Source organism: Tripterygium wilfordii, chromosome 22 (assembly GCF_013401445.1).
Source record: "Tripterygium wilfordii isolate XIE 37 chromosome 22, ASM1340144v1, whole genome shotgun sequence".
Classification (NCBI taxonomy): domain Eukaryota; kingdom Viridiplantae; phylum Streptophyta; class Magnoliopsida; order Celastrales; family Celastraceae; genus Tripterygium; species Tripterygium wilfordii.
The window spans coordinates 4,231,991-4,286,890 of NC_052253.1; the positions used below are offsets into that span (position 1 = coordinate 4,231,991).

The window sequence follows — 54,900 nt, forward strand, 5'->3', positions numbered from 1 at the left end:
GAACTTGCTTCTATACCAGCCTTTAATTGAAGTATGTTTTTCAGTTTTTCTTGTGGAGGTTTTCTCTCTTTCCCCGCCTTTTTGTTCTTATGTTATCTCCCATTTGTTTTCATCTTCCTCCAGTACTAAAATTTTTATAAGTACAACATATTTTAAAAATCTGAAAAAAAATCGTCGATGAAATGTTAACATCGTCTTGTGATGACATTAACATTATCATTTTGCTGCTGACTTTCATTTTTAGGCAAGTTTCTTCATCTAATTAATGAGTGACCAATATTGAGACTGTGGCCATCTTTTAAACTTGAGGAGCCTTCGAGACCAAAAGTGGAAAATCTTGGAACAGTCAACTGAAGAGGCCAGTCTTTTTGATTTGAAAAAATGAAGTAATTGTTACCTTTTGAAGATTTTATTGTTCCTTGTTCTGCATAATCTGAATGTTGTCCACCAATATTCTAGGAATAAATGAGATATAAAATTCTGTTCAAAAGAAGAAATGAAATAGAAATTGATAGATATGTTAATTCTGCTACAAACCAATGTAAAACTGTACTGATTAACTGAGGACATCACTGGACTACAGTTGATGTTAAGAAGAATGGTGTGAATGCTACATTCTGGAAGTGTTTCCATTTTTCTGGAAAGCCCTGAGCTGAATTGGTTATGCTCTCTCATAGAAGTCATTGACATTGGTCGATTGTTCTGTAACTTCTGTTCAACCGGAAAGCGATTGTAGTGCTCACCAGTTGTAGTTTGCAGATCCAATGGCCATTAGTTCAGCCTAATATAAGACCATGGGTAATTTTTGAAAAATGAAAGAGCTCCAAGGTTAGTAATCTTTTTCCCTGATTTTAAACACATTACTGTATGTGTTTAAATCCTTTGAAGTTTTTTCTTGTGCAGTGGTAGGATTGGTGGATGAAGGATAAGAAACTTCGTTTTGTTGCATGTAGTTTTTCGAACTATTTTTGGCATAGTGAATTATTATATATCATGACATTGTGCAATGCTGACTTTTTTAATTTGGTGGTTGAAAATTGAGTGCATCTAACTGGCAACTTGCTGCGGGCTTGTACAAGATAGAATTTTCTTTTTATCTTCTTGTCATTGTCATTGTTGGTTCAACAATGTATGGTTGAATTTATTCTTCTTTCTGGGTGTTATAAACAATGAATTTGGTCTTGTAAAAAGGTCTATTGAAGGTACTAATGTCATTAATCTTGCCTATTTTAGTGCATACTTTCAATTGTAGCTATTTACTTCCACTTTTTTCTTATAAATTTTAATACTTTGTGCCTTTTATTGCTTCTCTGCCGCAGTTATTTGTAAAGTATATGATTTCGATGGAAATGGGTAGGTGTCATTCAATGGCATATTAGAGGAAGACTTGTCTGGTCTATTCATGTCTGATGAGCAAAGAGAGGTACTACTATCAAGGACATGCACATTCTATCCCTTCCTTGTCATCAAATACTGCTATTGTAATTTCGTTTAAAACTTGATTTGATATGTGTCTACATTGTAAGATGTGTCCCTTATGAATTATCATGAAGGTGACCTCACTTTAAAATTTATTGGGAAATAAAGAAGGCTGGCCCTTCATCAAATACTTGCATGACTTTTCTAATATAACATGCTGACGGTAATATATATTGAAGTATTATTCTCAGGGAGAATCCAGTTCTTTATTTGAATTTAAAATTCTCTGAACATCCATTTTCAGTCTCACCTTTTATTCTCCAAATAATGAGGTCGTGTGTTCCCATTTCTTTATTGCCAGGGACTTCTAACTTCCGACAACTAGACAACTCAATTTTGTCTGGATTAAGGAATTTGTTAGGATTTCTATGATTGTGCTATATGATATGTTAGTATCTAGTGTCCATAAAGGGCGCAATCTAATTGGTGGAAATCACCCATCCAAAAATACATCTGAGAAAAAAATGAAGAATAAGATAAAATCGTGGATGACTAGTATCTGTTCTTTCTTGCTTGTATTAGTACTTTAGCTATAATCCCAATCTGCATAATACTTCATTAAACTGCAATTGTATGTTTAAAACCAAGTTAGTCTTAGCTATCATCATAAGACATTCCCAAACATTAAAAAAAAATGTTTTAAGAGTCGAAACAAATATCGTTGAAGATATAAGATTAGGTCAGGAGTGTTGAATACGTCGGTAGTTAAAGAGAAATGCATGGAAGATTCCAAATATTTGAGAGGTCAAAAGCAAGAATATGGAATATGGCAGGTCTTGTATGCTTACCTGCTACAACAAGCGGGCGTCCGCTTTAAAGGAGTGGGCCCACTGGCAATGTACTTTTTCAATTTGACCATCTCCACCATTTGACCCTACACCATGACCCTAAACCCATATACACACACGCACACAAATGTGCCAAATAAAAGTGGGGCTACACATTTATGATAGTACTCGCCATATATATATATATATATATATATATACACACACACGCAAAAGTATGCTCACTTTGCAAAGAAGAAAAAAATATTATCAATCTTCGAGTTTTTGGCCAATGTTTGAGTTTTAGTATTACAATATTAATGTGAAAAGGATTGGTCCATCTTTGACTGTGAAAGTTGGGACTAATACTACGAAAATTTTGACCAATTACAATATTAGTATAGTAGATACTGAAATAAAAATTTTCGGTGTCTTAATTCAGTGGGGCCTACTTCAAACCTAGCCACTGAAAATTTAGATTTCTACTTGATGCATCTTCAACTGTTCAAAACACACACACCCAACACCCACATATATATATAGACACACACATACAAGCATTGAGCCAGAAGAAGAAAAAAACATTATCAATCTCTGAAATTAATCCCTGTGTAGAAATGGCAATCTTGTTCTCTAAGTTGCTAAAAAGGACGGATGTAGAGAAGAGACTGTCAGTTCCTACAAAGAGCCTAAAATCTCTGTCATTCAGCTTGGGTGTGAATCGTGGTGGGATGGATTTGCAAGTCATTGATGCAAATGGCAAGCTGTGGAGCTTTCATTGTTTGGTTCGCAAGAAGAATTACTTGAAGCCAATTCTCTCAAAGGGTTGGCTTGCTTTTGTTTGAGCAAACAACCTTCGAATTGGAGACAGAGTCACTTTTCATCAGGAGCTTCATCACTACAAAATCCAAGTGGAGAAACCAGTGAAGATTTTCGGCGTCGTCTTTGGTTATATATAAGTATATATCTATGCAGGGGTGTTTATGAAACTATATCAAACTTCAGGGGTGTTTATGAGTTTATATGCATATTTCCTCTAAGAAAATTTAGAATAAGTCGAGTTTGTGTGTCATAAAAATAGAAAAAAAGTATTAAGAATTCTGTGTCTGTTGTATTTCTGCAATTCTATGTTTAGAGCATGTCCAACGCAAAACCAAAAATAGGCAAAAATGTATTTTAGGTTATGATTTTTCATGATGAAGCCTTCCAACGGGTTACTTGTAAGTTTGTCAATTTCTAGTTTTTCAGTTTTGCTACCTCAAATGTGAGGTACCAAAAAGCGTTACTTAAAAGTCAAAAATTATTGTTTTATTGCTGTTCTGATTCTCCACCAGAACTTCGCGCGACATCATGTGCAGCACAAAGTGCAGGAACGCCGGCACACCATATCATAACCCACCAAAACCTTTAGATTCCCACTAAAATCTGAGGTTTTAATTGCAAATTGTAAATTGGGGCCTAATTTCGTCCTACTTTATGAAATAATTACTATTTTTAAAATAAATAATGGAATTCTTAATATTATTAAAAAATTAAATATATTTATGATAATAATTAAAGTTGAAGGTAGTTAAAAGTAGTTATGTTGAAAAATATTAAAATATTTGATGTGATGTTAAAATAAGGTATGTGGTTGGAAGAGTTTTAGAAAATTAATAACTTAAAACTGTATTTTACTTAAAATAGGGGAAACTGTGTTACTCAAAATGAGTAACGGGTTGGACTTGCTCTTAATAATACATAATTAAGTAAACTTTTAGCGGGTGTTTAATTTTTTTAATTTAATTTTTGTTGTCTCTATTAAAATAAATTGTAATGCAATTCTCATGTTGTTTTCTATTTAATTCATTTATCTCAACTAAGTAGAATGCTTAAAATCAAGCATCTTATAAACTCTTTGAAATTAAATATTTATCTTCTAGTTATCAAAATTACGATCTAGATTATACTATTAACAAAACGAAAACGATGTGGTCAAATCAAAACCACAAATTTAATAAAGTCGTAAGATGTTAGTGCCCGATTTTACCTACTATACTATCGATCTTATCAATTTTAACTCCAATAGAGCTATGGATTTATGGGTTTATGAGATGGGCAAGAAGAAACACTCTTCAATCTAGTTGTAACTACAACTATGAAGGAGACGGCACGGGATGGTGTCTGGGAATTTTTCAAATCTCACTCCAAACAGATGGGATGGATCCTTCCTCCAGCTTGGGGTTTTCAGGTCAGTCTTCTTTCTCTCTCTTTTTCAGTTTGGTTGAAATGGGAATTTTTGGGAGAGGGAAAGATGGTGAATTCTGCTATTTTGAGCCGACTCTTGTGTTTTATGCTCAATTGATGTTCAAGAAATGAATTTCATTTAATTCAATACCGAGACAAGTTGCGACCGTGGTCTTCTCAGGTACTCCATTTTTGTTTTTTTTTTCAGTTTCAGTTTAGCTGAAACGGGAATTTTTGGGAGGGAGAGGATGAATTTTTATAGTTTGAGCTAATTTTTGTGTTTTTCTGCTGAATTGGTGTTCAAGAAATGAATTTGATTTCATAGGATACCAAGACAAGTTGCGACTTGTGGTTAATTATCCCCCAATTTTAGTCTATTTTTTTGTTCTATAGTTTTCTTCTAGTTTCTCGGAGTATCAAGCAGCGCCGTAGAGTGTACTTAAGAAGACTTGAGTTCTTATCAAGAAAATTCTGGTGGATTCTGTTCTGTTTACTCGAAGTTCTTTCCCTTTCTTTCTCTTTTGGTTGATGGTTGATGGAGGATTGCTGATTATCCAGACTTATAGTTTTCGAGTGAGAAACAATGGGGAGTACATTGGCACTTTTTTTTTTTTTTTTTTGCTGTTGAATTCTCAATTGATGCGCTCTTGGACGTGGACTTCAGTCACTCAGCAAGAAATTGTGCCACTATATCAAAGATTTTGCCAGCTATACTGTAATGCTAAGGGATTTATCTCGGGCGATGAGTTTATGTCAGTGCCTGAATTTGCAATGAATCCACTCCCTCAGGTAACCGTTCAACTTTTTCCAAGTTGAAGAAGATTTAATTTTCCTTTATTTAATTTTTTAGAATATGGAACCTCTCCATGTTTGAGGAAGATTTGAACATTTAATTTGAGTTCCTGATGGTTTAGATATGTATTCTTTTGGGGAGGCTGCGAAAGATGTGGATGGCTTGAACTTTAAGGACTTTGTGGCCTTCTTGTCTGCATTTAGTCCCAAAAACTAGTGCACCCAACTACCTTCGCTATCAATACTCACTTTAAAATTTATTGGCAAATAAAGAAGGCTGGCCATTCATCGAAAGATGTGGATGACTTGAAGTAGTAAGAAAAAATATGGATTGAGTATGAGTTTATGAAAATATGATCCTAAATAGAAATGAATGATGGAAACGAACAAGCTTTGGATTCCTTTTGATTTTCTCATAGACTTATAGCCAGCGGCCTTAAACTTTAGGGATTGAGGATTGGATGATGATGAAAGCTCACAAGCTTGCACTTGATGGTCAGTCTTAATGCTTGTTGATATTTGCCTAATGCTCTCAAAATCAGGAGTTTTATTTGTTCCCTTTTCCCTCATCTTCCCCGGCAGCATCTATTTGAACCAGAGACCTGAAACAAACCACAATCTATTCTTTAACACCTGAGCCGATTCTTAGGGGTTAATATGGGTTACATCAATTAACCTCCTCCAATGCCTTTTTGATTTCAATAGATACACTCCACAAAATTGTGAAGCAGATAGCCCATATCTGGCTAGCCCTGTGTTTTTCTTGGTCATCTTGATATGGCATTTGTCATTTCATCAATCATTTAATTATCTTTCTCTCTCTATATAGCCTAATCATAATTTCTCCATGTCTTATCAAATATGTGATCTCCCCTCTAGTTAAGTTCTGCAAATTGTCTTTCTGCTTCTGCTTCTTTTATTGATAATACATTCTCTCAAGTTTCAATACAAATGATCTTTTCATCTGTTTCAGGTTTTTGCAAGTTCCAAACCTAAGGATGGAGGTCGAAGTTCCAGTTGATTGAGCTAACTCTACAGACTCTCCCTTGAAGTTCAAGATGAATGCCTGTAGAACATATCCAACTTGACCCAGTGTAGAATAACTTAAAATTAAATTGGAAGAAAAAGCCTGTATCATCACCTTTTCCTTCTTCTGTCACTATCTGGAAGAACCAAGCTGTGCATGAGAATAAGCTTTCAAGTTCTCCGTAAAATTTGTATACTTTTCAACGGTTTTGACATATGGATGTGATTTAGGCACTAATTGGTAATAAGTTACGTATTTTCCAATCCAGCATTGCATTTTCGACTGTGTAGTTCATTTGATTGAAAGATAAATATATATAGCTATCAGTATTTCAGGGTAAAGTTTCTTCTGTAACCAATATGTCACTTGGTTGTCCTGAAAACATCATGCTTTCGTAAACCTAAAACCTCTGGCTAAATGGAGCCAGAATTTGCCTTTTCAGTATGATATTTGTTCTGGAAGTTAATTGTGGCTTCTTGGCCTTTTTCTGTTCTGAAAATGCTGACTTGTATTACTTTATGCTTAAGGAAACTGACATCACTTGCCGAGAAGATGGAGACAGATTTTAGAGTAAAGACATTTTCTTGGTTGGTGCTCGGCAATTTCCCTTCACTTTTCCAGCAGTAATTCCATCTCCCTCTCCCCATCTTAGAAGAAAAGCAAAGAAGTGAAGTGAGTGAAGATTTGTAATGATGATAACTGGGTCCATGGAGATAACTCTGCCAAGTGAAGATTTGTAATTCCATCTCTCTCTCTTTTGATACTTGTTGCTGATTTGCTAAATAGGCGCTCTGATACTGTGTGTGTGTTGAGATTCTAAAAGCCTTGCGAGAACTTTGATATAGGGAAGCAATGGAAACTGCCTTGATTGAGTATTCCTCAGGAGAGAAGCTTTCAGGAGAGAGTTCAAAGAAAGACCCAAATCAGGTTGAGCAACTATGTAGAGGAGGTAGGAGTACAGAAAAGTTATGCAGAGGCTCTAGTAAGGGTAAACAAGTTTTGCAGGCTAATGAAGTTGAAAAACTAAGCAAGCGACTGACGATCCTTGAAGAAGAAAACAAACATATGAACCAAGTGCTCTTGAACACCTTGGAAGAAAGGAGAATACTGTTGAATGAAATATACCAGCAGTTTCAAGAAATGCACCATTGCTTCCACTACACAAACAGATCTTGTGATGGATCTTTGGTTGCCGTCCCTTGTGAGGTACGGGTTTTTGATATGATCAATTCCGGCTTCTTCTGAAAACTTTAAAACTTCATTATTTTGGTCTGTGTCTTAAACAGGACAGAACACTTTGGAGAGGCCTGTCACAAGTTCTATGCCAAGAATCAAGTCCATATGTTGTAACTGGACACAATAGCAAGAACTGCATTTCAGGTTCCGTGATGACTTTTCTCGATATGCCATGAAAGCTTTGTTGGTTTTGCTCAAGTAGACAGGCCTATTTATTGGATTTGTAAAGACAGTTGATAAAATGGCTATCTAATATTGTTCAACTAGACCCATCATTAAACCTCTAGAATTTGACTCTTCTTTCATGACAGAAATCTTGTTCTTGTATCTACATACTGCCTTTTCAGCCGCAAATTGCACATCTATATTTCATAAGCTGTTCATAAGTGCCCCCTCAATTGAGTAGACAAAGAAACATCATAGGATATAGTGTGAATGGATGGATCATCCTAGCTCCTCTGTGTCACATGTTGTCTTTGATTATGGGATTTTGTCAAAGAAATGAATGAAAGTACACCTTGCAATTCTTTATATAGCTTGAAGCATCAAATTGGTGAAAGCAACTAATCCTATATGCAAGAATCTATGAATCTATAAGGACACTTGTTGTGTTGTATATATACACATAGAATAACTGATCAAGCTATGGTAACTTAACTTGGTAAGGGGTTTTAATTTTCCGTTCTTATAAAAAAAGGAAAGAAAATGGTATTGCTGAACGAGGTGCTGTCCCATATGTCAATCAGTTCTTTTGTCATTATTCTCTGCTTGAAATTTTTATGGGAGATCCTTCAATGCATTGAGAATTGAGATGCTTTCCTTAATTTTTTATCATGTCATTAATTGTTCAAGCGAAACATGATTAATCCATGCTGAACCCCCACTTTAGAATCCTCATTGATTAATTACAAATGTGTGGTTCCCATTTTTATTGTGCTTTATTTTAGCCATTAGATTTTGAGTGCGTAAAGTTGGTTCGCATGTGAGAATTCTTTTATACACATATATAAAAGAAATGCGTAAAATTGATGCATCTATGATTGAAAAACAAGTGAGTAAAATTGGTACGTATGTAATAATTTTTCTATATAAATCTCAATTATTAATGTACCTCTAAACAGGATTTCTATGTCTAATTTTAATTATGGCTAAACTAAATTATATATATTTTTTTCATGATTTTAAATTTCATTATAGTAATTCTGCATGTCAAAACAATTGTGTGCATAAAAACAACCTTATCCAATGGTTACTGTTACTCCTTACATAAATTGATAAATTCATGTTAGGGCCTTAGGGGACGGGAATGGCTTACAAAAAAAATAAAAAATAAAAAATAGAGATTGGTGTGTGTGTGGGATGGACCCGCTTGCCTTGTCGGTGGAATTAGAAATTTCCAATAAATGTCTTTGACTTAATATCATGGATGGAGTCGTAAAGATATCATAATAATAAGAGATGGTAGGTGCTCCAATTCTTTTCTTTAATTTTGGTTTCAATTCTCTTTCAAAATCTCATGTTAAATCATTTAATCTTTTTTTGAAAATGACATATTAGAATTTAGAATTAGAAATTAGTGTTTATGGTTTATGGTTTAGAATTTATGGTTTTTTTTTTGATAAATTAGAATTTATGGTTTAAGACTTAATTTTTAATTTTTTGGGTTTATAGTTTAGAATTTATTATTTTTTGGGTTGTGAGGTGCTAAATTTTATTAGCACTTTCTAAAGAGAATGTTAGGGATGTATAAGTGGAGGGAAAAAGGTGGTTAAGAATAGAGATGGTGGATCTAGTAAGAATGTCCTTCAAATAAGAACCTTAATTTGCTTTCAAGATGTGATGAATGGTTAGATTAAAAGTAGTTGATTTAACAATCCTAAACTCTAAAATCTTTAATTTTAAATTTCTATAAAATCATAAACTCTAAACATGCAGTAAGACCCTAAATATTAAACTTTACAAATTAAATCTTAAATCCTAAATTAGTTTTAATCTGAGTCATTTGGATATGTTCAATTCATTATTTTTAGTTAAAACAATGTTTTACTGCAGAATTTATACATATTTTAGCCATGTTCATGAGTGATGAGTGATTGATATTTCATGAATGTTAGCCATGTTTACGTAAGCACTAGAATGGTCTCAGTTAAAAGTTGTTCGAAAGTTTGAATCTTAATCATCGAAATCACAGGGGCAGAGCCAGACAAGACACTAGATCCACGTGGAGCCCATCTGAATCCTAGCTATGCAATGCAACCCCAATGTTATTAAACCGTCTGCTATTTTCATTATTGATTATTTTATGCCATCAACTTCATGCAATTCATTCAGTTTAGTATTTCTATTGGTTTTTCATCTAAAATGGACCAGAATTTTATTATTGCAAGAGGGAGATGTTGGAGGAGCTTGTTGAGGGCAATAACTTTCCCGTACTCCCATGTGGCGTACGTGGTGGCACCAAGTGGACATGCAATCTGGGGTTTAATTGTTGCTAGCTCCAGTCCAACATTATAGACAAATAACAGACAGCCAAAAATGCATCGGCAGCTGACATTCTGGCCGGGATTTAATTGTTGCTCCACTCCAACATTGGAGACAAATTAACAAACGGCCAAAAATGTATAGCATTGGAAGCTGATTTGAACATATTTTAGTTTTAGCTTGTTGGCTTTGGCGCGGCTAGATTGAAGCGCTTGATATGTATGGCTGTTGAAGAGCAGAAGAGGTCGAGAGAATTAGAAAAGCTTCTTCTTCTGCTTCTTCAGCCTTCAACAGTACATGAAGGCTGAAGCCAGTTTTTTCAAAGGGCTGGCTTGCTTTTATTCGAGCCAACAACCTTCAAATTCTCGAAAACGAACATTAATGGTATTTCACTAATCACTATCACTAATTAAAGTCGACAGTGACTTAATTGTGTGTGGTCATGCACGGATAGTATTGGACAGTGTTTCAGTAGTAGTAGAGATTTTCACTATAAAAAGGCTGTTTATTGATCAGACCGAGACCATGCATATTCACCAGTCTTTGAGCACATATTCAGATATTCTTGCCTACAACACATTGGCAATCTTTGAAACCCTTTTGTGGAAATGACAATCTTATTCTCTAAGTTACTAAAAAGGACCGACGTAGAGAATAGATTGTCGGTTCCTACAAAAAGCCTAAAATCTTTACCATCCAGTTTGGCTGTGAATCGTCATGGGATGGATCTACAGGTCATTGATGCAAATGGTAAGCTATGGAGCTTTCGTTGTTTGGTTCGCAAAAACAATTACTTGAAGCCAGTCCTGTCAAGAAATTGGGTTGCTTTTGTTAGAGCAAACGAGCTTCGAATTGGAGATAGAGTCACTTTTCATCGGGAGCTTCATCACTACAGAATCCAAGTGGAGAAACCAATGAAGATTTTCGGTGTGATATTTGGTTATATATAATGAACATTAGGTGTGTTTATGAAACTGTATATATCTTTGCAAGGGTGTTTATAAGTTTATATGCATGTTTCCTTAAAAATTAAGGATAAGTCAAGTCTGTGTGTAATCAAAATAGAAAAAAAGTGTGTAAGAATTCCGTGTTTGTTGTAATTCTGTAATTCAATGTTTAATAGTACTACCTAATTAATTAATTAAGTAACCTTTTACCAGTGTCATAAACACCGGTTAATGCTGAGCGGTCGGACCGGATACCGGTTGGTTTATTTAATATAGCGCATAATATCAGATTGGTCAAATTCCCATATTACCGGGCCAATATACCGGATGTCCGGTATATATGTACTTGGTTAAAAATTCAAAAATAGAAACAGAGGATGAGGAGCGGCGGTCACCGTCGTCGAAGCTTGTCATCTGAGAATTTGATGTTGAAGGAATGATAGAGATTGGAAGAAACCGAGCAAACAGGTTTGCTAAGCCTGGACAACGCTCGAGGGGTTGGCAATAGTCGACAACAGTCAACAAGACTCTTTCTTTCTTTTTTCAGTTTCAGTTTGGTTGAAATGGGAATTTTTGGGAGAGGGAAAGATAGTGAATTCTGCTATTTTGAGCTGAATCTCGTGTTTTATGGTGAACTGGGGCTCAAGAAATTTTGAATTTTAATTGAATACCCAGAGAAGTTGCGACCGTGATTAATTATCCCGGATTTCTTTTCTGTTTACTCGAACTTCTGTCCCTTTCTTTCTTTTTGCGTTGATGGTTTATGGAGGATTGCTGATTATCCAGATTTGTAGGTTTCGAGTGAGAAACAATTATTGGGAATCTTGAGTGCCTCATCAATGTTGACTCAATACGACATCGAAGAGGTTAAAGTACACTGCCACAATTTATGTGGGTACTCTCTCCCATCCCCTCTCCTTTGGTTTCCTATTTTGCAATATCTTCTTTTATTTTTTGCTGTTGAATTCTCAATTGATGCGCTCTTGGACGTGGACTTCAGTCACCCAGCAGGAAATTGTGTCACTATATCAAAGATTTTCTAAAATATGGAACCTCTCTATGTTTGATGAAAACTTGAACGTTGAATTTGAGTTCCAGATGGTTTGGATATGTATTCTTTTGTGGAGGTTGCTAAAGATGGCGGATGGCTTGAACTTTAAGGACTTAAGGCCGGCCTTCTTGTCTGCATTTAGTGCCAAAGCTAATCATTGCGAAAAAATTGAACATTAGATTATCCAACTACCTTGGTTATCGATACTGAACTACTTAACAACATTATTCCAGCCTTTTGGGATAGTATTATTATTTTCTGAATGATGCTTTGGGAAATAGCTATAATATTATTAACGTGCTATTGCTTCTCTGCCGGCCTCAGTTATTCTTACAGTATATGATTCTGATGGAAACTTATCTGGTCCATTTATGTCTGCTACCAACGACATGCACATTCTAGCGCTTACTTGTCATCAAATACTGCTATTGTAATTTCGTTTAAAACTTGATTAGATATGTGTATATTTTAAGATGTGTCCCTTGTCAATTGACATGAAGGTGACCTCACTTTAAAATATATTGGCAAATAAAGAAGGCTGGCACTTCATCAAATACTTGCATGACTTATTTCCTTGTATGTGGGGGTATATTTTAAGAGACTCTACTTTTGGGAAGATTGTTAAAACTTGTTCCTTTTAAGCTCCTATGCTGTTCTATTGTTCTTTTTTTGGATTTTCAAGTCTAGATTCTTTCTTTTATGTTAATAGGCAATGCCGGCATTATTGATCTAATTGTCATTTGTTTCAGGGATTCTCCATTGGATCTGCTGTACTTGTCTCTTTGGCTTTATTTGGTGCCTTTGTCAGCCGTGCTGCAATTTCCACTGTTGATGTTTTGACCCCCAAGGTTTTCATTGGTTTGATTGTTGGCACCATGCTTCCTTACTGGTTTTCTGCCATGACTATGAAGAGTGCGTGCGAAGTGCTGCTTTGAAGATAGTTGAAGAGGTTCGTAGGCAGTTCAATACAATTCCAGGTCTCATGGAGGGTCTAGCCAAGCCTGATTATGCGACCTGTGTCAAGATATATATATCTACTGATGCATCCGTCAAGGAGATGATTCCACCTGGTGCACTTGTCATGTTTACTCCCTTCATTGTTGGGACATTCTTTGGCGTGGAAACTTTGTCTGGCCTTCTGGCAGGCTCCCTTGTTTCTGGTGTCCAGGTAATGTTATAGTTAAACAGTATGTGGGTGATAGGATTTGTATTTGTTTCCTCATGGCCAATGATGGTGCCATAAGAATGCTCAGTCTTATTTTTCTTTCCATCGGAGGGGGGTCTTATTTTTCTTCGATGGTAGGGGGAATGGACTTCTGAGAGTTACGTAATTGGGTCCTATGCTGTGAGGCTATTTTCGGAGAATGATATGCCTGTTCCCAAAAAGCTATTTCTCTGTATCATCACCTTTTCCTTCTTCTGTCACAATATGGAAGAACCAAACTGTGCATGAGAATAAGCTTTCAAGTTCTCTGTAAAATTTGTATACTTTTCAACAAATTTGACATATGGATGTGATTTAGGCACTAATTGGTAATAAGTTATGTATTTTCCAATCCAGCATTGCATTTTTTACTGTGTAGTTCATTTGCCTCATCGGTATGATATTTGTTCTGGAAGTTAATTGTGGCTTCTTGGCCTTCTTCTGTTCTGAAAATGCTGACTTTGTATTACTTCATGCTTAAGGAAACTGACATCACCTGCCGAGAAGATGGAGACAGATTTTAGAGTAAAGACATTTTCTTGGTTGGTGCTCGGCAATTTCCCTTCACTTTTCCAGCAGTAATCCCATCTCCCTCTCCCCCTCTTAGAAGAAAAGCAAAGAAGTGAAGTGAGTGAAGATTTTTAATGATGATAACTGGGTCCATGGAGATAACTCTGCCAAGTAAGAAACCATGGTAGTATTACAATCCCAGATAGCTTTCCAAGCTGAACGTTTGTTTTCTTGTCCTCTCTCTCTTCTGATACTTGCTGCTGATTTTCTAAATAGGCGCTCTGATAGTGTGTGTGTGTGTGTGTGTGTGTTTTGAGATTCTACATGCCTTGCAAGAACTTCGATATAGGGAAGCAATGGAAATTGCCTTGATTGAGTACTCCCCAGGAGAGAAGCTTTCAGGAGAGAGTTCAAAGAAAGACCCAAATCAGGTTGAGCAAATATGTAGAGGAGATTGCAGTACAGAGAAGTTATGCAGAGGCTCTAGTAAGGGTAAACAAGTTTTGCAGGCTAATGAAGTTGAAAAACTAAGCAAGCGACTGACGATCCTTGAAGAAGAAAACAAACATATGAACCAAGTGCTCTTGAACACCTTGGAAGAAAGAAGAATACTGTTGAATGAAATATACCAGCAGTTTCAAGAAATGCACCATTGCTTCCACTACACAAACAGATCTTGTGATGGATCTTTGGTTGCCGTCCCTTGTGAGGTACTGGGTTTTTGATATGATCAATTCTGGCTTCTTCTATTGCTAGTAAAAACTTTAAAACTGCATTTTTTTGGTCTCTGTGTCTCAAACAGGACAGAACACTTTGGAGAGGCCTGTCACAAGTTTTATGCCAAGAATCAAGTCCATATGTTGTCACCGGGCACAGTAGCAAGAACTGCATATCAGGTTCTGCGATGACTTTCTCGATATGCCATGAAAGCTTTGTTGGTTTTGCTCAAGTAGACAGGCCTATTTATTGGATTTGTAAAGACGGTTGATAAAATGGCTATCTAATATTGTTCAACTAGACCCATCATTAAACCTCTAGAATTTGACTCTTCTTTCATGACAGAAATCTTGTTCTTGTATCTACATACTGCCTTTTCAGCCTCAAATTGCACATCTATATTTCATAACCTGTTCATAAGTGCCCCCTCCATTGAGTAGAAAAAGAAAACTAACTAAAAAAAGGCTAGAGGAAAGAAAGGACATTGTTTATTGAATCCTTATATATAGTGACAACAAATATTTCTGGTTAGTTGATTGGTTTTATCATATTCTGCTATCTCATCCTACTCAAGGAACCACAAAAGCTTCAAGAAATCTTAACTCTATTAGAGAAAACAGTATTCAGACAGCATCTTATGAAACAGGGAGAAGAACAATCTATTGCGGCTGTTAAATAAAAGTGTGAAACAAATCTGAGGGAGAGTAACTAACTAATAATAACCTAGTAATCACATTGTATACATTTCCCTGACATAGTTCCAAGTCCACCAGCTCATGATTCAAAATTACCATGATATTGCATGATTCCTGGCATTGGCAAAAAAAGTGCCAAGATAACTCTCTAGAGATGGAAAATGATAGTTCAATTGCAGCATATCCGCATAGTTACTAATCAACTTCATTAGTCATACGAAAATTTTCTTAAGATGTTAAAACGAACACATAAAACTTTGCATTATAAGTGATTCTCAAATATATTAATCAGCTGCAACAAAAGTTTACCATAAACAGCAACTTCACTGTGCCTTCACCAACAATACTACTTTCTATTTCAAGTCACACAAACAAGAAGGTACAGAAAATTTTCATACCAGCTATCAACTGAAGCAATGCATATGAGAGCAAGGTATACATCAGATTTCCCCCCGATAACCCCCAGACCCAAAGTAATCCCTCCTAGAGCTGGCAATTTGCACGCTCTTTTGATGCTCTAACTTCGGGCAATCTCGGATACGATGACCAAGACCACCACAGTACGCACAGCCCTTAACACCACTTGCATCGTTTATAGCCTCCAAATCTTCCATTGGATCACTTAGCTCTGCCAAAACAGGTGGAATCCTCTGTTTTGCTTCTTGGAGGAGATGTTTCAAATCCAAAAGGGTTGTCTCACTCTGGTTCTTGTTTATAAATGTTGTAGCAATTCCAGTTTTACCACATCTTCCAGTTCGTCCAATCCTATGTACGTAATTTTCTATTTCAGCGGGCATGTCATAGTTTATGACGTGCTGTATATCTGGAAAATCCAACCCCTTAGAGGCAACATCTGTTGCAACCAAGACATCCTTCTTCAAAGCTTTGAAGGAAGAAATGGCATACTCTCTCTCTTCTTGATCCTTGCCTCCATGAATAGCCACTGCTTCGACTCCTTTGAGAAGGAGATACTCATGAATGTCATCCACATCAGCTTTATTCTCACAAAATATTAAAACAGGAGGTGGGGTCTTCTGAAGACATTCAAGAAGATAAACTATTTTCGCTTCTTGCTTTACATACTCCACTTCCTGAATAACATCAAGATTCGCTGCTCCTGCTCTTCCAACATTAACAATAACCGGTTTTACCAGTGCACTCCTAGCAAAATTCTGAATTTTGGTAGGCATAGTAGCAGAAAACAAAAGAGTCTGGCGTTGAGCTTTGAAGTGGTCAAAAACCTCCCTGATATCATCTTCAAAGCCCAAATCAACTAATCTATCTGCCTCATCCAAAGTTAAGTACCTGCAGTTATCAAGATTCATTTTCTTCTTAGCCAGCATATCCTTCAATCTTCCAGGAGTGGCAACCACAATGTGGACACCCCTTTTGACGACCTCCAATTGCGACCGCATATCTACCCCACCAATGCAAAGCAAAGCCCTCAATTCAGGATATCCAGCGACTCTCATAGGAGTCAAAAATTCCTCCACCACTTCATATGTTTGCCTAGCAAGTTCTCTTGATGGGCAGACAATCAATCCAAACGGACCCTCTCCCGGAACAATGGGCATCATGATTTCCTCTTGCAGCGCAATCATGATCAGAGGCAGCACAAACACAAGGGTCTTCCCAGATCCTGTAAACGCTATCCCTATCATATCTCTACCAGCCAGAATCACTGGAAGACCTTGCACTTGAATAGGTGTAGGTTGCACAATTCCTTTAGCTTTCAACATCTTCAGAATCGGATCAGGAAACCTCATATCCTTAAAATTCTTAATGGGTGGAGGTATCTCTAGACCATCAACAATTATATGCCACTGCCTCCGGATCAAGTCCATTTCCTTCTTAGACATCCTCCTAATCGGCAATGGAGGCTTCCAACCAGTCAACAATGGCTCCGTATAAGTAATCCCCTTCGCCAACTCACGAACTGACATGAGGGTCTTCCTATCCGACAAATGTTCAATCATCTCTTTCTCTTGTTGCACAAGCTGCTCTGCCTGACTAATCTCCGGCTGTTCTCGCTTAAGCTGAGAAGACTTTACCAGGAGACTCGGCTTGACCTCGGCGAGCTTCGCGTTCTCCATCTCATCTTCCATCGCAGAAGCTTTCCCCTTTCTCTGCAGAATCTTCTGTGCTTCCAAAGCTCGACGCTTTGCCACCGGCACATACTCCTCATAGTCATCACCCTCTTCCATACCCACCACACGTTCTGGCGAGCAATCCATGAATTTCAAATACAAAATTACGGAGATAAAAAGAAGAAGAAATTCAATGAAAGAACAAAAATTTAATCTGCACTACAGTGGTGTGATAGAACCCTAAATTTGTTAACTAGCAATCCAATGAAAGAAACTATATAAGAGGAAATCACGTACCAGTAGGAACGGGCAAGCTTACAAAGAAGTAGTCGTAATCGATCGACTCGTTCTTCTCTTCGAATGAAACACTGAATGAAACCTATTTCCCTTCTCTTTAATCATGAAGAAGACGAAAGATTCTAGACCGACTAAGGGGAGATTTATCGGGCCGACATAATTGAGCCCATTAATCATGGGCTCTGTAGCCCATCACTACTTTTATCCATTAGACATAATAGGATGAGAAGAGGCTCGGAAATTGTTGGGGCCGACATAGTCGAGCCCATGAGAGATTTTGTAAACAGAACTATCATATGGAGTGGAGACTCCATTCGGATACTATTCCAATTAGAGATTCAATGGATTGTTGCCATTGATTAGTCACAGGTCAATTCGGTTTGGATATCCTAATCATTTATTAAACGATTCGGTATTTTAAACACAACATGTAGGGGTGTTTAAAAAAAACCGTCAAAATCAAATCGATTAGTTGTCTATTATTTTTTTAAAAAAAAATTATTTAGAGTCAACCAAAATAATCTAAAAAAAAACCGATCATTTATACTCCCATTGACATCAAAAATCAAAATCGACCCGAAACCATGACGAGTTTTTAAAGATAAAACCCAAAACTGATTTTAAACCTTATAAAATTGATTTTTGATTTATAATTTTCAGGTATTAAATGGATCGATACAGATGGGATCCGGATCAGTTTTTTTTAAGAGGATTTCCCCTAGTTGCTTTGACAAAAACCAGAAATATTGTGAAATTGCAAGAGCAAAATATGAAGTGGATAAACAGAAGCAGAGCTGCTTCTTTCATTTCAACAAGTTCTCTGATTTCACAATACTTTAGCACCACCACCAGACCCACAAAATCCATGGAAATCGAAATCAAGCTTCGACTTCCAGACTCCTACTCTCACCAGAAACTCTCAAAAATCCTCTCCCCTTTCCACCTCGAAACCTTAATCCAAGAAAACCTCTTCTTCGACACCGCCACTAACCAACTCTCCAAAAATCTCGCCGCCCTCCGCCTCCGCTTCTACAACCTCAACTCCCGCTCCGTCCTCTCCCTCAAAGCCAAACCCGTAATCTCCAATGGCATCAGTCGCGTGGAGGAGCAGGAAGAGCCTCTCGACCCCCTAATCGGCCGCGCCTGCGTCGATGATCCGCGCCTTTTGGGGTCGATTTCGGGTTCGAAAATAATCAAGAGAGTGAAAGAGGAGTTTGGGATTGGAATTGAAGAGCTCGTGTGCTTGGGTGGGTTTAAGAATGTGAGACAGGTGTTTGATTGGAATGGACTGAAATTGGAGGTGGACGAGACAATATATGATTTTGGGACGAGTTATGAGATCGAGTGCGAGACCAAGGAGCCCGAGAATGTTAAACGGCTGATTGAAGGGTTGTTGAAGGACAATGGGGTGCAGTTTTCTTACTCTGATGTGAACAAGTTTGCAGTTTTCCGATCCGGCAAGTTGCCCTATTGAGTGAAGGGGAATGGAATTGTAGTTGTTTCTGGTTTTGTTGAGATGATGTAGATGAAATACAAACTGTATTCAATGGTGTAGGTTTCAAGCTCGTTCTTGGTAGCCATATTCACACCTGGGCCAGATTGAACAGATTAGTTGCTTCAAAAAATCACTGTAATTTTTGATCATTGAAGATCCGTCATTTTTCAATTCAATCATCTAAATGTTCTAATGTTCCATCTTAGTAATCTAAAGTTTAAAATTGATTCAATAAACACAATCGGATAGATTTCTCAACCCAAATAACTCACAACTTTTGTCCATCACTACTCAAAATGTCAACAATCTATCCACTTGTCTGTCACTTCACGAGATTGACTACTTAAAATGTCCACAATCTATCCGATTGTACAAACTGAAACATTTTTAAAATTTTGAATTCCTGAGTTGAAATTCCGTGACCAAATAAGAAAATGAGCAGTCTTTTTGAAAAGTTGACTTAACCCTCAATTGTTAGATTTTCAACACTCTATGGTAGTCTCACATTTTCCTTCGACTTCAGACCTGACTGCCAATCACACACCATCTATTTGAGGGATACATGAGCTTTTTCCAAGCAGAGATTGCTAAAGTTCTTTGTATGTTTTTCTTCAGAAAGTTGCTCATGTGGTGATCACCGTGTTCCCTGCATTGAGTGATTACTATTGAATCTTCTAATTTATCAGCATTAGTCCACTACCAACTCCAGAAACACCCAGTTCATCAAATTGGGTGTACAATAACAAAGCTATCTGAAGATGCAGTCGAAGCACCCTAGCAGCAACTCAACAAATCGATATCAGATCAGTTTTATAGTTCTGCAGTAACAATTTTTGAGACGAACATTCGTTACCAGCTCCGCTAGATACATTGGGCACATGGAAATGGAGAAATATTTAAGAATCAAAGCAAATGTTGCCAGAACTAAGTTGAATTACAGTAGGCAGGCCTTAAAACCCTCCTCTATTTCCTGTTTATCCAAATTCTTCCCAATGAACACAATCTTGTTTACTCTTGGCTCGTCTGGGCCCCATAATCGATCTGGTGAACCTTGGAATATGTCATGAACACCCTATCACGCAACAAACCTCGTGTTAACTAGAAGTGAAACTGGTTTTATGAGCATGACTAAATGTTAAATTCCCATATCATTGACTATAGACGCAATTATAAAACAAACAGATCTTACAGAACACTTTTGCCAACTAATTTTGTGTAAAATACCAACACAGTGTAGATCCAAACTATGAGTTCAGACATCTGTAGCAGTTAAAAAAATTTCAATGATATGCAGGTTTCTTCCTAGTCACCATTGTAAAATGTATCCTATTGTGTTTAATTTTTAAGGAGACCACGGGCAACATGAATTAAAAGTTGAATGAGCATCAGAAACTAAATCTTTTGATTGAAAAAGCAAGTTGCCTAAGTAGAATCAAATGGTGACGAACTAGACTCTAAGGCAAATATGGGTTTTGTTACTTTGTAGGGGTTTATGACCTTTAAAGGCTGAAGCATTCTGGTGATGCCAGCCAGTAACCAGAATGTCTTACGAGAAGTAAACAGTAATTATCAAGAGGTATTCTATAAACTCGCTAACACACCTGAAAGACAAATCTCTCGTCCATCCCCTGAACAGATAGGAGACCTTTCATCCGATATATGTCCTCACTACGTTCCATTAACAGCGTACCAAGCCACATGTTAGCCTGCAAAATAGTAAGTTTTACCACATTAGTTAGATACTTGCAGCTTTGACTACTTTCTAGACAACTAAATGGAAGCAAGAAAAAATATAAATGTTCTAGGCAACTATTCTAAACATTGAAACCACGCCTATACATTTATAAGGGTATTAAGAGGGAGTTCAAAGGTCAAAGAAACCAAGCATAAAATCAACCTTCTCAAGATCTAAGCTCCCTTCGCAAACTACGCTGACAGAAGAGACACCAGGATCGTGGGTGTGATCATGAGAATGGTGATCATCATGGTGTTCTGCATTTCAACATCCAGGGGAATTGTTATCAATCCACAATTTTACAGGTGGAAGAGCCATGGCATTACAGCAAAGATATTACTCAGTTAGCAAGCACACCACCAAATCACAGAGCCTACACCATCAACAAGTATTTACCAGATAGCAAATCTGGCGCAGGGCAACTTTCACAGTAATTGAGTTCTAGAAGAGTCTTTTTTTGAATGGAAAAAAATAAGGAAAAATAGTTGAAGAGAGTATTTAAGAATTGCTTCATTATGGCACAAAGCCAGTTCTGCCCATAAAGCTCAATGTTACAAGGGCCTTTATATACAAACTGCATGCTACTGTTTCCTGGCCTCAACACTGTATTAGCTCTCAAGTCTCAAATCACATCATGCAGTTTGGCATTCATCATGATCTAGTCCTTTTTATTCAGTGAAAAGATGCAAATTAGCTGGTTATACAAAATTCTTAGTATTTCACATTTAAATATCTTCATTGACCTCATCTTTGGTTATTCGGATATGGTAAAAATTATTATGGCTTCTATGATACAGTAGACAATTTGGAAAATTTTAAAATTATATTAAAGGAAAGAAACCAACACTTGCACTCAATGACAAATGAGAATAAGAACAGAAATCTAAAACATCGAGAAGCACCCCCTTCGATTAATAAAATTTGGGCGTTAGGCCAATATAAAGGTCTTGTAACCATCCGATTTTCCTTTCCTGACAAAGATACTTTCTCATAGAACTTAATATATGCTACTCATCTTGAACAAAAAGAAAGAAAAGAAAAGAAAAACATTGTTAAATGTCTCAGTCTAGTCATACGAAACTTCATTTTTTCATTTTATGCCATTCATTGTCAGGATGTTGAGACATTCATTCCGAGACTATATATATTTGAAGGGAGGACTACTAGAAGGACAGGAATATAAGAAAGTTTTTATTGAAAGGAAAAGACGATTTATTAAGCACCAAGGTAGTGCATAAAGAAGAGTTTACAACCAGGAAGACAAGAAAATTGGAAGTTGCAATTCACTCTCTAATAATGATATTAAAGAGCAGAGGACAATGTTAGATAAGGATCTCTCTTAGGACCAGCTCAAGGAAGAATGCCACAGCAGAAGGAAATACAGCTTTTTTGAATGGAAAACAAAAATACAGCCTTTGTGGAGTTTTTGTCATTTTACAACTAAAAGGCATCTAAACATTTTTCTCACTTAAATATAGCATTGAATTCTTTTATCCATCTTCTCTCCAGTGTAACCAAACAGAACCAAAGAAAAGAAATTGTAATTCTTTTTCCATCACACCCTACTCAAATTATGGGGAAATGGATACTTGTATCCCTAGCGTTGCTTCACCATTGGCATTTATTCATCCCACTCCTTTCTCCATTCCTCCTTCCAAACATAACCGAAAGGGTCACAACTTGACATTGATTATACTCCTACGTGAGATGAACCAATAAACCAACAAATGACTTGTCCAACCAAACATTGTGCTATCAGGGTGCAAAACAGAAGTTAGTTTTAAGGAGTACTAGCAAACTGAACCAATAAAACTAATGGAAGTATCAAAATATCTCTCGCAACCGGAAAAAACTAAATAAAACAATAAAAAAGAAAACCACAAAATGCAAGAGATCTCAAGTGAAAAGCAGTACAGTTTTTTCTTATCATCAAGTCTAATGACAACAAAGATATAGAGGGGGGGAACAAGGAAAAAAACTTATGCATGTTGAAGAGAAGTATTTAATCTGCCGAAGAAATATGTACCATGCTTGTGGTCATGTTCATCATGATGATGGTGATGGTCGTGCTCGTGATCATGGCCATGACTAGCATGGTCCTCCTTTACACTATCTGCATCCACAGCACTCTCAATCCTGGCAACAAACCAGTAAATGTTATCCAAGAAATACAAAGCTGCCAAAAAATTCAATACAAGGAATTGATTAACCACTAACTCCATTTCAACAGGGACTTACACCAGAGTTTCTAAAAACTCATATCATCTGTTAAACAGAACGAGCAAACATGGTTTGGCAGAATTTACAGAGAGAACATAAGAAAGCTTAATACTAAACTACAGAGTTTCCTGTTAAGACATCAGCGAAAAGCCACCATCAAAACCAGATTCTGACCATGCAAGCAAAAATTTTCAACTATAGGATTACTTAGAAAGCATAAGATGGTGGGGGGCTACATGTTTTCAGATCCTAATAGAGCCACAATATGTCTTCATTGATAATCCTGCCTAATTATTGCCCTTTTGCATGCAGATGAGCATTCTATAAGTAACAGTCTTCCTTCATGTACATGTCCTTATGTTTGCATGCCATGTGCATTGGTGCTCAGCGAACAGCCAGAATAGATTTATTATTAGCTTATCAACAGTTACAAATTATTCCCATGCTGCTAGAGCTCATGTACCTTCATCAACAACCACTTTAAAAAACACAACCTTCTCTCTAAAGAATGGAACATTCAACTCTTATAGAAAGAAAGAGTGTGACAGAGAAAGAGAACCTCTCTAAATCAAAGCCTCCAATGCCAAGAACATAATCCAAGTCAACTTTTCCGAAAGCTGTTGGCTTCATGTGAGCCATGCGGTTGATGTTCTGCAATAAGACAGGCATACGAGATTTGGTAAAATTGCAAGATAAAAATAAATGCATGTTAAGAGAGAGAAGCATGATACCAACCCTAATCCGCTGGACCAAAGAAGTAAGTTCTGGCTCGCCTACAAGATCAGTCTGGTAATAACATTGAACAGTCAACAAAATTTTTTCCATTCACTAATAACATTAAACTGTCAACAAAATATAAAATCTAAAGTACAAGTCTGATTAAAGATCCTAAAAGATTTTAGCATAAAGAAACAACAGTATAAAAATCACAGCAGGAAGCTTTTTTGCTAGAAAGAATTGGAAACCATTATTCTTCTTTTTGGACATTCAGTTCACTTCCCAAAAGGGAGCAAAAAGGGAATATGGCAGTAGCTGCACCAGCCCATCCAGCCCAGAAGCAAAGCAATTACTCGGTTAAAATCCGAAATACTGGCATAATACAGTCAAGCTCATCTGAAATACCTTATTCACGATAATACGGTCAGCATAAGCAATTTGCTCAATTGCCTCATTGACTACTCCTTTTGGCTTGATCTCATCCAGGTGAAAACAGGCATGTTTAGCATCAACTAAGGTGACAACGCCATCTAACTTGACATCATTGAAAACCTTATCCTCAGCATAAAATGTCTGGATGATTGGTGCTGGATTAGCCAACCCTATGAAGATGGAGATCAAATAAATCACAATAATTAAATAGTTCAACAAAACCAACACAACCAGTTAAGTAGTCTATGTTCAAGATTTTGAAAAGAAAATAAGATGCATGCCCAGCTAATTAAGCAACATAAATGGAAAAGAAGAAGCATGTCCTGTCACATATAATTCCTCCTTGATTTATTTCTTTGAAAATTTTGCTACCTGTAGTCTCTATGACAATGTGGTCAAATCTCCCTTTCTTCTTATCAACCAATTCAGCAATCATCCTTACAAGATCACCCCTAACCGTGCAACACAGACAACCATTGTTGAGCATAATTATGTCCTCAGCCCCGGTAGTCTTTGCCGCAACTAGGGAACCGTCGATGTCTACTTCACCATACTGAAAATCCAGCATGTCATCATAAAGTGAGTCAAGAACTTCCATGTACCAACTATAATTAGCTTAAACAATTATTATACACTTGAAACTATGACCTTTATGTACAGAAACAATTAGAGGAAAATAGACCATTTTCTTAGCCATAGTCACTATCGTGGAATGCAAAATATATAAAGATAATGGAAATAAAGAACTGAACTCACAAAAAAGATGGTTTCAACTTCGTACCTCATTTTCAATCACTGCAATGCGCTTCCCATGATCAGCGGTCAAAATATGATTTAGTAATGTTGTCTGTTAATTACAAAATACAAGCCAATCAATAATTACAACTGGTTAACCCAGACTAGATATGCAACAAACCAACAGTGCCCATCAGATGCTAAAAGCCAATCCGCCTATCAACTACAATGCCAGCTGAGAGAGAAATTGCAGAAAAATAGGAGAAAACAAGACCACCAGAGAGCTGACGTGGGGATGATATTCCTACTTAGACGCAGTATGGTGGACGCCATTTGTTTCAACCTTCAAATGTACAGGACTTCCCGTTGCAAAAATTGTATTTGGTACATAAAAACTTGAAAAAATAAAGGAAAATAAAAAAAATACACAACTGAATGAGAACATAGATGAAATACAACATATGTTGTACTAAACCAATAATCATACCTTTCCAGACCCCAAGAACCCAGTAATTATTGTGGCGGGAATCCGGTTATCAGGGGGAATCTTCGTCGCCAAGTCATCGCTCTCGCTCTGTGGCGGCGCCGCAGCAGTCGCGGCCACCGTGAATCTTCGGCAGCATCCGGCGTGTCTCTTTGAGGAATCAACGGCAATAATTCTTGACTGAAACCCCGAGGTTGATTGAAAAGACAGGCTTCTGGCGCGCAGGGTATTGGGTCTCAAGAGTAAAGGCAGTACCGCAGTCCTGATTGTGGAGAGCGGGGTTCGGTGGTGGCGAGAGGTGAAGGAGAGGAAAGTAGCGGCTATATCCACTGATAGTGAAGCCATTTGCGAGAGAAAAAAGGGTCTTTGAAGTGAATGGTGAGGTTTGAGGGGTTTTATGGTTTTTGGGGGGGTATAAGTCTGATTTTTAGCTTTTCATGCCCTAAAATGAAAATATCTCATCTACCATCGTTGTCTAATTCTGGATCCTTCTTTGGTATCAGGACTCCGGACGATCAGCAGACCGACCCGATATCCAACACGGGCGTTAACCGCCACAATATTCCATGGCAATCGACATCACACTCTCACTAGCTCTTCTTCTTCTTCCTCCCCTCTCTTGCAGAATGCAAAAACCTCACCAGAAAACCCATCCCAACAAAACGACGTCTTATCAACACCAAAATTAAACTTCCCACTATTTCTGTGGCCTCCGTCTCAACCACAGGAATCCCATCCATGATCGTGGGTGGCGGACGGGTGGGAAGGACTCCGCGGGAGATGGGCAATGTCCTGGATTTGCTTTGCTTGTAAGGAGAGGGCAGCCACCTGATTCACATACCTTATGTTTTATCATCAAATAACAAAAATTGTGAAGTCTTGTTGAGCTTGTTGATTTCCGGATGTATATACTCTTTCGCATTGTTTACGGAGGACATGTTTTTCTCGGGACGATCCATTCACGTATTGTTTAGGGGCTTATGATTTGGGGGTTGTATTGAGATGCTTACATTCTAGCAGATATATATATATTTTTTTTCCCATAATGGAATGCTGGAGCCATGGCTTCAAAGTGAGGGTTTAAATGATGCGGACCAAGTGCAAGCATATTTTTCTGTACCAAAGCTTGGAGAACCACATTGATGCGAAGACTGATACCAATCCTGAAGGATTAACAGCAGCTTACGGGAAGTGGGCATCTGCAGTGGCTGCAAGATTTCTTGCTGGAGGCCTCTCTTAGAAGTTATAAGGTGAAGAGTTATCATTTTTTTCCCTATTCTCTTTTGTTTTAATTTTTAAGCCTTCATTAACATGCAGAATTTTAAGTTGGTGTGTTACAATGCTTTAAAAATTCAGATGGCTGAGTTACAACTTACAAGAACAGTGTTATGAATTGATTAGCTAATCTTCTTTCTTTCTTTCTTTCTTTTTGACTTATTAAGAAGTCTTGAAGTTTAATAATAATCTCCTTCTCACACAACACATAGTTGATGCATTCTTTTGCAATCCAAGCCAGCTTCTTGGCAAGGACGCATTTCTGAAGCAGATGTTGGAGAAGCTGATATGAATTTCAGCATTTATGCTTGTTGGTGCTCGTCATCCTTGGGCCACTGTAGGTGTTGTTCAAAAAGAACACCGCTCTAAGGTAAGGCTCTTCTCCTCTTATTAGCAACCTGTATCTGAACCTACATTATACAAGTTATGTCCCATTAATGGTTATTGGTTAATTACAATTGCATTTTTGTATGGGGATAGCTGAGTAAGCTGGTGGATTGCATTTTAGCTAGTATGCCCTGTTTGAAATTGATTACTCATCTAATCTCTAACAATATCTGCGTCTAGGGTCTTCTACATATGAGTGACTGAATCCTGGGGAGTGAATCTTGTCATTCTTTTCTCTGGGAAATATTGCATTCTTATAGAGTTATAGTACCATACACAAAGGGGAGATACTCTTGCTTCCTCCTGTTAGCTTGTTAGTTTCATATCTAATCCAAATTGTGTGTATTGGTCCTATTGGACCAAATTGTAGTAGTTACTCGATCATTTTGCTGCTTTGTAGGACTGCATTGATGTTAATAGCACTAGTTCATTAGATATTGAGGTTCTCGTGCAATGGCTGAGTAGCGTGCATTATAACATTGATATGTTCGGGGTGTTGAGAATTTTTCACCTCACCAGCGGTTCATTCAAAACCATAACATGTTTCTTGCTAATTTAGCATTTCAAGTTTATTGTTCCCTCAATTGGCCTATACTTACATTGACAATGACATGAAAGAGTGAAAATTATGTCTGAATTCTCTGATACAAACATTTTGCTTCCAGGTATCAAGCCTCATTGCTGAACTTGCTGCTGCAGCAGCAGAGCAGAGAAAGGATTAGTATTTGAAGCAGCAATGGAGGATAGACTCTGCGCTTATTTACATGGCGTCTCTCAGTTCCCAACAGTAGTAAAAGAGGTAGAAGTTTCATTCTTGACAGCTTACGCATGCAATTGTCACACTGAAGTTTAAAAGTTTTTTTATATCCGAGATGGCAATCGCGAAAGGGAAACCCGATCCTTGTCCCTTACACACAGCATGGCTAAAGGAACTGGAAATCACTGAGAGTTCAATCCTCTTCAGTCTATTGTCTTGTGGTTTGTTTAGTACCTATATAGCTTCTGAAATGCACATTGAAGTTTTCACATACTGGATTGCTTACTTGCTTGCTGAAATGTTCTCATTTGCTTAACTAGTGACACCTATAGGCCTATAGCACAACAATAATGCCTCATAATTTTTTCTTCTCTCGTCTATAATAACAAGTTACTACAGCGACCGTGACAGACGTCCAATCTGTATATCAAATTCAAAAAATTATATGGATTTCATAGACAGAGTGGACGTACGTATGTTATTAAAGCTGCAGGAAAACTGCAATGACATCACTACCCCTTCTCATTTATCTTTTGTGCCGTGGAGAAAAGGATTCCTTAAACAAAGAGAAAAACATTGTGGCCCGACTTTAAATTGCACATGGGCCTCGGCTGTTTAGGCCTTTTTCCTCAAGGCCCATGGGCTTGGCTCATTAAGCATTTTTGCTCAAGTGTGTTTGGTGTTTTGGTGCATCGGGGAATGAATTTATCATAAACTTCAATTAATGCTTACAATAAGCATCTAATAATGATAATGATTAAGGTCAAGTTAAAGGAACAGACAGATTAGAATAATTAAACACAAAAACGTTGCGTGGCGTGTACAATCCGCCGAGTGGGCCCAGTGCACCCCGTAGTGGATAAAGCAAAAGGGATAGAATAGAAGAGAAGAGAGATTTTAATCAAACATGGACCCACACTTTGGGACCCACTAGCTTGAGTGGTTGGGTGCACCTAAAACCAAACCAATCCGTCCCTATCTGAGTCGACTGTCAACGTGTCAACAATCGGTTGGTTCGGACTTTGGTTCGGTTGGAGCGGCCTTGCACTTGTGTGTACTCTTCTTTCGTCATCTTCCTTTGGCTTCCGCTTCAGTCTTCACCTTCCCTTCTCTCTGTTTCTGCAGAAAACAAATGGCTAATTGTTCTCGAGTTCCCATCGGAACTCGGCCATGAAGAGGTATTCATGATAAAACAAATCTCTCTGTTCTATGATCGTCATGAAATTCCTTTTTGTGGCTTAATTTTGGATGATTTTGAGTTTTGATGATCAGTACTCTTTCTTTTCTTTTTTTTCCTCTTTTTCTATATTACGTTCTGGAGTATACTGTTTGGTATCTGGTCATTTTTGTTCTATATTCTTCTTCGTTGAATTTTTCTTTTTTGATCTTTGATTTTGGTTGCTTTGGAACCGGAATGCGAGAGTACAGTGTAAGTTTTTAATTACTTGGAATTGATAACATGTGGATATGGGGTTACTAGTTTTCTCTCTTTGAAGGTGGTTTTTCTTTGAATACAAGTGTTTATTGAATACCATTCATTTGCCGTTGCAGTTTTGAATTTTAAATTAATCATTCATGTTTGCGTTATAAGAAAAACCAAGAGTTCTGAAAGATAGGCTTGTTTTGTGATAAAAAAACTGTGCTAAAAGATTGGCCTGGTGAAGCTTTAGGGCTCTTCCTTTAGATTCTACCCAGTTAAATAAACCCCGGTAAGAAAGTACCTGTCTGTCACATGGATTATGTATATATCATATAGAATAGTTATCATGCAAATTTAAGAAGTACCTACTTGATGTGGACTACGACCCGTGCAACACTTTTTAGCAAATTAAATATTAATCTGGCTTCCAAATAGTGCTGATTTGATCATCAAATGTTGTCATCATATTATAATCTTCTTCATGACCGAACATTGTTGGACATATTTTCAGGAATAAAGTTTTTTGGTGGTCATATGAGCTGAATGCTTATTCTGCTACATTTTTCATTCTTTACAGGGTGAAGTAGACTGCATAACTTTATTTTTGGTATTTGGAAGTATTGGAGTGTGGTCTGCTGCAGTTTTTACTGTATATATTGATTCAGAAGGAATTTACTCGATGGGGGGAGCTTGTTCGAGGAAGAGAGGTCAGCTGGACGAAGATGGTTTACATGTAGGGGTCCCTGGAAGATATGGCAAAAGTGGGAGTTCAAAGTGGTTGGCAACTTCATTTTCTAGACCTGGTGTAGATATACCTAAGGGAAATGGGAAATGCCCATCTCTCATGGAGTTGTGCATTCATAAAATATGCAAGGTACATATGCTCCTATTCATGCCTGGTCACGATTCTGATCTTTTGTTGTAAATAATCTGGATTTATGTTATAAACTTATTACATGAACAGGATCTTGACCAATATAGCTCATTTTCTATGCTCCCGAGAGATATTAGTCAGCAGATCTTCAATGAGTTGGTGTATTCGCAACGTTTAAATGATGCGTCTTTGGAAGCTTTCAGAGACTGTGCAATCCAGGTAACTCTTTTCTTGAGATTTGGTGGTTTGACTTTCAAATATTTACTCTTTCATAATATTGACAAAAAGAGAATTCAAGTAGTGGACTCCAAACAATTAACTTTTGTTTTAGATTCAAATAGCCGACCCCAAATAGTTGGATAGGGATTAAGGCGTAGATGGTATGCTGACCTCTAATTTTTCTGTCCTATGCTCTTACAGGATCTTTATTTGGGAGAATACCCTGGGATAAATGATAGCTGGATGGATGTCATCTCTTCACAGGAAGCATCATTACTTTCTTTGGATCTTTCTGGTTCTGATGTCACGGATTCTGGATTACTTCATCTCAAGGAATGCACAAATCTGCAAGCCTTAAATGTCAATTTCTGTGACCAGATTTCAGATTGTGGGCTTAATAACATAAGCGGTAATCTTTCATATCCTCTTTTCTTTTTCTGTTATTCTTTCTCTTATTCAGATCAATTGATACATGATGCAGCATTTAACTCTTTTCAATTTCTTAGGTCATGGGATTTTTTTACGTATTATCTTTTTTACTGCATTTCAGGGCTCTCTAATTTGACAAGTTTGAGTTTTCAAAGAAACAAGTCTATTACTGCACAAGGAATGAGTGCCTTGGCTAGCTTAGTTAATTTAATGAAGTTGGACCTGGAGAAATGCCCCCAGATTCATGGTGGACTTGTACATCTTAAAGGTAAGCCTCAGTAATATAAGTTGATAATAGGGCTTTTCCAATATTATGGCAGCTAAAGATGTTGACATCTGGAACTTGTTGATTTTTGTACTGAGTGTGTGTTGTTTTCAAACAAGATTATAGATATTGGCCTTTTGTTATTCAATCAGCTGTGTAATTTGATGGCTTGCCATTTATGTAAAGGGGCACTCGCCCACTGCATAATAATTTCCATAGAAGCTGTGTTGAGACTTGAGAGGCGTTTGAATCAACCCCTAGTTATATATTGAATTGCTAACCTTGGTCTTTGTGATTTTTGACAATAAGTTGAATAGATATCTTGTTGCCATACTGAAGAAAATCACAGGTAGGTCGAATGGTTCTGTTTGTATGGTATTATTAGTAAAAATGGTAACAAGTATCATTTAAAAAAAAGAAAAGAAAAAAGAAGTAAACTTCTCCCATGCACAAAGCTCCTGCAGTGAGCGGGATCGAGGGCAGACAACTCTACCACTACGCCACACATTCGCCTATGGTACCAAGTCCCATTTATATGATAAAATTTTTTTATTTAAGATTTAGTATTCTGGTGAATCAATTAAACGGGGAACTCGTAGGTGTACTATACTGTACACCCCATAATGATGTTCAATACTGGATGTTGGCCTATTGGGAGACAATATAGTATGAATGTAAAAGAAGAATGTTGCATTGGGTATGTGCCAACCAAAGGAATGATAGGAGAAGAAACAAGACCATTTGACCAAGGATAAAGGTAGAGCTGATTGAACAAGATTCGAGAAAAGTGTCTTAAGATGGTCTGTTCATATACAATGTGGGGATATTAGTGCATGGTTTGCATAAAAAGTCAAGAAAATTCAAGTATGAGAGACTAAACAGTGGAGACCTAAAAATACATGGATAGGTGGTATGAGAAAGGTCATGACCCTTACTGGAATTTTTGAGACTGTATATTTAGATCGAAATGAACAGTGAAGGAGAATCCGCCCACTAATCTGTTTTCGAAAATCGTTGATGATAATAATGTTTTGTTGAGTTCCAGGGTTTGCGTTCTGAAGCCCCCGTATGCAAGGTGGGATCATATTTGATTTTCATGTAGAAATTAATGAGTTGGGGAGAAATACCAAATGGTTAAAAAGAAATTAAACAAGACAATGACCTCTTCCAAGAATATGAATTTCTGTACTATGATTCAATCAACGGCTTATGTTTTTTGCTTCTATTCTAACAGGGTTGACAAAGTTAGAGTCTCTTAACGTAAAATGGTGTAATTGTATCACCGATGATGATATAAAGCCCATTTCAGGTTAATTACCTTATGCCTTCTTATTCTCATGTACTCTATCTATATTTGTAAAATCAGTTTATCATTTTTGGCATATTTTTCTACAATTGTAACTTTTCTTGAATATTCAGTCACGCGTCCTTGAATTTGGACATTTAAAAATTGAAAATGTTGGCAATTTATTTACCAAAACCACTTTTGCTAGATTGGCATTTGATTGAGAACCTCCTCTTTTTTCTTTTTTTGAGAACAGTAATTTCTTTGCAACCCATGACCTTTACTAGAATTTTGTTCTTTTGGATGATCCTTCAAGCAGCAAGTTTTGCCAAATGAAAAGGACAATTGTCAATTTGTCATTTATGCTTAATTTAAGATGACATTTTCTCAGTTGATGGCCTTGATCCTCGGGAATTTAGAAGTTAATTTACTCTTATTTCAGGGCTATCAAACTTGAAAAGCTTGCAAATTTCCTGCAGTAAGGTTACAGATTTTGGCATCACTTTTCTTAAAGGTACTTCATTTCTGTTTTATATACCATCATGATCATTTTTGCTAATATTAGAATGATCGATTGTGTAGTAGTCATGAATTTGCATTAGTGAGTTTTGAAGTTATCTGATACTATAAGGTTAAAGCTTTATGCCAACCAGGCTATCTATCAGGTTAATGGCTGTGTTTCAGGTTTACACAAACTTTCTCTGCTGAACTTGGAGGGGTGCCCAGTTACAGCTGGATGTTTGGATTCTCTTTCAGGTATGCTTTTCTGTCAGTTGCTGGTCATTAAAATTAAGCGACTGGCTTTCAGCTCGTAACCATTAACTCATGCATTAGGAGTAATTGCCAACTATTTACTGCATTTGATGTTGTATAATTATCTACAGTATCTAAATGATGTTATCTAAGGAATCTAAAAGATGCTTGTGGGCAAACACTCTCATCTGTCTGTTTCTGTGATTTCTCTTGGTGTTTTATTTTTTCAGAGTTTGAAAATCCTCTTGCTTCCTATCGATATCTGCTGGATTGTTTGCTCAAGTTTGGGCTTGAACTGACATCTGTTTTGGCCTGTTTATTTTCAGCGCTTGCTGCTCTGTTATATTTAAACCTTAGCAGATGTCATCTGTCTGATGATGGATGTGAGAACTTTATGCGTAAGTTGAATAAAATTTTGTGTATTCACATTCTTAAAGATTAGAATATTAAGTGATAATATATTTCAAATAGACAAAGATTAGGATAGTTTTTAACATCCACTTTACAGAAGAAACTGGAAAACTCTAACCTTTTGCTTGCATCTTACTGTACAGGGCTTGGGAAGTTAAAGGCATTAAACTTGGCATTCAATCACATAACAGATGCTTGTTTAGTGCACATGAAAGGTACTCTTTTTCTCTCGAATTTTGTTGAAGCCAAGTGTTTTCAACTACAACTTTCATAATTTCAATTTCATCTGACATCCGTAATAGAGAAGGTCAAAGGATGAGAAGTTCCTTCTAGGCGGTTATGGATGGCATGAAAGCTTCACATCTTATTTTATGGTCTCTGTCTTGATTTTGAGCGTAAAATTTTAAATTGCCTTCTGTTTGAGAATGATAAATCCGTATACAGCGTTTCTATTTGCTGGAAGAGGTTCATGAAATATTACCCAAGGATTATAGCATTCAAATCTATCTAACTTTCTTGAAGAGCATATGTTTGTGTTTCTTTTTATGCATGCATGGATAAAGCTTTTATTTCCATGGTAGTAATTATCGTGAAATTTTACTCTCCCCCCCCCCCCCCCCTCTCCAAGCAGGTTTGACAAATTTGGAGAACCTTAATCTGGATTCCTGTAGTATTGATGATCGAGGACTGGTTAACTTGGCAGGTTACCTTTTGATCACTTGCCTCTTTGTCAACTATAGGCTGTATTGCCAAATATTATAACAAGCCTCTAGCACTTGTCTCCCGAAACATCTTATTCATAATTTTTCCTGTATTGTTTCCATAACTTTAAATAATGCCTGGCTTCATTATTGTTTTGGTTTAGGCCTTCGGCGTTTGAAGTGTTTGGTGTTGTCTGATACTGGAGTTGGGAGCAGTGGGCTCAGCCATCTCTCTGGTGTGATACTGGCTTTATAGTTAGTTATATCATAATTTGGAAATCCAAACGTTTCTATAGTTCCTATTGATGTCGGGTCTGAACAAGAATCTGATGAGTATGGCCATTATTGGTCTGAAGGAAGTTCTTTATATGTTACTTAAATCTGCTAATAGAATTATTGATGGTTTAGAGGTCCAGAATACAATTTTTGGCAGGGAGGTAATTATTTATATCATCTTAGATATTCAATTTAATGTCTCCTTCTCCCACCTGAAAAGAAAAAGGGGGGGAGAGGGAGCCTTCTGGAATAGGCTTTTGAGATGAATCCGATGGAAAATTTTTGCATTATTCACCATGCTTTGTATCACGTCATCAGTGCTGGGAGTTTGGGGGCAGAAATCTCCTGTTAGGTTATGCTGGATCTTCAACCATTCGTTGAAGCTCTTCTTCATAAGGCTAAGTTCAATGAAACTTTAGTCATGATCCAAGAAAGAGAAACGGGCATGTGAGATTAAAAAATGGATCTTGAGTGGAATGGATCTTAAGTTCCAATTAATATTTTTCATAACTAAACCTATTCCTTAAGAATAAATTCTTAGCTTAATAATGAACTATTGCAGTATATGCTGTTCACGAAGCTTTGAGTGTCGAATTAGCTTTTTTTTTTGTTAATATGCGTATTTGCAAATATTTTGTTCTAACCTAATCTTTGTTGGTTTTTTTTTTTCCTTTTTTATAGGTTTGACTGCTTTAGAGAGTTTGAATTTGTCATTCACAGTAGTAACAGATGGAGGTTTAAGAAAATTGTCAGGATTGTTATCTCTCAAGTCACTTAATCTGGATGCTCGTCAAATCACAGATACCGGACTTGCAGCTCTTACAAGTAAGTTCATAGATATTCCTTGTATACATCTACTGAGTTTTCCTTTTAATTTCAGATGTGGTTGTGATACTTACCATGTAAAGTTGTATACACTCTTATCAACTATGAACATTGAACTATTTCTCAGCAGAGCACTGTTGTATCTTTTCATTATTGTTATTGTTATTCATTCTATATTATGAGCCCTATTCAACTATGATTAGGCCTAGTATGTATATGTAAAATCATAACAATAATATAGAATCCCTTCCCAATTATTCTCAGCCTTCTTTGCACGGTATCACTGTGTCAGGTAGTCTGTTCACTTAGTAGTTTCTGTCAAAATTGGGTCCCTTTGTGGGTTGTCCATACTCAAGCTCAATACCACAGGTTGTGTCTCCAATAGACTGCTGTTGGTATGTGGTACTGTCTGCGCTTCACGAGTTCTCTGTGATCCTTGTGCATGTGCGCACATGTCATCGCCCTGCAGACCTGCTACAATATTCCCTGTTGTGATTATCAAAGGGTTACCATTTGTCAAATAGAGAAGTTCACAGGTGATCCTACAATTCGGATGCCACCGGCCCACCACACACTGTTGAAATCATGTCTCCAAATTTCATGTTGTACTGATCTGATTCCCGTGCCTTTTACTCTATTGTTCATCTGCAGCACCAAAGCGCTGCACAGACCTCAATCTATCAAAACCAAATGCATACTCTAAGTTCTACTTCTTCTGCACAAAATCCTCAATGGTATTTTCCTTGCACCTTGTACACCGGAATCTAACATTCAGTACCCAATCAAAACCCTCCTTACATTTTCAGTTTCAGTGCTTGCTGCACCTAATTACTGAAATAACCTGTTCACAAATGCATAATGAAGCAGTTCATGAACCACATATATGAGTTTACTCATTAACTACTAGATGTGATTGTTCTTGAATAACTAAGCGAGCTTGTTTGCGAGTATAAATGAGCCTATTCATGAATAATTAAAAACAGAGGTCATCGCTAGTCAAGCTTGGCTCATCTAGTAAATGAGTCTAAGAATCTTGTTCAAGCTTATTCATTCACTTGACGAATTGCAAATGGTCGCTAGCTCTTCATACTCATAACGAGTTGTTTCTCAACCTATCATTCATTTACACCCCTAACTATGCTGTACTATTTCACCAATAGAAATTCCTTATCCAAGAAATGCTTCACTCACTCAAGCACAAACGATGAGCAGATAGCTCTAGGGGTCTAGGGTTTTTCTTATGGTCACTAGACATTTACCTCAACATTCTGATGCCCCTAGAGTATGTTGACTCTTTATAAACGAACATTCCATACTGTAAGGTGTTGCCTGAATAACAACAGACTTTTAAGATTTACCCATGCTACTTAATTCTTTTCCGACTACCATGTTATGCAGGTTTGACAGGATTGATGCATCTGGATCTTTTTGGAGCTCGTATAACGGATTCTGGAACAAACTATCTGCGAAGTATGTTATCATTTGATCCTTTTCTATGAAGTTTATGATTTTGAATCTGTCACGATTACTGATATCAGCACCTTTTACCACACTGAAATCACCTTTAAAGCTTTTTTCTACGAAGAACTTCATAACAATCATCAATTATATTTATATTTCAGGCTTATAATAGTTGCCAAGCGCATGTAGGGGATCTAAGTCTATATTATCTCATATCCCTGAGTTATAACTGGATTTACTCACATGGGTACATATGTTTATTCTGTAATCTAAACAATAGATACCTTTTGCTAATCTCGTATTTCTTTGTTGTTCACTCCTTCCCAATTCACTATATATCCATGATGGAAAATGGACTTTTTTGGTGAGTAAAAGCACTGCATGCCATTTTACATGTGTAAAAGCACTGCATGGACTTCATAGAATATTTCAAACATCAATATTCTTGATAATCCTCACTGACCCATGTAAACTAACTTTTGCATTCTATTCTTTAGCATAGCTATTCAATTTTGAAAATGGTAGATAACATTTTTGTGATGGATACCTTCCTTCTCCTATTGTTTCCTTTCTTTGGTTTCTCCTGATCTGTGGATTGTTTTGTCATATAGATTTCAAGAACCTGCAGTCCTTGGAGATATGTGGTGGAGGGTTGACTGATGCTGGCATAAAGAATATTAAAGATCTTTCATCCTTATCTATATTAAATCTTTCGCAAAACTGCAACCTGACAGATAGAACATTGGAATTGATTTCTGGTATCTTCGATAACTCTACATTTTTTGAGAATTTTCATGCTCTCTACATCAACTTAGGCTATGATGGATTTATCAATTGGATAATAAGCTGACAAGTTTGGTGTGATATCCACATGAAAAATGCATAAAGTCATTTATACGGAAGTGTTGTCCTGAAGCTCATTGTAGTCTAAAAATTTGTTAATGTGATTTTGATGCCCTCGGTGGTCTGCCCTGAATTGTAACTTTAGTTGACTTCACACCATTTTCAAAGGATGACTCGTCTCTTTCTTCTTTACCATTTTTTCACAACACCGATTCAGCTCTCTGAGTGCATCAACATCGCGTGCTGGTGCTGTCATTTTTTGTATCCTCTCTTTTGATGATTCGATACTCATAGAACTTTTGAGCATCGCTACTTATGGACCCGCGAACTAAAACATGACATTTTGGTTCTTTTTCGGAACATTCTTTCGGAGCATCCAGACTTGACAAAAGATAAGAAATGTGTAGTTATGGTTTCAATGTCATTTTTTATTGTGTTTCTCAAAGTCCTTACCGGATCTCATTGCATGTGCAGGATTGACAGGGCTGGTCTCTTTGAACATATCAAATTCCTGCATAACTGGTGCAGGCTTGCGACATCTGAAACCATTGAAGAACTTGAAATCACTTACCTTGGAATCTTGCAAGGTGACAGCAAAAGACATCAGAAGGCTTCATGCAACTGACCTCCCTAATCTGATAACTTTCCGTCCTGAATAGTTCTGGAGGTAATAACAAAATATCCTGTAAATACATCGTCTTATGGGAGATCAACTATATAAATGTAGAAAATTTACCCTTGATGACTTGTAAATACTGGTAAGACTTGGAGGTGAGTCAAAACAGGACCTTAGTCCTTGTTCTAGGCTAGAATCTTCATGCTGCATGTGATGCTTCTTTCTTGATGAAAGAAATTGTAAATAAGCTTCCTGCGCCGTTCACCTTGGGTTCTAGTTGCAACTTCTGTACATAACTTTGTTTGGTGGTTTCGAATATTTATGAACAGCATGCAGTTCTGCCTTTGTAAAGGCTTGTTAAACAATACCGTTAACTACTTGGCGTCGATCCGATACATCGGCTATGGTTATTTCCTACTCCCTTGTTCTTTTTGTATAATTTTGCTTACTATATAAGACTAGTTATTCTGTTAATTGTCAACTGCATGACTAGTGGATGACTAGGGTTGGTTGATTGAATATACTTATGCAAGTGTAATTACCGAGTAAGCACGTACATTAGTATCAATGGGCTTGATCAACTCCTCTTTTGGGGCTTCCACATAGCATATTGTACGTTCTTAATGACCTAAAGACAATATCTCACAATATTGTGCCTTCTTAATGATCCAAAGAAAATATCATCCCTCTTCAGTTCAAAATGGCTGCCAACTCTGAATTCTATGGTGCCCCCAAGATATCAGTTCTTGAGCTCCAATGGTGGAGATGATAACATGTAAAGTGGCACTGGCTAACTTATACTTCTAATCAGACGATGACATTATGTTTTATACAGGCGTCCTTCAGCCCAAGTTCCATAGGGGTGCCGGGTCTAGCATGCTGTAAGATCAAAATAAGCGCTCAAACGTTTTTGTTAAAATTTTTAAAAATTATATTTATAATTTGAAGAGTGTTTTTCCTTTCGAAACAAAAATCGAATTCAACATAAAGAATGCATGCAATGTTTTTAATTTATATCTAACAATTCAAAATTGTCATGCATTTTTCATGTCGAATTCGATGATTTTTGTTTCAAGAAAATATATTGTTAAATTCATAAAGCCAATCAAAACATAAATATAATTTTTTAAAAATTCTCTGACCCCTATTTTGACATCCATTCCATAGAGGCATGTCAGAATCCACACCAAATTTCAACTTGGAATTAAAAAAAAATGAAAGGAATAACAAAACTGGAAGTTGCCTTCTATCATCATGTGGCAAAAAAAGCAGATGAAAGAGATTTGAGCAGGGAACGCAATACTAACCATAATAGGTGATGGATTGGCCAAGGTAATGCTCAAGCTCTTTGTGGCAAGAAGACCTATGGAATGGTAGAAAAGATTTTGCTAGCACAGTTGAGACAAGACCCAACTGAAGTAAACCAAGCGTCTACATCGTTCCAATGCTATTCTTGACTTTAACCTGCTAATACTAGCTTTTACATATATGGGTATTCTGTGTCATTATCCTACCATTCAATGCCACATTTGACAGACATCTTTACAAATTATAATGTCAATGCCTTGTGTGAATAGTAAGGTTACCAAATTTGGTAAGGACAACAGTTATTTCTAATTTAAGAACTCGAAATATAAATCATGAGAGTGGCCATTCCACCACTGAAAGAAGAAATATAATGGAAAAGAGGAACATAGGTAGGATCTGGCTGAAGTAATGTACTTTCCAAAGCAAAAGAAAAAATGACTAGCAGTTTCCCTACAACAATTACCTCAGATACCCAACATGTTAATCTACAGCTTCTCATGTCGTTTCTCGAGTAAATAGAATATCATGAACCTCAACTGCAGAGCAAAGGCATCGAAATAAAATAAGGAAGAGGCGGACAAAATAAGAGGAAAAAAAATGCTGTAAAACTAAACTAAATAGTCAAGAAGTAAAAACTAAAAAGCAAACAATTTTCACCACCAAATTTTAGCATTCCTGATAGTTAACTAGCTCAACCATATAGTTGGACACTTGGACCTCCTGATCAACAATGCACCAGGCTTCTGAATGGCTCAATCTAGGTCAAAAAGTTTTAAGTGGATGCTAATGCAGAATCAACTAGTTGGGGCAGGTACAGCTCTAAAACGACCGGTTTATCAAACAAAGCAACAGATCAAACGCAAAGAATACCTAAATTAGTGATGGGCCACCAAGCCAAGCATGTAAAAGAACTCTTATTCAGACAGCCATCGAATCATCGTTGGGCTTGATCTGAACCAGAGGGTCCAACCGAAGGAGTAGCTGGCACACTGCCAGCTGAACCATTCTCAACTGGTGGAGGAACACCCCATTTGCCTTCCGATTCAAGGGGCTCAAAGACATGAACCCCACCATCTGATAATCCCAAAGCAAACTGATTTGGTTCCTGTGGATGTGCAGCAATCACAAGCGGATGAACAGAAGATGCCCTGCAGAAAGGACATGAACATTAAAATTAAAAATAAAAATTATAGAGCAGAAGGAAGAGCTGGATTCTTCCAGAATCAAAAGGTAGGTGATAAACCTTAAGAGTATAACCAATAATCAGATTGTAAAAAGAGCAAATTGTCACAGAAGGAACCCGAAAGAAAGTTTAACAGTAGGGCATTCTAAAAAGTTGACACTAGAAACAAAAACTTGCTCCACATTCCAACATATCACAACGAAATGTGTGAAAAAATTAACCAACTAAACGATTCTTGGGAAAATGTAATCCAAGTACCTAACATTTGGAAGATAACAAGAGGGGTTGATACGGCAGTGCAGCCTGAGATTTGCGGTACCAGCACTAAAGACACACACAGTTGCATCGGAAAAGCTGGCAAATACTAGCCGACTATCACATGAGAATGTCGCATGAGATATTAAGGCGGAAGATTCACGGGGAAACCACTGTTATCATAAAAGAATTAATTAACACCTTAACTACAAAGCAACAGTTTCCTTCAATTACAAAAAGCAGTTGACGTAAAACGTACCTGCTTTACACATTCTAGTTTTGTTGTTTCATAAATGGCAAGCTGAGTCTCATGCACAACTAGGAAGTGTGTCTGGTCCTGATGAAACTGTACGCGTGTGTCTGATTGTCCTGTTGGTGTCCTTCCAGAAGGAAGCTGCAAAAATCTAGACTTCTGCTTCTCCCAACCATCAGAACTCCATACACAGAGCTGGGAAAAGAATTTGCAACATGGTAAGTGAAACAACATTAGATTTCAATTGTGCTTTACTACAAAGACAACATTAGGCTTCCATGGTGCTTTACTGCAAGGAGCCCTAAACAATCCTCTAGATAGGAAAACTTAATGGCGATAACGCTAATAATTCAGGTATAGACTGAATGGAATATTCTTGTGCACAAGTAAAGGACAGAATGAGTGCATCAAGCAGCAGTGGATGTTGTAAACAATTAAAGACAGATTCCTATCAAGAACCACATGAAGGGGGAAGAGAAACAAGAGATGTGACGTTTACGTACTTAATTATGCCAAGCACATTGAATGTACAACAAGATTTGGCAATCACCTTTTAGAGAAGATAAATAAATGCAGTAACCTGGTTACAACCATATGACAACAATAAAGCCAAAAAGCAAATATTTTACAGCAAAAATGTAAATATGAACTTATTACCTGAGCATCTGCCCCTGATGAAACTAGCACATTCAATACATGAGAGAAGGCAAGGCCTGTTATTCTTTGAGAGTGGCCTTTCAGTTTGCTCTTAACCTGAATGAATGCAATGGCAACTAAATAACCAATCACAACTCTGAAACTATGCACAAATGAATCGCACATACCTCATCCACACGAACATTATATATCTGAATTGTGGAATCATCCATGCCAATAGCAATAATATTATTATCTTGAGGATGGAAAGCAAGAAATGTTGCCGCAGGTGGCGGAGGCATGAAAGTGGTCATTGTCTGCACTTGCCCAAGGGAATGGAATTGGTCAAATGTAAATGGAGATATAGAAATCTAAGTACAACAAAGTAATAATGGGCTACCTTAAATGTCATCATATTGAAAAGAGATATCTTTCCACCAGATGCTGACATGACATAAGAATCATTCTTTGACAAAGCAAAGCACGGAACAGCATCCTCAGGATTACTGTTAGCAGTGTCATTTGTCATTAAAATGCCACTCGATGGCTGCCATAATTGAGGTGGCACACTGGCTGTTGTCTACAGTACGAATTACATAATGAGAAGACATACTACAACTGACATATGGATAATTTACAAACACTAAAGTAATGTTGCTGTACCTTTCCAGTTGTGTTGCGTTCAGTTCTTTGCCATTTCCAGAGAAGGTGAACAGCATTCGATGCCAATGCTAAAATAGCATTTCCTGAGTTTGTGTATATTAACCTTGATATCTGTGCTAGGAAAAAAGAAGTAAATGAGAATTTTCTCTCAGGAAGCAGTATTCAAGCTGCTGAAAGCCAATCAGTCAAAATGAATTACAACAATTCATGATTTCACTTTGCCATTCAGTAACGTCTCAGGCAAGCCGATAGAAGCCCTCACTAAGAAAGATTAGCTTCCCAAGTATCGAAATCAGGCACTAATCAGGTAGCACACCAGGCTAATGAAAACAGAAACCCATCTTTTTCAACTAGGAGACCAACAAGAAAACGTAATGATAGTGAAAATATGAACCTCACCCAGGAAAGACTTGTAATTCATTCAGAGGTTGCCAAAACATGCATCACTAAGTGTACAAGAAAGAGCGTGTGAATAAAACAAAACATCAGTATGTTGTCCAATTGAACAAGAGGCATAAAGTTGACAATTTAAAATTATTCGAGGCAACAACAGAAAAATGAGACACATAATCAACCCATCAATATGCTAAGAAAACTTCAATAATATAGGCATTGAGCAATGCTTCATACCCTGGTTATTCTCAGGTTCAGGTTATCAGGTAGCTTCAAATTCCGACACTGAGATGGTTCATTGATCTCAGTCAGCTTCCATATCTTTGATTTGTCATTAGCTTCTTCAGTTATTCTCGGTTTTACATCCCCCAAGTTCTGGCCATCCCCGTTCTAGCATAGTAAATTCTTTAAGTACTACATCTTCAATTGATGGGCACATATACATAAGAAATTTTGACGTACCATTGCAGTAATGCCAACCACGGAGGCACCTCTCTCAGCAAGTCCAGAACTACTAGCAGCTGCAGCTGCAGCCGCAGCCGCTGCAATTGGATTTATGACAGGCTGCATGAGATAAACAAATATCAGACAGGCAGATATACACTATAGGATAATTAGACCAAGAATCAACCATCTAATATTTGCTACCTTTGTAGCTTCGGATGCTCTTAAGGTATCGTAAGGGAGATTTTCAAATGTACGCAACAATCGAATACCATCTGAATTTGCCAAAACTTTTATCCCGTTGTCATTGGAAGAAACTGCCAAGAGATTGCCATCCTTGTTGAAGCGGATGCGGGGGCTAGCCTAACATTGAGAGAGAAAAAGAAAAGTTTCAACTACTGCCTCAGGAAATTCTCTTGAAATGTAGTAAAAGTAAACTAACTTACTGGGAGGCCTCCATCAGCATCAATTGATGTTAAGAGTTGAACATTGTCCATATCCCAGAATTTTATGGAGAAATCATCACCAGCAGCTAAAAATCGATTTTTTGTAGTGTCAAACTGCACAACACCCAAAGAACGTTTGCGGAATCCTTGATAGGTCCTTTTTACAGCCCCTTCACTTTCATTCCATTCAACAATATATGATTCACCATCTTTACTCGTTCCACACGAGAAAAGTCTGCAAAGTATAAAGAAATGGCAAAATAAAAGAAAATACCATATTTCAGTTTGATAATGCACTAACAAGAAGTAGAGGATTAGCATAGCTCACAAATTGTGTTAAAAGTGTATTAACCTTGTACCATCAGCACTGTAAGACATGGTTGTGCACCAGCGACCAGGAGCATCATAATCAACTCGAGATCCCAAATTGTCATACAACCATGCTTTAATCTTTCCATCTAGCGCAGTTGAAAAGATGAACTGACAAATATCATTAAAAAAAGGAAATCAGAACAATGGAGAGTGAAAAGTACAACAAAGGATTATAAACATGAGAGATCAGTCTTGAAGACAACAAACAAAAGGTGAGTTCCTACCTGAATGTTTTCCTTATGGTGAGGGCAAACGGAGTAAACAGGTGCCTCATGACCTTCAAAGATATACTGCCTAGTACCAGAAGCAGCATCCCAAACCTAAATACACAAGAAATTCCAGTTGACAAAACAAAAGGCAAAGGAAACTAGGCAAAAGCTTCAGAAATTTAAACCACTTATGGAAAAAAAATTATATACATGACATACCAACCTTTATAGTTTTGTCATCACCACAGGTAATCACGCAAAGTTGCTTATTTGGATGGGAGAATGCAAGATCATTTACTCCGCCAACATGAGCATCAATCTACATCAAAATTTTACTGTCATTTTCAATCTAGATAAGGAACAAAGTTAAATGGATACAAACTCACTAACTCCACATTGTAATACCTCCAGGTGCTGTCTCACATCATCACCCCCATGATAAGCATATATTTGCACAATGTGCCTAGAGTATGCAACTCCTGTTATTTGAACAGGAAGGACACATTGTTTATGCTCCACTTAACCCCTAAAATATTTAGATGGTTCCACTACAATAGCCACTAAATAATTCCAGTCTTATAAACTTACCAAATAAACTACCATCAGGGCTCCAAATCACACGGTTCACAGATACACCGGGATCTTTGACCAGAGCTGCCTGGATTCCATGAGGACAAGTTCAGTTTCCAATATTATAATTTTTAAGCATTAAGCATGTAGTAGACATAACAACTGGTCTCACTAAGAGGATAATTGGGCAAACCTGCAAAGGCATCGAACATGCACTGAGGTCCCACACCTTAAAGTTTCTTAAAACCACTCGCTCTCTGGAGCCAACCTCCCACAAGCCTATGTCGCCCACATTCGTACCAACTAAAACATCACATTGAAACAACAATAGATTGTCAAAGGCAAAAGAATTTAAACTCATGATTAACGCCAAGGATCATACATGAGATAGACCAAATTGAAGACTGCAAGCAGACCTAAAATAAGAGTCTGTTGAACAGGGTGAAAATCCATGCTCATGGGAGACGATCCTTGATTTAGAGTCCGTGTGACAGTCTTCGGCAAGTCATCTGGTGCACTAAATGCCTGGCCATGACCATGACCATGACCATGACCATGACCCTGACCCGGAAATGTTACTGACAGCGCATTAACTGGCAAATTAACCTGCAAACAGAAAACAGACCTCAACAAGATATGTATTGAGACAATGAATTCAAAATTACAAGTTGAGTTCACAACTTGATGTACAGCAATCCTAAGAGTTCCAGCCAGATCACCTCATCAGAGATTCCCACGGGTCTTGTTCTTTTGGCAACATGATCAGAATCCCCAGATGGGTAGTATACAGAAGGGTTGGTTGGCGGAGTCCTTGGATGCTTCAAAGCAGCTGTAGAATGCAATTAATTACAGGTTTAATTAAACCTTGGATCATATTCATCAATTTCCACACCATAAAATGAAGAAATTCAACAGGGAAAACACAGAATTTAATACCTGGGATTGATGGAGCACCAAGAGGTCCAAGACCAATAGCCCCTCCTCCAGAAACTGCTGGGTGAGTTACAGTGGAAGGATTGGTTATCCAACCTGTAAGTGGCATTGGAGTTGGTACTGGTCCAGGTTGAAATGGCTGACAAGATAAAGCCATATTGATTCAGGAAACAACATAATCAGTTAAAAATCGATAGCCTAAAGCCAGATAACCTACCCCATGTGCACCCAGAGGCGGGAAGCCTCCAGATTTAGGTAAGGATCCAAGCAATGGACTGTTTGCAGGAGAGGGAGCCCTGGCACCATTTGGTTGTCCACATGAATGATCAACAAAAAGGGTTTTTATATCTGGATTTGGTCGAGGGTTTTTACAAAGCTGGTGCTGCCAGTTCAAGCTGTAATTTGCATACCACAATTAGACTTTTACTCGTGCAAAAAATGTTAAAACTATTCCAAGAAAAAGGTGACTAAAATGGTTTTAAGGTGGGTTGCCCAAGCTATAGAAATTCACGTTCCTTAACCAAAAACATATGCTCCAAATACTAAAACTGAAAGATGCATCTGTTTTCCCTCTGCATCTCATTCCAGTATCCTTTAATGGCAAAACCATAGTATTAGATAGGAGAATTCTTACTGAGCAATAAAATCACAGAGTACGAATTCATTAGCTAGTGCTTCACATGCAACAAAATACTCATTTTCATGCAACAAAAAACAAATGCATTCAGTATCAATGATAATTAAAGAGAGAAAAAATAGATATCCCCAGGTAACAACACTTCCAACCACTTTGAATACACATCAAATTACAGAAAGTTCTAACCTTTGGTTAATGAGAGTTCGCAATCTTGAATTTTTAAGGTTGGGAAATTGCAGTTTATCGCGAAACAAGGGATTTGCTTCAATAAGCTTCTTAAGCTCAACCAACATGATTGCTCTTGCCGACTTTGTATCTCCGTATTTGGATAGTTGTTCATTCTCCCTACGGCACAACAAACTCTTTTTAACTGAATATGCTATGGTTACTTCAAGTGAAGACAACTTCTGAGTTAAGTTGTACATTCAACTTTAGGCTTATAACATTAATCCAAAGGTAATACCTGAAATTCTCCAACGTTAATAGCTGAGTGATTTCTTTGAAAAGCTCCTCATTAAACGTGGCAAACACTTTCAAATCCTTTACTAATATATCGACAGCCTTGGACCGGTCATGCCTGTTAAATTACAAATGCCCTCATTACATTTAGGCTATAAATGCAGCATAAAAGGAAAAGAATATATTGGGCATCGCAGTTATTATCATTACGTAATAAATTAACAAGGGAAGTGGCCAGCTTACTTATCCAATGCCTCAAGATACTTTTGCTTCCTAATCTCGAAAAAGATTTTCATAGAATAACGATTGTCATCAACTTTTGTGAACCCAGAGAGATACCTCTCGACATCATCCCAATTTCCATTGTGCACCTCATCCTCAAAATACTTCATATTGAAGAAAAACCCAGATTCCTGTTCAAGCCTATTTAACGTATTAAGCAATAATGAGGAGTCAGAACCCAACAACGTGAAAAACTCGTTAGATAAATAACTACATAGGCTGAAATGCTATGAAAAAACCCACTTGTGAACAGTCTCCTTGAACTTCTCCTCATCAAGAAACTGCAAGATCAAGAATACAAGCTCTCTACTCAGCGACGACATTATGAAACCCCTGGTCTTTCACCAAGAGCACCACTAGATCTGCAAAAGACAAAATCATAGGGTAAATAGAAAATACAGAATTAGCCATGAATTTCAAGCAAAAAAACAACAATTAACATAATATGACAAAAAACTTGTACCAGAATCCAGATCATTCAACAATCCTCAACATTAACACAGCAAAACCACATCACTTCTCTCTCATAATTAATACCCGTACTGAAAAAACACATGATACGCGAAGTGAAATGAGACCAATACAAAAGTAGCAAAATTAGGGTTTTTAGGATTACTTTTTCTAGGAATCAAAGACATAACAAGAAAGCAGCTTTATTCCCTATGCGGATCGAAGATGCAAAAGCGAAATGGACTAAAATAAACACAAAAGCAATTCAAGCAAAATTAAAATTAAAATTTAAAATTTAAAATTTAAAGCTTCAAAGCAACAGATTCCGTCCAAAACATGTATACAAAAAAAGCGCGATTTCAAACAAAAACTGACCTTGTGCGAGATATTATACAACTCTGCTCCAGTTAAAGTAACAACTACGGATTTCTGTCGACATATCCTTCGAAATATTTACAAATTGTCAAAACACAGACAATATATACAAAATAAGATATTTGGCCTTCAAATTACTACAAGGTATACACGAGAGTTCGAAGTGGCTGGGTTGAGGATTGGGTGGGTAGACGAGCCGACGAGGTTTTCAAAGTTCTTTTGCTTGGAGAGGAGTCTGTACTCTCTACTCTGTGTAGAGGGTGATTTGACCATCAAAGTCAAACCTAACTCATGATTCTAGTACATGTCATGGGTCCACATATACATGCTGGTTTTGTATTTATCGTATGCACATCTTTTTTTGTAACGGATTACGGTCTAAACTAGGATCGTTATATCCGTGTAGACATAAAATCTCTATCCAATGATATAATAAGTTGAACCAAAATTCAACGCATAATCACAAGAGTATTGTTCCCTATAAACACAACACACATGCATACCCAACTCAACCCAATCATGGTAAATTCTTCATATTTTGACAAGACTCACTTCTTCTTTTTCTTGATTAGTATTATTATTATAATTAAGAGTCACTTCTTGCTTCTTATGTACCTAACCATAAATGTGATCGGTTTACATGTAAAAGATGATAAAGTAATGCTACATATCTCTAATATGGTCCATGTTTTATCTCTAACTATAAATAATCAACGATTATAAATACATATGTAAGACTTATTTAATATGAAGGACTTTACATTGGTTGGGACAAAATAAGGATCATATTTTGGTGTCAGAAGCATTATTCAAGATGATAAAATTTGTGTATTCTCTTGAATTCAAAACTTTTAATCGGATAAAGACATAAAAATAGGAATAAGAAAAAGTAAGTCGTTGATAATACCAACCACTCATCAATAGAGAGACCTTTCAACATGAAACGAAAGTGACCACGCATTTTATCTTATTTTTTCTTCAAAAAAAAAAAGCTGTCTCTTAGTTAATTGCCACCCCTAATTTTGATATGATCAAATGGGTTTCAAGGGAATGAAACTTGGAAATGAAATATATACGTGTGTATATATATATATGTCATTTTCAAGGAGGCCAGAACCACTTGTGTCTTGTAAATGTCGTAAAGAACACATAAAGGTGGCCTATTCTGCTGTCTACATGGTCAAAATTTGACAACTAGTATGTCTAGTAGTCTCTTGAATAAATCTAGCAACTAAATAAAATGGCATTTCTAAATTTATGGTATATTTGGAATATATTCGAAGCCAGTCGTGAGACTCTTCTATGTGGGAGGGAGATTATTACGAAGTTCTTGTCATTTATTAGAAATTTCAGTTGACTCAAATCAAAAATATTATTTAATTTGGATTTATCAATTCGTTGTTTTATAGATTCATTGGATACATCGGGCCAATCTGATTTCATTCTTCTAGACTTATCTCACTTTACGATACTTGAATCCAAAAAAAGTCTTTATTGATTGAGAAAAGATTCAACTTTTTTTTTTTTAAACCATATCATTTCACTTGATGTTCACATCTAGCATGCATTCATGTATGCATTATTTATGGACTTTTTTAATGTAAATTTTGATTATACCCACACAACAAACCATAATTTGCTTTTCTCATGTATCTTTTTTTTAAAATGCCATTATTACTTATGTTAAAGTTCCATTGGTGAAGACCAAACAATGTGGTTTTAAACATGCCTAGACCATCTTCTTAAACATTTGATGCGTCTATTAAAGAAACACAATTGAGCCAAGAGCCAAAAGTCAGACAATACCTCAAGTTATGGGAATAGACTCATCACCCTCCAATTGAGCACCTTTTAGAAAGACAAAGTCACATGATTCTTGGGGATAAAGTGTAGACAATATCTCAAATGGTTTGGATCAAAACCTCTCTCACCTGCTTCTTATACGTTGCCCCTACTTTCTCCAAATTATGCTTAGTGAAGACAAAGCGATATGGTTTATAAACATGAGCTAATGATAACCCCTGAGTCGCCCATTAAGGCGACAAATGATAATTTGAAATCAAAGGATTTTTGTTACTATCAAATGATAATTGAAATTTCGTTTCGTGTCATGTCATGCACAGCTGGGTGGACCAAACGAGGAACGTCCATATCATACTTGGTAAAGGACAGGTACTGCATTGCACGCGCCCATCTCTGAAAGTAAAACACAAATGCCAAAACAGTGTTCAAGGCGGTCTATGATACGTCATTTTCCACCGTCCATATATTTGTTTTTCTTTTAGTATTAAATTTATTTTTTATTTTGCACATTCTAACGAAATATAGTGATAGTGACTATTTTAAGAAAACGCATCTTATCGGGGCTCAGTTATGAGGCCAGTGCGGGTGGTTTTAAAGTGGGAAAGCTGGAAATTATGCTCTCAATAATAGACTTATTAATTAGTACTAATTTAGTTCAACAATATGTTTGATCCTTTCTTTAATGGCACTCCCACACGCTTTTCTCATGCTTTTATTAGTTTTTTTTTTTTGAAATTCAGGGGTTTGGAGAGGGGTTGGACCCAAACTCACGTCTTAATAGATGAATCAATCCTTTATATCATTGTATATATATATGCACACGTACGTTGTCAAGACTAAGACTAATATTGATAGCTTATCAAAAATAAAGACTAATATTGATAGCATTAAATTTTTATGTATTTTATACCTTCTAAGCTTCGTTTTCATTTAATTTTTTACTAAACTTTTTTGTTTTTCTTTTATCCTTTTGGACAAGTTGCCAGCTACCCCCGTTATTATCGTCCAATAGTATTACTTTCTCTTGTTCTTTTTCACTTTAGCACTGTAATATTTTTGTTGAGAATTTGAGCGGTCAAATTATCGCGATATGTCGGTTTGTGGAGAGTGGAGACAAGTACGAGAAGATAATTTGCGATATACATAGTACATACATCTGCTGCTTGTCATGGCCATGATAAGATAAGTGAATTTTTATGCAACAGTAGCTAGGTATCGTGTCGAGATTTTAAGGCGGTGTGGGAAACAGTGAGGATATTCACGATGAATATAATTAGGGCAAATACAATGGGAATGAATTTGCTGGGCCAACATTTTTGTTGGCCCGGTCCCATCTCTATTACATAAAAAGTCAAGTCAAACACATATTCTAATACAGCCACATCAGCAAAACACAAATTTCTATACACTTTTTCTTCCCACACACTTTCTCTTTCCATCCAACCCAACAACATTCCATTCCTCCATATTATCCACAACAAAACTACACCAAAACATCAAATATCAATACATCCACATCAGCAAAACACTTATCCCAATACAGCCACATAAGCAAAACCCATTTTACAATACAGTCACATCAGCAAAAGACAACATCTTTGTTGGCCCAATACCACTTCACCATTGCATTTGCCCTTAGCAAAATAAATAATATAGAAAAATAAATAATTTTATGTGGTTCGTCTCATTTTACCCATGTTCATGGGTTGCGATGAAATTCTAGCTCGCTAAATATAAGAACTTGGTGATTCTGCTAGAGTTTCACAATGAAAATATTTATAATGAATTTAAGGTTTATGAATAATGATCAAAATAGAGGGATGACGAGCTTCATTGCCATAATATGGATTGTGACTAATGCAAGTCCAATCCATTGAGAAGAATAATTGAGGGTGACTGACAATATTCTACATCGAGAAGAATAAGTGAGGAGAAGGAGATTGAACCCATATCTTAACCCATGAAAATCGGTTTTTTTTGGGTCTAAGTGAGGATGTTGAGCTTGTATGAACAAATCTGTGCAGGCCTTAACTCAAAGTAGATAATATCTTAAATGTGTGTTGACTTGTTGGTGTTGCAAGTATATCCAGAGTCTAACCCAACTTCTCCGAAGACGAAAAGTCTTCATCATTGTGTTTTCATTGTGAGAACTCTAGTGAAGGTTGTGGGCTATTATTTGGGTCAATGACGGGTATACAATGGGTCAGTATTCAAAATGGGCATGCAGTTTAAAAAATGCGAGAAGCCCACTTGTTGGAGAATGGCAAAGGTTATGAACAAAGGCTACTTGGATGCTGTACGAGGACGTACAAATTCCCCAAGAGGGATGGAATGATAAGATCCCACATCGAGGAGAATGATGAAAGAGTGACAATAGATAATGAGAACCCACAACCTAATCCATTAAAATCGGTTTTCCATACCTAACCGAGGATGTTGGGCCTGTAAAAATAAATCCGTGCTAGGTGTGGTGTATAATGGACAATATCTTGGTTTGTGAGCACTGTAAATCTATTGAGAGTTCGACCTAACTTCTCCAAAGAGGAAAGGTCTTCATCAGTCATCTACAACATAGAACCCTCTAATTTTCAATATATCTTTACTGTTGAATGTTGATTTTCGTCATTTTCCATGTTCTCTTGTGGAAGTTTATGGGTGTTGCACCGAATGAGGAATTCATTTACATTCAACGTAAATGCTTTATCAATGATTTTACTATTATTAAATATTTAAATATGTGAAACTATTGAGGAAAAAAAAAAAAGTGGTACTCTCTAAGATTATAATTCTTCAGTGAAAACTGCAGGCAATTTCTATAATTGTTGCACCTGTTTTTATAACTTTTGAAATATAGTGGGTCTTATATTATTAGACAGTTCCAAGTAGTGGGACGAAACATCCAAGTAGTGGGACGAAACAATTACTCCAAATTTAAAGGTATTTTTAATGGGGTGGGTCCAAATAAATAAAATGTACGTGGAAATTGAATCCAAAACCCCTAACTTTGATAAGAATTTATCATGTTGACGGGGTCCAATCCAACTAACTCCTTTTGAAATTATGGAAGGATGCTTCTTCTTGTCTTTACTTGAGTGGAACAAAGACCACCAATGATCATAGACTAATAATGTCTCACAAAATTTCACAAATCCCTTTCATACTTCAAATATCAAAACCTTAGGATGTGATGTGAGATGATGTGAAGCACCAAATAATACACTTTAATCTCCAACTTTGGTAAAATTTTATCATCAAAGGTATCTAAACATAATATTAGTCATACCTCACTCCGACTCCGATTGTTGAGATATCGTTATCGACAAACCATGCCAACTTACATATATCTCCTTATCGATTGATAATATATAATCAACAAATATGGGGATATATGTAAGTTTGCATGGTTTAAGTAATAATCATGTGTTAGAAAATTGCCATATATATATATATTTATTTATTTATTTATTATGCAAAAGAAAAAGCAGCTTCTCCATTTTCTGTGCAGCCATATATACCCATCATCTACATTCACTTTCTTCTCCTCTAGCTCTTGTCTTGGAAACGAAATAATATTTGTATATATAAAGCTTTAAACTTTATGAAAAGTATTCAAGAATGTCTGCCAAATAACTACTTTGGTATGCAGGTGGTAGAGCTTTCTCCAATTTGATGCTCCAAATTAATTAAAATGGTATGTTCTCTCTATAACTTTATAATTTATCTTTTTAAAATTGTTTTTAGTTTGACTCTTGAGACTTGAATGCAAATCGATTTTCAGTCACAGGTGCTGATTTTAGAAAAACTGGCAGCATGCATGTCTCTTTCGTGGAATAATATTCATAATATATATATATATTCATATGAATTATTAGGTTCGAAGAGCTATGAACTTTCCATTTCACATGTTTACTCGAATTCAGATATTTATGTCTTTGTTACTTATTTTAAGGATTTTCTCCATGTAGCCTATTTAGGCATTTTTAAGTGGGGTTTTTAGGGGCGGTTGATCATTGAATTTTGAGATTAATAGATAACTTACATTTGAAGGAGAGTTGAATTTTTTTTTTCCTTCATATTTTTAGGGTGTTCTAAGTTTGTGGAAGGGTTGTTTTCTTTTTGTGTATAGGAGATTTTGTTCTAAACTTCACTGCGCTGCATCAGTATTTGTCATTGGATGAATGATTTACTTTTTATTTTCTTACATCGAATTCATAAGACAAATACCCAAACCCCATTCAACTCCCTAAAAAAAAATATTCCTCTCCCCCGCGTCCAAGCGATTTGAACCCAAGACCTAAGACTTGGACAGGGTAACCGTACCACTGGGCTACCCCCCTCAATCCTAATTTTATGCATGATTAGCTAACTAAATTAACATGACATGGAAAACTACTTTATTAAAGATACAGTTGACCACTTAATTAACATATATAGTTTACAAATTATAAAGTTAAACTAAAGTTGATAGAAAATATATGTTCTTCGGAAATTTTGCTTTTAAATTAGGCAAAGGTCATATCATATATATTTTGTTAGCCAAGTTGACATTAGTGAGTATGCATGTTATTTGATCAAAGAGAAAAAGTATTATTAAAGTCAAATGTATTATCTTAGAATATTAAGGAAACAACGTTATATTCTAGGAACTATGTTACTAAATTTTCATTATTTTTTGCCTCATTTAATTATCATAATTGATTAAGTATTTAGAAGATAAATTATTAATCAAATTATGTCTCAAAGATGTCAACTTTAATGTGATCTCACCTTTAAATAAGCATATTAGATAATATAAACCTTTTAAGGCAATAATTAATATTAAAACGTGTTATTTTGATTAGTGATGGTAGGCAACTAATACAAATTAAACAAGAGTGATGAAGTCAAACCCTGTAAATGGGTTAAACGAAATTATATTGGGGAACAAGTTCTACCAATAATTAATAAGAATTGGATGTAATTAGATTATTCAAAATGATTAGGTACACTGAATATAATTAAGAAAATCATTTACTTTTGTTTTAACCAAACCCTAATCCCAACTTTTTCAAAGGGCCACCATGTTTGAGATTTTGAACTATATTTTTTTTTGGTGTGC

The 54,900-nt window shown here is 36.7% G+C and overlaps 7 protein-coding genes, 2 long non-coding RNA genes and 1 pseudogene across 17 annotated transcripts in view; 7 read left to right on the forward strand and 3 right to left on the reverse strand.

The window, feature by feature from the left end:
- LOC119992330 overlaps positions 1-1,669 on the forward strand; it is a 2,635-nt gene extending 966 nt beyond the window's left edge. Inside the window, exons 2-3 of one of the 2 annotated variants that reach the window (XR_005466336.1) lie at positions 1-828; positions 1,320-1,669. The exon at positions 1-828 is cut by the window's left edge and continues 315 nt beyond it. This is a non-coding gene — a long non-coding RNA (uncharacterized LOC119992330). The other variant, XR_005466335.1, reaches the window with a different exon arrangement.
- Positions 1,670-4,262: 2,593 nt separating this feature from the next.
- On the forward strand, positions 4,263-7,841 carry LOC119990319. 5 transcript variants are annotated; one of them, XR_005466013.1, is made up of 4 exons: positions 4,263-5,261; positions 6,238-7,017; positions 7,078-7,497; positions 7,578-7,841. XR_005466013.1 is itself a non-coding variant. In XM_038836173.1 (3 exons), the coding sequence occupies exons 2-3, from the start codon at positions 7,144-7,146 to the stop codon at positions 7,701-7,703; spliced, it is 480 nt and encodes a 159-aa protein (XP_038692101.1). In that variant the 5' UTR covers positions 4,269-5,261; positions 6,238-7,143; the 3' UTR covers positions 7,704-7,841. The 5 variants fall into 5 exon arrangements, 2 of the variants coding, with proteins under 2 accessions (XP_038692101.1, XP_038692102.1); XR_005466012.1 differs by having other exon boundaries at positions 4,264-4,476; positions 4,866-5,261; positions 6,238-7,497; XR_005466011.1 differs by having other exon boundaries at positions 4,267-5,261; positions 6,238-6,538; positions 6,819-7,497.
- Positions 7,842-12,479: 4,638 nt separating this feature from the next.
- Positions 12,480-14,013, forward strand: LOC119991403 (annotated as a pseudogene).
- Positions 14,014-14,060: 47 nt separating this feature from the next.
- LOC119991847 lies at positions 14,061-15,250 on the forward strand. Its single transcript, XM_038838338.1, has 2 exons — positions 14,061-14,430; positions 14,523-15,250. The coding sequence occupies exons 1-2, from the start codon at positions 14,077-14,079 to the stop codon at positions 14,706-14,708; spliced, it is 540 nt and encodes a 179-aa protein (XP_038694266.1). The 5' UTR covers positions 14,061-14,076; the 3' UTR covers positions 14,709-15,250.
- A 138-nt stretch (positions 15,251-15,388) lies between these two features.
- Positions 15,389-17,591, reverse strand: LOC119991846 (DEAD-box ATP-dependent RNA helicase 35). The gene is made up of 2 exons (XM_038838337.1): positions 17,517-17,591; positions 15,389-17,350 (listed from the first exon to the last, which is right to left on the reverse strand). The coding sequence occupies exon 2, from the start codon at positions 17,334-17,336 to the stop codon at positions 15,573-15,575; it is 1,764 nt and encodes a 587-aa protein (XP_038694265.1). The 5' UTR covers positions 17,337-17,350; positions 17,517-17,591; the 3' UTR covers positions 15,389-15,572.
- Positions 17,592-18,260: 669 nt separating this feature from the next.
- Positions 18,261-19,182, forward strand: LOC119991822 (triphosphate tunnel metalloenzyme 3-like). Its single transcript, XM_038838305.1, has one exon. The coding sequence runs from the start codon at positions 18,286-18,288 to the stop codon at positions 18,988-18,990; it is 705 nt and encodes a 234-aa protein (XP_038694233.1). The 5' UTR covers positions 18,261-18,285; the 3' UTR covers positions 18,991-19,182.
- A 550-nt stretch (positions 19,183-19,732) lies between these two features.
- LOC119991821 (P-loop guanosine triphosphatase YjiA-like) lies at positions 19,733-25,759 on the reverse strand. Its single transcript, XM_038838303.1, has 10 exons — positions 25,338-25,759; positions 24,897-24,962; positions 24,488-24,668; positions 24,089-24,285; positions 23,702-23,752; positions 23,526-23,617; positions 22,773-22,882; positions 20,909-21,003; positions 20,613-20,717; positions 19,733-20,083 (listed from the first exon to the last, which is right to left on the reverse strand). Exons 1-10 carry the CDS (start codon positions 25,677-25,679, stop codon positions 19,946-19,948), a joined length of 1,377 nt encoding a protein of 458 aa, XP_038694231.1. The 5' UTR covers positions 25,680-25,759; the 3' UTR covers positions 19,733-19,945.
- Positions 25,760-25,761: 2 nt separating this feature from the next.
- On the forward strand, positions 25,762-28,052 carry LOC119991823. Its single transcript, XR_005466275.1, has 3 exons — positions 25,762-26,584; positions 26,851-26,979; positions 27,662-28,052. It is a non-coding gene; the product is annotated as an uncharacterized LOC119991823 (long non-coding RNA).
- Positions 28,053-28,774: 722 nt separating this feature from the next.
- Positions 28,775-38,548, forward strand: LOC119992079 (F-box/LRR-repeat protein 14). 2 transcript variants are annotated; one of them, XM_038838701.1, is made up of 16 exons: positions 28,775-28,931; positions 29,751-30,047; positions 30,138-30,266; positions 30,468-30,675; positions 30,817-30,963; positions 32,195-32,269; positions 32,688-32,759; positions 32,930-33,001; positions 33,325-33,396; positions 33,553-33,624; positions 34,041-34,112; positions 34,275-34,346; positions 35,068-35,211; positions 36,610-36,681; positions 37,284-37,430; positions 37,990-38,548. In XM_038838701.1, the coding sequence occupies exons 2-16, from the start codon at positions 29,853-29,855 to the stop codon at positions 38,172-38,174; spliced, it is 1,734 nt and encodes a 577-aa protein (XP_038694629.1). In that variant the 5' UTR covers positions 28,775-28,931; positions 29,751-29,852; the 3' UTR covers positions 38,175-38,548. The 2 variants fall into 2 exon arrangements, with proteins under 2 accessions (XP_038694629.1, XP_038694630.1); XM_038838702.1 differs by having other exon boundaries at positions 28,818-28,931; positions 29,815-30,047.
- Positions 38,549-39,616: 1,068 nt separating this feature from the next.
- Positions 39,617-48,280, reverse strand: LOC119992080 (protein TOPLESS-like). Of its 3 annotated transcripts, XR_005466318.1 has the most exons (28): positions 48,000-48,280; positions 47,638-47,716; positions 47,418-47,536; positions 47,136-47,315; positions 46,897-47,010; positions 46,620-46,778; positions 46,014-46,191; positions 45,800-45,935; positions 45,583-45,692; positions 45,280-45,469; positions 45,057-45,166; positions 44,882-44,951; positions 44,699-44,772; positions 44,517-44,612; positions 44,309-44,404; positions 44,065-44,192; positions 43,713-43,947; positions 43,471-43,629; positions 43,285-43,386; positions 43,060-43,212; positions 42,430-42,540; positions 42,167-42,346; positions 41,955-42,083; positions 41,788-41,883; positions 41,137-41,325; positions 40,881-41,050; positions 40,310-40,587; positions 39,617-39,975 (listed from the first exon to the last, which is right to left on the reverse strand). XR_005466318.1 is itself a non-coding variant. In XM_038838703.1 (26 exons), exons 2-26 carry the CDS (start codon positions 47,495-47,497, stop codon positions 40,374-40,376), a joined length of 3,459 nt encoding a protein of 1,152 aa, XP_038694631.1. In that variant the 5' UTR covers positions 47,498-47,536; positions 48,000-48,280; the 3' UTR covers positions 40,023-40,373. The 3 variants fall into 3 exon arrangements, 1 of the variants encoding a protein (XP_038694631.1); XR_005466317.1 differs by lacking the exon at positions 47,638-47,716 and having other exon boundaries at positions 48,000-48,279; XM_038838703.1 differs by lacking the exons at positions 39,617-39,975; positions 47,638-47,716 and having other exon boundaries at positions 40,023-40,587.
- Positions 48,281-54,900: the final 6,620 nt, after the last annotated feature.

Excerpts from the sequence above, each read along its gene's own strand:
- LOC119991847 (XM_038838338.1), top strand. The coding sequence starts at position 14,077 with ATGGAAATTGCCTTGATTGAGTACTCCCCAGGAGAGAAGCTTTCAGGA. Across the intron at positions 14,431-14,522 it reads TGGTTGCCGTCCCTTGTGAG|GACAGAACACTTTGGAGAGG; the intron begins GTACTGGGTTTT and ends TGTCTCAAACAG.
- LOC119991822 (XM_038838305.1), top strand. The coding sequence starts at position 18,286 with ATGAAGTGGATAAACAGAAGCAGAGCTGCTTCTTTCATTTCAACAAGT.
- LOC119992080 (XM_038838703.1), bottom strand. The coding sequence starts at position 47,497 with ATGTCGTCGCTGAGTAGAGAGCTTGTATTCTTGATCTTGCAGTTTCTT. Across the intron at positions 44,773-44,881 it reads CCCTGATGGTAGTTTATTTG|GAGTTGCATACTCTAGGCAC; the intron begins GTAAGTTTATAA and ends TTCAAATAACAG. Across the intron at positions 42,084-42,166 it reads TCAATATGATGACATTTAAG|ACAATGACCACTTTCATGCC; the intron begins GTAGCCCATTAT and ends GGGCAAGTGCAG.
- LOC119991846 (XM_038838337.1), bottom strand. The coding sequence starts at position 17,336 with ATGGAAGAGGGTGATGACTATGAGGAGTATGTGCCGGTGGCAAAGCGT.
- LOC119992079 (XM_038838701.1), top strand. The coding sequence starts at position 29,853 with ATGGGGGGAGCTTGTTCGAGGAAGAGAGGTCAGCTGGACGAAGATGGT. Across the intron at positions 30,048-30,137 it reads GCATTCATAAAATATGCAAG|GATCTTGACCAATATAGCTC; the intron begins GTACATATGCTC and ends TTACATGAACAG. Across the intron at positions 34,347-35,067 it reads TGGGCTCAGCCATCTCTCTG|GTTTGACTGCTTTAGAGAGT; the intron begins GTGTGATACTGG and ends CCTTTTTTATAG.
- LOC119991821 (XM_038838303.1), bottom strand. The coding sequence starts at position 25,679 with ATGGCTTCACTATCAGTGGATATAGCCGCTACTTTCCTCTCCTTCACC. Across the intron at positions 24,669-24,896 it reads TTGCAGTGATTGAAAATGAG|TATGGTGAAGTAGACATCGA; the intron begins GTACGAAGTTGA and ends CTGGATTTTCAG. Across the intron at positions 20,084-20,612 it reads ACGAGAGATTTGTCTTTCAG|GGTGTTCATGACATATTCCA; the intron begins GTGTGTTAGCGA and ends GTTGCGTGATAG.
- LOC119990319 (XM_038836173.1), top strand. The coding sequence starts at position 7,144 with ATGGAAACTGCCTTGATTGAGTATTCCTCAGGAGAGAAGCTTTCAGGA. Across the intron at positions 7,498-7,577 it reads TGGTTGCCGTCCCTTGTGAG|GACAGAACACTTTGGAGAGG; the intron begins GTACGGGTTTTT and ends TGTCTTAAACAG.